This window comes from Pundamilia nyererei, unplaced genomic scaffold (genome assembly GCF_000239375.1).
Source record: "Pundamilia nyererei isolate P.nyererei 1_Seehausen unplaced genomic scaffold, PunNye1.0 scaffold00004, whole genome shotgun sequence".
NCBI classification, from domain to species: domain Eukaryota; kingdom Metazoa; phylum Chordata; class Actinopteri; order Cichliformes; family Cichlidae; genus Pundamilia; species Pundamilia nyererei.
Window position 1 is genome coordinate 8,656,171 of NW_005187405.1, and position 58,121 is coordinate 8,714,291.

Consider the following 58,121-nt stretch of genomic DNA (forward strand, 5'->3'; position numbering starts at 1 on the left):
ATCTATCTATCTATCTATCTATCTATCTATCTATCTATCTATCTATCTATCTATCTATCTATCTATCTATCTATCTATCTATCTATCTATCTATCTATTTATTTTTCACTTTTATATTTGGTAATGGGTTGGCATTTTCCCAAGGGCCAAAATGAGCACATGCACCAATAAGTCTATGAAGAGATAAAATTAATCTAGAGAGTCCCAGTCCAATCTGACCCTTTGGGGAAATGAATTGGCCGCCCCTGTTTTAGAATAGAATAGCCTTTATTGTAGTTGTACATGTACAACGTAATTCAGGGTGCTCCACACCAGTTGTGCATGTTTTTACAGTTTTTCTCAGTCGCTTTGGTGCGTTCCTCAGAACACCAATAACATTTGCACAGCAGTTAGTGCATTTCCCAAAACAATTAGTGCAAACTGCAAAACCTAGTGGATAGCCTGCAAAAGCACGTCACATGCACAGAATTGATTATCCATACCTCAAAAGCAAGTATCCATGTCAATGAAACTGTCAGTGCCATCAAAATGAAAAGTCTTGACACCATCTTTATGAACAAGATAGTCAAATGGCATTGTCATGTTTCCACTATGACAGTTTATAATTTCAGTGTTTCCCATTGCAAAAACAATTGGTGACACCTGAAAATACTGACGACAGCACTATGGCCTACCTGTACAGCCATCTGAAATGTGCAGTAAAGTCACTGTAGATGTTATGGGAGTCTTGGGAGTAACTGAGACACTGAATACGTACCTTTCACATTTCCATTGTGTAGAAGTGTTTGTAATCCTACAGAATTGTGCAAAAGAAAAATATGCTACAGTCACTTGTTCACTGTAGAATACATGTAAACATAAAATCACCAATTTGGTAGAGCCTCCTCATGAATGACAGCTGTAATTCACCTGAGATCAATTGTTCAATTTCGGAGACATTTCCAGGAAAAATGATACAGAAAGGTATAGGATTTGCTTGACAGATGGCCAATATTTGGCATGTGATAACTAGTTCAACAATTTTGTGTGTGATGACTTAAGCAATGGATGTATGACTATTAGTTTTATTGGGAATGACTATTCAGCATCCATAGGTATGATTACTTTTGACTGACATGACATAAGCAAATGGAAATGTCAGAAAGCAGCAGGGAAATGTATGGAAGCAACTGATTCATGTCCAAAATCATTTGCAGTTTGTTCAGAGAGAGGAGAAATTGCTACTATGATGTGCACAAATGACTGAGTGTTGTGGAGGTTGAACTAATAGTTATGAGAATTTCAATTCTGATCTGAGAAACGCACCAAAGCGACTGAGAAAAACTGTAATAAAAATCTTCAACCACAGAAAAAGAAACATTGTCTCTTTTTTTTCTTTTTTAAAATATTTTTTTTTTATTTTGGTGTTACAGAGTTAACGTTTAGAAATCTACTACAGGCAGTAGGACAAACACCTGTATCCAGTCAGTGGAACAACAGAGATGAGGTAAAAAGGCTACAAGTTACAAGTCACACAACACCATTTCAAAACATGTATTTCCGCAAATATATACTTTTAATTACTAATATGTACATAGCATAAAATAAATAATTATAAAAAAACATCGGCTTTTAGAAATTCATAAAAACACAGAACTAGTTTGTACAAAACTTTGGATTTAAAGACTTAACAAAAACAAATTAGAACGAACCAAATTATCCATACAGGCGATCACTCACAGAAAAAGTGTACTGTAACAGCTCTTTTAGTATGAATGCTGGTTGCTGCGTAGTTTGCTAAAAATGATCTAAAATGTGAAACTGGTTATGGCTGTTTATTGATATTTTCAGTCGTGACGTTATCGAATCCTGGGTGGGCATTTTTGAATTAAATGCGCACGCCTGAGACGTAGCATTACATTAGCTGTAAACATTAATGTGAAACTCTACACACTCCTCCACAGTGGAGGCGACCAGTGAAACGCACTTTTCATAAACTTTATGTAACTTTCTGTCTCAGCTTTCAGTAGTTTTATATTTTCCACGTAAGTAAAAAAAGAATTTTTATTTTGTATTTCTTCTCAAATTAAGAAAGCACAACGTGTTTCATCTTTGCCTTGATGTTTTAGCATGACTACAAGGTAACAGATGACTAAAATAACATATTAAACTCTATTCTGGTCTATTTGGTTAAACTGTATGCAAAAATTAGTAAAACTTCACTTTTTTTTTTTAACCCAAACTACTTATAATAGATTTCTTTCACAGAAAGAATCAATACATGCCAAAGAATACACATATTAAACAGACAGACGAGGACAAACTGTGTGTAAGGACCTAAACACGTACACATATTATTGTAGCAGCATTAAAACAAAGGAAGTATTGATGGTTTCAGTGATGCTGCTTGTTGTTTAGTTTGGGAACACGGCTGAGGATGATCGCATACACACGTTTTGGTCATCACATTACTGCAAATTACACTGCAATATTGAGAGCTTATAAAATACAGCTTTGTCTGCCTTCTTTTCTTGCTTTTTTAAATTACCATTTGTGCTGTGTTTACCAGGGAGTATGCTTCTATTTGATTAAATATTATATTATATGTGTATATGGGAATACACCTTTAATAAATAACAGCTTTCCCCACACCGAGTCACGTGGCACATCACTAATACTGTTAAGAATAAGGAGAACATGCTTCATATTCATCAATGGTACTGACTATCACAGCCTCATGCGGTGGATGGGGAGGCTCTTTTCTGGTCTTTGGTCATAACTCTTGATGGTTTTTTTGATCCAGGTGTTCTCTGGCCTTTCAGGAAATGTGCAGACTGCGTACTATATTCTCGTTTTGCCGACGCTTGTTGGATGTGGCTTCCTTTCTACTCGCGAATAAAATTAGTGGTTTAAAGCAGATATTAACTGGTTAGCTTAAGAGATTGAGAATGTAAACACATCACAGCAAACAACTACATTCACTCAGGTGCAAGTGCATTCTTACCCAAACATCAGTAACATATAACACTTTGTCAAAGAAACACTCACGCACACAATGATCGTGTTAGTGTTCAAAAATACGCAAATAAAGTAGTCATGTCGAGGAGGAGAAAACATGCTGTTGAGTGTCTGATCATGTGACCTGCTCACAACTCTTGTTACTTTTCACTGCAAAAACAAGCGATGATTACACATTGAAGGAAACGTTCACTTTCAACGAAATGCCTTTTTTTAATGTTTTTTTTTTTTGCCTTGCAGATTTGAAAGCATTGGTAGTGCTGGACTATTCTTGATTAAAAGTAACTACACTGGGAAAAAAATCACCAATATGGTGTTTGTCAAGTTCTCCTTTCCTACATCAGGACACCTTTTTCATGCTCGGTAAGGATATCAACATTATTGCCATCATCACAACAATCCATCCATCAGGGTGACGTTCGTGGACTTTGACACCTACTCAGCTGTTTCAGTTAATTTAGGCAGAGACTCACTCTTTGTAGCATCAAAACAAAAACACGAGGCAGTTGTGTCTTTGTGCGCGCACATGTCACAGAGCTTTACAGTCTCTCTGGTCTTGCAGGTGGGAATCTGCATTTCTTCTTCAACCCAGTGAAGTCATTATGTTTTGGTGAGAAAAGACGAAAACCTCTCTATTTGCAGGTGTGCACATCGTACACCCTCACGCACTCTTGACAGCTGACATAGCAGCACCAGTGGAAAATACAGTGACACTTCTCCTTTCTTTTCTCAGTTCTCGTGTTGTGACCTCTGCCGCAGCACAAGAGGTCACACCCATCTATGCCGTGGGACGTCAGGTTGCAGATGCGATCCCGAGTGCCAAAGGAGCCGGTCTCAGGATTGGGGTCACAGAAATTGGGTGAACTTTCATAATAAACCAGGTCGCGCTCTGTAGGGGGTTTGAAGTAGTTGTACTTGGGTCTCAGGGTCTCCACCCATCCACGGGACTCCTTATGTTTCTCAACCACCATCTCAGAAGCGCTGTCATACTTGTCCTTCATGTAGTCCCCAACAACTCGGAAGTCAGGCTGAGACCACCAGCATGTCTTGACCTCGCAGCTGCCAGAGAGTCCATGGCACTTACACTTCAGAAACATGTTGTCGTTGAGAGACTACAGATAAAAAAAAATAAAGTTTAGTTAATATAACTTTTAAAAGCAGAAGAACTGCTACCACAGACACAGCAAAAACACGAATAAGAGAACTAACCATTCTCCCTGCTTCATTGTTATGGCGGTTCATTGCTGAGCGTGCGTCAGGCCGATTCTCTCTTGCATCAGCAAACTCCCGGGACACCATGCTTCCAAACTCCAAATCCTCACTGCAGCCACCCCACTTCCAGCCCTCACCAGGGGGGCCTTTGTGACGTGTATCACATCCACAGATGTTGGCTGAACCCTCGGCGCAGGCACGGGTCACCGCAAACGCCACTCCCGCCGAGGCAATAGCGTGAACAAAAGCTGACTCTCGAGTGGCTGGAAAGACAAAGACAGACAAGCATCACTTGGATAATGTATCTCTTGAGTATTTCCAGAATTCAATTTATATTAAATTTAAATAAAAATGAATAAGAAAGATATAGCTTTAATACATAATATATAATATATACAATGTGTAAATTTAATAATATGTAAGATATGCTGGCAGCAAACATCTTCAACCAAACAAAACAAGAAAGCATCAAACAAACTAAGTAGACCTTTACTCCTGTCTGCTGCTTGTATTTGGGTTGTATCTACTATATCGCAACAGTGTGTGGGTTAATTTAACCAGACATCAATCGTCCTGTCTCTAAATAAGGCCAGCAAGGCCTCTACGTCTCTGTCTGACATAGCTAACTGATGAGTCAGAGGGATCAGGATCTTCCAGAGAGATGAGAGGAAGAGACGGGCCTGACAGGCCTATAATTAAGAGACTCAATTAAGCTTTTGAAAGGTTAGGAAACAGCCTCACACTGAGGGGACAGCTCATAGACACAACATGGAGATGGGTCTTTAGCGAACAGATATACCATTCCAAAAAGGGAAAGACTTTCCTTCTATCCTTTCCTTGTCAGCTGCTTTAACATGAATCATTAGACGGAGTGGTTGCTTTGAATATATGTACTTGTATGGTCTTGCAAAAACACAAGCAAAGACAAAGAAGGAGAAGAGACAGGATGAAGTGGAAACTTCAGGAGTAAACATGAACTGAACACACTAAAGATAAAAAAAAGAGTAAAAGAAATGGTTTAAGATCAATATTGAAATCTTGCGCTGTCTGCGTGAGATGTGTTTGAGTATGTGTTTGATAGAAACAGTGCACGTTTCTGTCTGAAGAACAAAAAATGATAAAGAAAGAAAGAAAAGAAAAAAGTAAAGGCATATAAAGCTGAGGGGAAAACGAGCTCCTCCCTTACAGCAGGTTCCAACCAGTTCCAGGACTAAAGGGCATTAGAAACAATGATGCAAGAGAAAAGGTCTACTGGCATCCCTCACCACCCATTTCATTATCACTACTGTATACACACAAGGTTACTAATGTTCAAATACATTTGAACTAATGCTCTCCTTCCTCAAATCCCACTTTGTGAATCCAACACGTTTCTTTTTATTTGGTGTTGTTTCATTTTCGTGAAAAGTCAAAGTAGCCAAAGACTGCGCCATGAAGGAACTGTCTACAGTGATTAATTACACATCACCATGCTTCATCTAAAGCTGACTGAGCATGAGCTTTGTGTTTTCAGTTTGAGTGAATATCTAAGGTGTTTGGCTTACATTAAATCTGAAGAGACTTAGAAAACAGATTTAATTTCAAATGCCGAAAAAGGATTTTGGAACTAACATTTGTGTCTGAAAATATCTTTGAACATACTTCTGTGCTACTAAAAAAAGCGCACAGCCATCAGCATAGATATTCTGTGAACTTGTCATAGAATTATGTGAGGGGAGTGCAATGTTGTGGTAAAATAGTCAGTGGAGAAGGATTGAAGCACACGAAAAATATCCTGGCATTTCTGTGTGAAATAATAGATTTCTTATATAGTATTTACAATTTTTCACAAGCTGCTTTACAAGATCTTCACAAAGCCTGGTGTTATCAAATGAATAAGCATTCAAGAAAATGGAAATATCTCTAAAATTTTGAAGAGCTTTGCTGAAAATTTGCCCCATTTGCCCCACCTGCAAGCTTCTGATTCATCAGATTACCTTTTTTGTTGATATTGACTATAAACATACAACACATTCTAAATTTAGTTTCGATGGTATGGTATCACTGTTCGTGTGTGGCCCATTTATACATGACAGTAAAAACTCACTGGAAGGTACTAATGAAAACTTAATCAGAACAATCACCCATTTTTTTAAACGCGTGTTTTCATTTGGATTTAAATCCACCTCTGACAGCATTCACTGTACCTGGAAACTCCACCTGTGACATTAGCTCCACTGCTTTTCCTTAGTTTTATGACCAATTTGTGGTATTTCTTCTCAGACAATGCTTTTCCACCAAACTTTGCCAGACTCTGGCAGGCCAAGCGGTCCCTACAACCTGCTGGGGGGTTGAATCCCCTATTGTGTTGCCACTGTCACGCTGTGTTAGTCCCACAATAGCCCCAGATATTTTATATGAAATTTGCCCTGGCTAGTGATTAGTGGGGACCAAGTTAAGTCATAGCAACAGAGAACTATGCATTGGCTGGACCCTGCTTGTCGGCAGACAGGGAAATCCCTATTCAAATGGTTTAATAAAACAATCTAAAGGGCGTGTGAATGGGGAAAAGCACTTTTTCTCCTGCTTAATCTCATGGTTGCGAAGATATTGTGCTCTGAGCAGTGCCCAGCGGGGAGTGGGGCTAAGGTCCCCCCATCAACTCCATTTACCACATCCCTTCTTTCTTTCTTGCACAGAGTTAATGATATACTGGTGAGCCAGCTTCCCTCCCCCAGCATGGAGAGACATACGTCTCATGAAATGCAGGGACCTTTTGGCTCATCCTAAATAGTTACTCTTTCTCATCCTCAGGTCATAGGTCACAACCCACATCCCCTGGCCTTTTCCTGGTTAGTTTAGATGGAACTTAATAATTTAGATCAATTTAGGTATCTGTATTTCCTGGCAAACAAAGCATCCTGGCCAGTGCAAACGTGCCCACAGTGAATGAAGACAAGCTAGAGCTACAATAGTGTCAAACTTTTCAGTATCGCTAACAAATTACATAATAGGAATTTCCAGTGAACTTCATTATCTTCAAAAAGAAAAATGACGGTGCATTGACTTCCTGTACGGGTGTTAAGACTTGTGAAACTGTGACTGTCCACTTTTTATAGCAAAGAAACCTAATCCCATCACATGAGTCATAAACTGGAGACTGATTATACCCATATAGCATTCAGGTTTTCTGTAAATACCAAGAATGCCGAAATAGCTCTGGGATCGGCTCTGCAGACTGAGGAACACCTGTGCAGCTTTCTATTACCTTTCATCACAGGCAGATTCCAGTGGTGCATGTTTTGACACTTTAGTTAATGTAAATTAATGAGCACTGACGCAGACATAGCCTGGAGGCAGGGGTGTGGAGAAAAAAAAGAGGTTTAGACCATGTGTAAGGAGAGAACATGATATAAGATATGCTTTTTTCTAAAGTAATAATACTCTTAGATGAGTGTTTGTGTGGTCAACTAATGTATGCTCACATTGAGTAAGAGCATTTTTATGTGCATATAGTTTAATGTAACCCATTAAACTTATCTTCAAAATGCACAACCTGTTCATTTCAATTGATTTTTTAGTTGTAGTTCAACTCCGTTTACTACATTGCCTTCTTTTTTGTAAAGGCTTTACTCCTTTAGTCCCTCTTAATCCACTTCTTTAAAACAAACTTCTAATGTTCTCAGTGGAGTTGAAGTGGACACGGGCAGTGATGCACTGAACTGACAGTAACTAAGCCTCTGTAGCAAATAAAGGTGCCTACTCTTCCTTTCAAATCTGGCAACAAAAAGGAAGGAGGAAACTGACTAACAAGAATCTGAATTTCAGACAAACTGACACCAGTGAGGACAATGGCCTGGTTGCATGGACAAACACTAGCATCAATCAAATCCAATGAAATGGAAGCTCTCTCCTACTAAGTCCTATCAAAGGCCTGTGAGCCCCTGAGCTACTCTCCTCAGCCTTTGACAAAGGCACTTAATCCAGCCACTTTGACCTCTCACATTATTAAGGGCCTGAGTGACCTTAATCCAATCAAAATGATTTACTAGAGCCCAGTAGCCGCCTTCTCTTTCCAGTCAGCACCCCTGCAATTTAGGCCTGGGAGGGGATGCAGAGGGAAAGACGTGGTGGCATTTTGCACCACAATAGCAGTGGGATTGAGAACCCCTATCGTTAGCCACCTACTTCAACTCCAGCCTCTTCTATCAACTGGCTCAAGAGTTTATTAAAAGCAATTGCCCTACGTGACCCCCGGCCCCCTTGTGTTTACATCAGTCTTCCGTAAACTAGATGACGAGTTTGGATCACGACCCTCAGCCACTGGGGCCTGCATGGATTCTTGATTTTTAACTCATTTCAGAAATCAGGAAGAAGAATTCATCTATCCAATCAAAGTGTGAATCTGATATTTTGGGAAACAGTCTCATTTGCTTTCCTGCTGGGAGATGGAATAAAGTAAAAAGATCACACTTATGTCTGCACACTAAATATTGCACTAGCCCCTCATTAATTACTAAGAAATATTTCACTCTTTAAAATTGTTATTATGATCAACTGCATTAACTATTAAATATACACATATATCATCTTTCTTTCTTTCTTGGTTTTATGGCTAGTTTTCTGGGCAATGGGGATTTCTCTTGACTGAGCTCATGATTAGACACATGCCTGAAAATTATCACTGCATAAGCTAAAATGTATTTTGGAAAACCTCTATGCTTCAGTTCAGTTCATCTCTTGGGTAAAGTACATCAGAAGAAAATACCAGCAATCACAGGGGATCCCCTCCTAAAGAAAACTCCAACAAGACAGAACTCACTCGACTTAGGCTAGTCGTGTACATCGTTGCATGCACGCAGACCCCCGAGACTTGTTCAGTCTAAAGTCTATTTAAACAAGGATTTGAATCAGCATAATGAATGATGCATGCTGGGAGTGCAGCTCTTCTAATGCAAATATAAGACAAAGGGAATATAGAATTGTTAATGGGAGAGTTAATCAGGAGAGAGACATGATAAGTCACTTTTATTGCTCTTTTTTTCAGTCGGTTTAAAGAGCTAAATACTTCCAAGAACTTTGCAGAGATTAAGACATTCTGAAATACATATTCAAAGACAGTGGAGTCATCATAAGCTAATAATACTACTTTACTCTGGTCATCTTTTCCTGTCAAAGAAAGGCATAGTTTGTTTTTCTTTCTGCAAAAAGTGTTGCCTACTTTTTACTGATAAGTGGCATTTCTTCAAGAAAATATCTTTATAGACTTAAGGACTCTACAAATTGTTATTTTTTGACAGAAAAGTAGCAGGAAAGAAAACTCTGTGTGCTTTGTAACATTACCTTTATCTAACACTGGACCAAAAATGGCCAGACTGTCATTGATCGTGGTGCAGTTCCAGCGTCGGCCTCTGAACTGGTGCTGACACTCCTGGATGCCAATCTTCACCCCCTCAGCCACACTCGGCATGATTTCCACATAGTTCCGGCAGAAACGCAGCTGCTTGGGCACCAGGCCTGGTATGCTGCCACAAAGGATAGGTTGAGTGCCCAGTGATGAGTACTGGTGGCCGACTGCTAGTGACCTACAAGCAGAAAGGAAGTCGTGTTGTCAGTGCATTTGGATAATTATATCTTATCTGTCTGCATCTTTATCTACTGATATAACACCACTCAAGTGGGGGACTAATTTCCCTCCTGGTGCAGTGTAATTTTACGTCTGAGTACGTTTGATTGTGTGTGTTTATTTTTCTGTATCAGATGCTACCATTAGACATCCATTCTTTATCCCTTCAACTACCCTCTCTGCAGGCACCTGGCCTTTGTGTGTATTGAAATTGCAGCCCTGCAGTCTCAGAAGCAGGCAGTGTTTCTGTTTAAGATGAAAGTCCGTTATGCATCCAGAGGTCTTCATAGACCTTAAGCTGACAACTTGGAAAACTGCACCTTGTTATTAACTGTCCGCACACTTAACAGGCCTTCAGCTTAGGGTAATAAGAGTGCAAACCCTACGCTGAAACTTCAGAGAGTGTATTAAGAGTAACGCTGAACCTCCCCTCCTTTTTTCTTTTGAGGAAGGTATTCTGGGATACAACAAGTGCAAACTTGGTTCACTGATTACATCTCTCTCTCTCTCTCTCTTGCTCTCTTTGTGCCTGTATTGCTTTCTCTTTGTCTTTATTTTCTGTGTCCTCTCAATTAAGACTTTTAGCAGGTAGTAATCACAGATGTTGGATATCCATTTTATGAATGACCCATTTTTAAGAAGGACTTAAAAAGACGCTGCAGGGTGCTTGCATGGCCATGTTTTGGAATTTCCGCATTGCACAAAAGGCATACTGATTTATGCCATTTTGTTTAAAGTTTTATATAGTTTTCTTAGGATTCTAATCAAGCAGTGCAAAAAGTGTTGGAGGCTGATTCGATTTGTCTTTAGCCTAAAAACAACAAAGCTCTGCCCCTCAATGACTTAAAAAACAGATTTCCAAAGCAAATCAAATATTTACTTCCGGCTTCTAATTCTTCTCTTCTACCAATATAAAAGCAGTTAACAGGTTTGAATTTGGATTCTGAACTCTCCATTTAAATACATTTGATTATATATATATATATATATATAAAAATTAATAAATTGGCCGGGATAAGCTGGATAGAAGCATGGATGGAAAACAGATGGATGAAAATGACATTTTTTCTTTTAATGCATGAATAACTGGCCTGCAGTAATTGCCTTCTATGGTAAATTATCAAATCAGCACTTTGACTCTTTCATAATGGCACAGAACAGCCAAATTACTGAATAGCACAGTTCCTGTTATCTTTGGCAAATACCTTTTGGAGTAGCTACAAAGTAGCTTGCTGGCAATCAAGACAAGCCCTTAATTTACATCAACTGTCTATTAAGGACTGAACGCTGGAAGGAGTGTTCAGTTTGTCATCCCCTGGGCGATGCTGGAGTCATAATGGTTAATGTAGATTCTCTATAAATGCAGCTTAAGAGCAGGTGTGCAGTGTTTTGCTTTGCAGTTAGCTCACTATCTGCTGACCTGTTCACTGCTGTTCAAGGACTAATCGCTGATCAAAACAAGATTACCAAATTCCTGACTTTGGCCCTCAGGCAGGGTTTTTTTTAACCTGAAGAAAAGAAAGAGCCTCACAGTCAAATGACCCCACATGTTGACGGTTTCTGATGGCTTTCATCGTACCAACCTTTAATACCTCAATTAGGTTTTACATTCAAAGGTTGATTTTCAGCTCTCTGTAATTATTAAGGATGTCTGCCAGGTGTCAAAGGTGCTCCTGAGCCATGAACTGACCCAATGAGTTACTCCTGTTATTTCTCCCAAGAAAACATCAAAGCAATGAGTCACATTGGTTTCAACAGAATTTCTTGCCTAATTTCTACAGACTACACCAGCCTAATTCATCATAAATGAGACAGTAAGTGAGCAATGGCATGCTAAAAACCTCTTCAGAACATATCGCATTTATCTGCCTTTTGTCTGCTACAAACAACAATACACAAGGCAGTTTCCTACTACAATTGACCCCTTTTTTACTGGTGAAAGTTCATCAGCCAAAGAGAACTGGTACAGATGTTCAGGTTAGTAGCAGAGCTCTCTTTTTTTTAATGGACATGAAGGGAGTTGTCAGTTGTAGCTCTTTCTCTGTCTCTTCTTGAACCTGCATTCAAATGTTTTTGGCAAGTGTGCATCTCAACAGCAGGTAATCATGAAGGTCAGTGGCAATATCATCTTGGGAAAACCAGCAACTTTAAAGGTCCTTGTACTCACACCAATGAGGGTCAGCAGAGGTATTTCTGCCCTGTCACTGTCTTGAACTGTACCCCACAAGCTCAATGTGAGTCAGTGTGCTTAGGCTGCTTGGCTCAAGAGTCTCCATGCCTGTCTCATTGGGGCTGAGTAATCCCTGCCACCTCTTTTCTGTGTTAGGAAATGGCCCGTGAGAGGCGGCGGGGCATGTTTCACCATGGATGATTTATGATTTTTTAAGAAGTTATTGCACAAAAGACTGTGTTGTTGGATACTAATTCCAACAACTATTTTAAAATACCTGCTGTATTATTTAGATTTTAGGTATTTATTGAGTCTTGGCAACTTTAATCTCTTTAATTCTTTCTAAAAAAAAAAAAGAAATCCACTGATTTTCTCCTGCTTTGCAGAGATGTTGCACATGTGATGTTTAGTACAACTAATGAGGAAACACAGGATTCACTCATGCTCTTAAGGCTATTGTTTTCAAAGGAGCACCTTAGTGATAACTGTTACAGATAAATGCTTAAGCAAAATATATACGATGTATATGACTTTTTGCCTCAGTACAAAGTTTCCCCCACTCATCTAAGTTTATCCAGTACAGGTTTAATGCATATTTCAGCAAGCCCAAGCAGGGTGCCTTAGAATTACCACTTTACTTGTGGGCCCTGAGGCCTTGGAGCCGACTTTGACATCAAGAGAATATGTTTGGGAAAAGGAATGTGCGGCAAGCTTTCACCTCCAGGTATTTATCTTCTAAGGTGGGGTGGACCAGTGAAGAAGGTGGTGGGGTGGCGGGTGCAGCCAGGCTATGTCATGGCAGGTCGAGAATAGACAGACATGAACCTGTCTTAGTGCAGAGCCGTATCCCCAAGAACGACTGCGGTGCAGGGGTTGAGAGTGATGCAGCTCCCATGGCTGCTTGAAGGCAAGCTTCTGTCAGCAAAACATCGTAAGCTGCTTTTCACAGAAGGTCTAGATCATAGATGGCTGGCATGCTGTTAGCAAACGGAAAGACAATACAGGCATGCTAAGTGCAATCCCAAAGGAACCACATTATTTGACTTGGGATGAGTTGCCATGAGACAGAAAAATCACTCAAGTAATCTTTCAAGTTAAAAAAAAGTTCAGCATTGTGTCAGGAATGAAAGAACTGAAAAGTGATTTCATGAGTTACTTTTACACTTAGACATTATTTGTATAGGCGGGAGTGATGCAGCAAAATTTGCTTCCATTATGTTTACCCCTGTTGTTAGACCCTTCAATCACTGGCACCCTCCAAAATCAAACAATCAACACAGAAGTTAGCTCTGGGCTTGCTGCAGGGTTTCAGCTATGACAGAATGGAAAACTGTTCTTCCATTGTGTCATTCATAACAAGCTCCACAAAAAAAAAAAAAAAAAAAACCCTAAGAAAGGGGAAATTCAAAGGTTTCCCCGGCCGGGGTTGCCAAAAGAACAAAAAAAAAAAATGCAAAACTTTATCTTGCACTGGCATCAAATAAATAAAGTAAACCAAACATTCAATTACACTGGAAAATAAAAAAAATAATAAAAATGTAGTTTGTGCAGCCCCCCCTCCCCATCGCTCCATCCAGAGGGCCCACTTTTATATCAGGATTTCCTTCCAGCTGAGCATGTAATTAGTTTCTCATCAGTCTTACCACCAGGGGACCCATTAAGAAAAGTAGATTAAGCGTCCTCCAAATATTGAATGATTTATTAAAAATCAGGCATATATATATATGTGTGCTTTGATAACAGCTAAGACTGATGGATGAAGCTGAAATATTACAAAACAGCACAACATACCAAAATACAATAATCCTGTTTTTTTTTTTTAACTAATTACACTATCGTAATTTTAACGCAGCTCTGCTCTGCTTCATTAATGTCAGCGTCACGCATTTGGTTCTTTTTGGCATTTACATGGCAGAAAGACTGAAAACATGAAGTCGGGAGGTAAGTGCAAAAATGACAACACATGGCAACATACAATGACAACATCACCACGCGCGCGCGCGCGCGCACACTCACACACACGCACACACAGACACACACTCTGGACGCACGAGCACACATAGACACACGCTTCCAAGCACATAAAGTTTGCACCTGCTGCATTCTGGAGATCAAAATTGCTCCCGATTTGCAAAGTTGCACGTTTCATTCATCTCTTGCGTTTACAATTCAGCCCATCCTTTCGCCTGTATACATTCGGTTTCCATGGGTTACTAAATATCATTTTAATGACCCGATTAGAAAGTCACACTGTGCATGTCTTATAATATTATAAAAAGTAAAGTTAAAAGATCACCGTCACCACACGCTAAAGCTCTGCAGCTGACAGACAAGCAGTCACAACTATAACAACTCAAAATTACAGGTCATCCACAATCCCCGCATGTTTTTTAATGTGTCACTTCTTGTCCGGGAAATAATGAAAATTAAACTTACCACCAGATAGGATAGCTTGCCATGACATGCGTAAGCCCACAGAGCAACAGGAAACATCCAAGGTATATCATCCTTAAAGTTTCGTAAAACATCTCAAGCAGAATGCCTACATGCGCACTCATCCGCGTACGGATTTTAACCGAAGTGCTAAGAAAAAAAAAAAGAAAAACAAAAGACGAAAACGAAGCTGCACTGGCAATTTTTTATTTCTCTTCTCCAAAAGAAAAAAAATGAAAGAAGAAAAATCAGAGGCAACTCTCTCTTTCGCGAGTGCTCGTGGCAGAACTCTCAGAGCCAAATATTAAAAGTTAAAAGCCGCTTGCTTTTTTTTTTTTTTTTTTTTTTTTAGGACCCAATCAGCAGGTATTGCCAAAGGGGGAATTCTGATGATATGTTCCCTCTGTTGCCTTGTCAGGGAGCTTGAACTCAAACACCAGAATGAGCTAATTTTAAGATGTGTTTTAGTGCTCACTGAGAATTGCTCGGCATTAACATGCAGCGTGTGTGTGATATATAATGTTGTTTAAAGGAGAGAGGGAGGGTCTGAAGGTTTTTAAATAGACATCGGAACCCCTGTGGATTGCGTAGCTATAACAACCTGTCCGGATTTCACTCCCTGGCTTGAAGCTTCTAAAATGCAGAAATAAATATGTGTGAATTGCTTCAGACCATAATTAAGCCTCTCCAGTCCTTTATGTGCGCCTCTTTGTCATGAATGTAAAATTAGAGGTTTGGAAGTGCTTCTAACAAGCTGAAGGGTTGGCTTAATTTAATAAATCTGGCCATAATAATAAAATAAAAAAAGCAAAAACAAATTTTTATTTAAATTCCCTACAAATAAACAGCTAATATCTTTTTATATAGTTTAAAATCTGAAAAATATATAAAACCTCAGGATTTCTGTCAGCAGCATATAGTTTCTGAAATTGTAAAATGTGAAAACGATGCTCTAATTGTATTATTTATTTATTTTCTATTTCTATTTTATCAGCCGATAAATTAGGCGCACCTTGGCGTTTAAAAGCCACTGATTAGCAACATTTTCTTTTATTCTCAAAAGGTATTACCTCATCCACTTCTAATGCTACACACTTAAGAATATTACTATCTGTATGATGAGCTGTCAGATTGCCATTCCAACGAAAATATCCGATAAAATTGGCCGCAACACTGACTCTAAAAAGCTGACTGTCGGTTTTTCCCTTCTCAGTGTCAAGTGGCTGTTGATAGCTGATATGAGGTGGACCGGTCTTTTATCTACAGGCAGTGATGCTTGTCGTTGGAGTTAAAAAAGGAAGAAAGGAAAAAGCTGCCTGTTGTGCAATATCAGAGGCTGGTGACGCGATACAGAGGGGGGAACAAATCCACTACTTCAAGTTTTAGTTAAGTTCAGTCACTTCAGTGTTTTAGTCAGCACCTGTCGTTGCTATGAAGATGATCGTAACTACGAGAGTAGTGAGTTCAGTTTCAGTAAACATCCACATGCATTATTATTGCGTTTTTGGAATTTGGGGGGAATTTGTTCAACAACAGGAAAAATTAAAAAACTGGATTAATGTACGGCAGCTTCAGCTGAAGCAGCATCAACACATGCCCAGCCATGGATTGTTTGATAGCTGTGACTACCCTGTACAGAAAATACGCTTGCACAAAGTGAAGGTTTTATTTGCTTTACTGCACAAATGCAGCTGTTCCATCTGCGTCTTGCACACTTTCTTACGGTCTCCACACCGTCATACTTGGTCTGCTGCAAAATAAGTATACCCGGTGCGTTCATTTCGCCGTTCCCTGGCCGGTTGAGTGACTCGTTAATTGGCTACACAGTGGCCACTCAGCTTTGCCTGCCATTATTTTCAAATTTCCTCACGTTGCTGGCAAACCGAAGGCGCAGAAGGCTGAAGGCCAGCGCAGAACGAAAAAAAAAAAACCTGGGCTCGAAGACTAGATGTTACCGCCATCTAGTTGACATCGTTGTACATTGCAAGTCAAGCAATGGTAATCACATCTTTTCAAATAAAACTAACTTTACAACATCAACTGCAATACCATTATCACGGAGCACTAAGATTCAGTACAAACTTTAAAGCTCTTACTCACCACTGCACGTTAGGTTGGATTGTCTGCATTGTCGCGTCATAGACTCAACCACTGGTTTATTTCTATTTAGAAGGCTATTCTTGGTTTGTTCCCATCTTAATTACAGACTTATATTCAATAAGTGTGGGAAGTTTTTGTCTTATATACCCAAGAGTTATTCCTTCTATCTGCTACAATGAATTTGGAAAAACAGCCTTAAGATTTGCAGCTCCTTCCTCCTGGAATCATCTAAAACTAAAGGAGCGAGTCTCACTTGATGAATGTAAGGCAGCTTTAAATGACTTGAATGCAGTTAAGTCTGTAAATGTTTTGCCTGAATATGATCATTAGACAATTACTTTTACTAAAGTATTCATTCTTTACTGACACTGAAGTTTATACAGTTTCTGCGTTTTGGGGTTTTTTTTGTTCTTTTTACTCCTTGCCTGGACTTAACTGGTGTATGGATTTGTATGTATATGTGCTATTATAGTTAAAACAGGAATGATGCCACAGAAGAAGTAGTTTTTTTAAATTTATTATTATTTTTTATTTTAAGTACCGCATGTACTTGCTTACAACACATGTACTACAGGAGAACTTTCTCATGTTAAGTAAAAATCTCAAACAAGAGCAGAGGATATATTTCACCACAGTAACTGAAGATTGCTACTTCCTTGGACATTAATCAAAATCGGATTATTACTATTATCATGTTGTTATTATGTATCATTAGTCATAATAGTAGCAGCATTAGTCTACAGTATGTATTCACTAGTCACTTTGTTATGTTCAACCACTCATTAATGCAACTTTGCAAGCAACTGTGTGCATGTAGACACGGACAAGTTGACCTGCTGAAGCTCAAACCTAGCATCAAAATGGTGAAGAAAGGTGATCTTACTGATTTCGTTGTTGTTGCCAGGCTGTCTGGTTTCAGTATTTCTGAAACTGGTGATCTACCGGGATTTTTCTTAAACACAGTTGGCATAAACACCAAGACAGCACAGATAAATCCAGCCCTGCATCAAGGGTTCAGGCTGGTGGTGGTGGTGCAATGGTCTGGAGGATATTTTCTTGGCAAACTTTAAGCCCCTTAGTACAAAGTGAACACAGTTTAAACACCACAGCCTCAAATGACCTCCACAGTCTCCAGATGTCAGTCCAATAAAGCACCTCTGGGAAGTGGTGGAAAATGAAATTCATGTCATGGATGTGCAGCCAACAATCTGCAGCAACTGTGTGATGTCATCACATCAATATAGAACATCTCTGAGGTGTGTTTGCAGCACCTTATTGAATCTATGCCTTGAAGAATTAAAGCAGTTCATAAAGCAAAACAATGGCAAACTGTCAGATAAATGTTGCGGATCCTACTGTCGTTGTTGCTGCTTTAAATAACTCATCTACTATTACCATAAAGATAAATTGTTTGCTAATAAATAAATAAAACCAAACACTAAATAAAAATGAGAAATGCACAGTACAGTCAGTGGGTTTTAGGCAACCGCAGAGGTGGAAATCTGGAATTTGGAGCAGCTATGGACTGAGTCAGTAGCTGTCAGCACTGGTACTGAGGCCAAGCCAGTGAATGTTAAATACATGAGAAAAATGTGATACCTGCTAAGCTTATGGCACCTGAATATACTTTGTAGAAGACTTACCAGGAAGTGGAAATAGCTCCTTAAAGATTTGAGTGCAAACATGTTGTTATTTCTACATAGTCACACGATCAACATGTCTTCTTATAATAACCGGCTCACTAACAAAACGTAAATGAGCTTGTGTTCAGTTTCTTTTCTCCATCTTTCACAGCTCTACTTCATTCCCTGCAGCCCATCTAGTCAGGTTTTCCCCCGGAGCGAGCAGAAGGACATCAGGGCACCTCTGTGTGCCCATGGTGACCTCACTCTGATGGTGATGACATTTAGAAAAGCACCCTTATAAGGGAGTCGTGTCTGACAAGTGAGTCTTGTCATTGCTCTGCATCAATTTTCCACAAATATTTTCCTGGTGTAGCATGAAGCTGTTAATGCTAATTCTTACACTAAAGTGTCTACATAAGATGTAACAAATACAACAAGGATTTAAAGGATTTTAAGGATTTAATGCAGCTACTGCACTCAACTAGGACTGTGCTACGTGAAAATGGAAAAGCACCACTAGATGTCACCGCTGTAGTGGAATTGTGATCCGCTCTTCTATCACTGCTGAGCTTTTAATAGAAAAAAAATAAATCTAAATTTGAAGCGTGTATGCACACATTTTGGTTGCTTTTGTAAAGATCTGAAATTTAAAAAAGGCAAGCACTTTTATATCTCTAAGGAAGGGAGGTTGATGTCAAGCAATATAAAAGAAGATAAAATCAAAGATAAAACTATTCAATAAAGTTAGATTAAAAAAAAAACCCAATTGGTTGGAAATGCAGTAACAGATAACAAATACAAGTTAAACGTCAGGAAATAAAGAGCTATGTAGCTGCGTCGTTGACATTATTGAATATTTCTATCAAATCAGACTTGATCTGTGGTGGTTCACTTTGATAATGTTTTCTGATTGTTCTGGCGAGCACAGAAGAAAACAAACAAAACAGATGTAAGCTGAGCATTTGCGACAGCCTGCACTGATCTCTCTCATCATCATCATCTGTTGTGCTGTGTCGCAACCACAAATGCTCTTTCCTGTAAATGATCATTAAAAACAATACCACATGTTTGCTGTGTGCTGCCTCAATAAGATGTGACACGCCCCACGAGCTCACACCTGGAAACAACTCATCACTTTCCCTTGTGCTTCTCTGACGATCTCCAGACATTGGAAACAAAGCTAAGGCTCTGCCCCTGCTTTGACTTTATCTTCAGGATGGGCATTACCACAGGCGTTGACGTTTCTATCTGCCCCGCTTGCCTCTTGGCAATACAGGGTGTAAAAAGCCTCCTGATAAGGGAAATCAGGAACTTCAAACTCATGTTGACGTCACATTTGCTGTGTTTAACTACACACCTAAAGCACGTCATTTATTGTAATATGGCATCTTAGCCGATCAGTAGAATGGAGGGCCAAGCAGATGCAATGAAAAGATTAAAGACATTTTTGAAAGGATAAACTAATAGAAGCAAACATGAGTGAGAATACTGTGTGTTATAGCCTTCAGTCACCAGATCTCAACCTAGAAGCCAGTTATAAATATAGTGAGGGAGGAATCTGCTTTGCAAATTGGAGAAAAATTGGACAAGTACCTTTAAATGAATTCAAATCACTCTAGTTATCAGATGTCACCCAGAAAGTTCATGCTGCAAAGTTTGAGGATTTTGACTGAGTGTAGAGTCACAAATCTAAAACTAACTGCTTAGTTTATCTAAAAGACATTATTAGAGCTTCAAAGAGAAGTCCTTTAGAGAAGTATTAGCATAAAAGGGAAACATATCTAATACTAAAATTGCCTAAAAGACAAAAACACATCGGTGAAAGGGGTACTAGAGGATATACAGGGTTCTGTTACACACATATGTAGACATAGAGTTAAAGTCAAGCTGAATGAGATCTAAATGTAATAAAACAACTCCCTAGGAGGTCACGATCTGAAACCTTGAGAAGCAAATAGATGATTGTCTCTCTGTGTGGGTCAAAGCAAGTCTAAATCAGTCTTTGGTGGAGGTCTTTGGTCATAAGATTTTTCCTCAGAGTGACTCAGATAATTGTCTTAGTGGTGAAGTCACACATTAGGGCAGTGAGATGAAGCTCTGGGGCCCAGAAAGCACGAAGAGACAAAACAGCTTTCGTTACAGGAACAGCCTTGCATGTCATATCAGGGAGCAGTGCTTTTTATCAGCTGCTGAGAAAACGACAAAGTCTTCATTTCTCCTCTGTCTTCTTGATCTTCTTCACTCATCTTTTCCCACACATTGACACTTTTTCCTGGGGTCATCCCAGGTTGCAATCAGCAGAGGGGGAGACTTGCACCGGCTGCAGCTGCTCGGCTGGACTCTGTCTTGTTTCATTAATGCTAAGCAAAGCAGATCATACCGTTCCATCAACAACACCTGCCGGTCAGGACCGCAACCCATTCACTATACATTTACCATCCCGTCTGTCTATGTACAGCAACCTGTAGTTTCCTGGCACAGAACTGCTGACATGTCTTGGCTTTTACTGTTGAGACTGCTTTGTGTCATTCTAGGTGCTCTCTTCAGTCGAATGAAGTCAACCTAGATGAATAGCAATGCTTGTTCAAGGGCAAATAGAAAACTGCAATTCTGCAAACACCTCTCAGGCTGGGTGTTTCACACGTGGCTGGAAAACCATGAGGTGGATTGTTTCAAGCTGCTTGGGCAATAGCAGCCTGCGGTCTGATATTAATGTCATTGTTTACAAGAAAGCATAATGTAGGCTTGCGTGAGCAAAACTGTTTTAATACAGCTGTTACATAACAAATTTGTTATACAATGAAACAATCCAAAATATGCCTTTTGGAAGGAAAGTATCCATTATGCAGTTGCATGGCAGCAGTGGCTTAGATGTGCATACTTAAACATTTTCAGGCCACAACACGCTCACATACAATTTGGTTCAGGTGTGTCATAACACTTCACTAGAAAATGTGCATGGATGATAGGTTAACTGCCACAAATGAAGGACCGGGATTAAGTTCCACAACAGAGAGAGCAGCTACTGTTTTGTTTTTGCACAAGAAATCCAAGAGTGAGAATTAGACAACAATCATGGTGTCTCCTAAATTAAGAGCGGCGTGTTTTTTAGTGGGGCTTTTTGCTCCTTTATTTTTTAACTTGCAAAAAAAATCTTCCTAGTGGAAGAAAAACATGTTAAATGTATTGATCAGTAATCCCCAAACTGTTGCTGTCTCGGATGCGATTGGAGGTTTCCAGAGCTCTCGTGATAGCCCACGAAGACGGACTCTTCCTGTATGTATCCTGAATGCTGAGAACTGCTGCAGATGGTGCGCCGGTTGCCTGAAACAGCAGAGTGGCGCAGACGCACAGTCAGCCTCCAAACCTAAGCCACAAATTATGTCTGGTACATGGAAAAGATCATGTGGCCCTGCAGCGGAGTAGAGGTGGTGAGAACAAGGAGTTTGGTGGTAACTGGGTTGGGATTGGACGGATACGATTTACATTCCTCTCCAGGGATGTGATATCAAGACAAGGTCAGACCAAGGCTAATACACAAGTCTCCGAGGAGAGGGAGGAGGAATCTAATCTTTGCTCTTTACTCAAAATGACATTTTATATAGAATGCAAAACCATATTTCTGCGTGAACTTTGCATACCTTTTACGAGATGCAATCTGCCTTGAATTAAGCTAATTGCCTACATCTTTCTAGATCACCTCCTATTGTCTAATTTGCCTTGTATACCCTGTTTCTTAAAATATGTGCCGTAACACTGAGATGTTTTGAATGCATTCGCCTTCTCAAGGAAATACCCCAGACTCGATTTACATCCTACACTACATTCCAACTTATTTCAATGGTCAGACTAACCTCAAAGCCCAAAGGGAACCTCATTGTAATTGCAAAGAAATGTAACACTGCAGTCTAACACTCTAATCTGAAATGAGTATTCTGGTCACACTTGGAGCTGAAACAAAGTTGGTGGAATTTTTTTGTGTGCTTTTGTTTCTTTTTCTGCATTGTATTACTTGTCTTAATCTATTAAAAAAATGCATTTAGTTCCCTTATATGCATGTTTTCCTCTGAGAGAAGGTCTGTGAAGCAGGAGGAGGCCTAGCTACGGGATCTGCAACAGCAAAGAGAGGAATACTCCAGACAACCTGAAGAGATTAGGGTCTATTACCAAACAAATTTCTACTACCACCTACAACACTTATGACAGCCTTCAGTTCAACTCTCATAGGAGCTTTAGGGGGAAAAAAGAAAGTAAGAAAGAAAAAGAAAAAGCACACGCTTTTGTCCTCATAGCGGTGTTCCCTCGACGCCAGAATGAAACAAGCTCTGTTTTCTCGGTTGCTCGGTCTGAGAAGAGGGGGCGAGCATGTTTTAAGAAGGGTGTGGGAATCAATTATCCCACTCAAGAGACATGCAGGACCAGTGGGTATTGCTTGGGATTAGTGTCCATTCTTGTCATGTACTGACAAACCCTCCCGCTGATCTCCTCAACACCAGGTGTTATTAAGAAGCAAGGCCCTTACAGGGGGCCTATAGGCTTTTGAATAACTGCCCTTTAGGAAGGACTGACAAGCTTATAATGATGAAAAAAAAGCGCATTCCTGTGCTTTCATGTGCTCACCTGTGCGAATTTTCAGATTATACTGAGCACTGTCCAAACTGAAAGGGAAATCATGCAAAAAATAAACTTGCAAGAACTACAGCTTGAGCTGTCTTGATTAACCTGCTTTGACAAAGTGACTAGAAATATGCATTCAGATGGGCAGTAAGATGAGAAGATCTTTTAATCTTTATATTCAGCATCGCCTAAATAAAAAGGGTGGAAACAGGGAGGTATATTTTAAATACAACACAATCTCCTTCTCTTTCTGAAGCTTTAGCTGACTGCAAAAACTAGAGTGTAAAAACATCAACACGTAGTTTTATTGTGGACTGTGGTGGTGTTCTGTCAAACTACCTTGATTTTTCTATGGATTGTTAAACCAATATGTGATATTTAGAGGTGCTGGTAGGTGGATTTATTTATTTATTTTTTTTACCTTTGGTCAGCCAAATGTAAGCTAAGCTTGTATTCTGTTCAGCTAAGGTAACCAGCTGCATATTCTCCTAGAAAGCTAATAAGCATTTAACCCAAAATACCAAAGTTCTGCTCATAAATACTTTTCCACACTAGTTCAGTCAGTGCTTTAAAACCTCTGAACGAAAGATTAATTGCGCAAAAATTTGAAAGATTAATAACTGCTGATGTGTCTTTTTGGGGAGTGATCAGCACAGATCCAATATCACCCAGAGCGTGCAATGATAATTTTAAAACTTGCTGGCTTTAATCTTTAATTTGAGGTGCTGTTGTGTTTACACACAGTAAGTAGAAAGTTGGCTCGGTGAAGTCACTTGGCCCATCTGCGCTGAATGCGCTGGATATTGTTTGAGATTGGGAATGAATAGACTTCATCTTGAATCCTGGCAGGAGTGCTCCCCAGGTGTAGCTGAGCAAAACCTGGACTCGTCCCAAGTTCAGATCCCTCTCTCTGTTTATGTGCCAAAAATCAAGGTGTGTGTGGACACAAAAGATGTTAGTTGGTAGCTGAGCAATTGAAAGGTGTTTACACAGGAGTTAAGAAGGGTTGTCCCTGCCTAAAGACATTCTCAGCTGGCAAACAGTAAGTGGATATTATTTACAAATCAAGAGGTCAGCTATGTCAACCAGTGCTGCTTCTCACTCCCACTGTAATTGCACTGATTGTGTAGAAATCTATGAACGCTGTTGTTTTATCAGCCGGGTGTTTCTGGGAAAAATAAATAACAACCTAATTGTGTATCATCAGAGGATAAAATGTGCATTCATTAAATAAAGCTTTGCAGTTGTATATGTTCATGGGCCATATATGTTCTACAAGCATACATGTTTCAAACACCAGTGAGGCAGAGGTGATCGCATGTTAAAGAAGGCATTCTGTGACAATAACCAAAACTTTTGGTAATCTCAAAATCTTGAGCAATCGGTGCGTAGGAAGAGTAAATATTTTTCAGGAGCAGGCCTGCCAAAAGGTTCACATTACTTCCTTGAACGATTGATAGCTTGCCAATTGATTTATGATGCTCAATATGATATTTTGCAAAGCGATTAAAGGTTTCATCTTCTGCTTTCAGATTTCTTGTGAAATCGCCTACAGTTATATTTGCGGACAAATTTACTTCATTGTGAACTGCGGGTGAACTCACCTCAGCGCAGCTGGTTTAGGAGAACTGATCACCGCGTCTTGCAAAAAGGCAAGACCTGACGGATATTTAACTTCAGTAGACACTCTTTAGGCAAGATCTACAAAACAGGAAGCTGTAAATGTGTGAACTACCCCAAAATCCTGATTACAGAACCAAGGTATGACACACTTTGGAGAATAGAAATGTCTACAGAGGGATGCACACAATCTTTTTCTTATACAAAAAAGAACAAAACAACAACAACAACAACATTATTGTAAGTAGTAATCTGAGTAAAATTATAGTCAAAGGAGCTTGCAAAGAAAAGCGTCTGGACTTCTTTAAGTTACTTGAAGACGTTTCACCTCTCATCCGAGAAGCTTCTTCAGTTCTAAGGTAAAATTATACTACGAGTAAAATTATACTTGTAAAGTATCAGAAATGAGTGTGAGTGAATTGCCCATAACAACAATATAAAACTTCTAACCTAAACAAATCAAACATGAGTTTATAACACAATTGCCATGCAAAATACACTTATAATAATAATAATAATAATAATAATAATAATAATAATAATAACAACAAAAGCTGCTCTGGTGCTTTCAGTAAAATCACATGATCTTCCTCTGTAGTCAGCGGTGCCCTTGTGGTAAGGGTTTTTCATCAGCTGTGCATACTTAAGTATACTTATAGTATTTGAGTATCTGAGTAGAGTACTTGTAACAATAACCCTCAGCTAGTTTCCAACACGTGCACATGAAAGACATTTTAAAACACCAAATCCAAAACAAAAACACACCTGGACTTCTATGTAGGGCAGTGTATAGACTACAATAACACTGCTGCGATATTTCAGTGCTGCTTGTGCTGCACTCAAACCAATTCTTGGTTGGCCATTCTGGAAATAAACAGTCACTGAGTGCAGGTATTTTATCACACCGTCCAGTCCGGCTCAGAGCGACTTCAATCTGCACAAACACCGACTGCGTGGTGCTTAAAACGCCCACAGAGGAGAAGCTGTCACACCAATCATAAATTAAGACGCACTGAGATGAATAATCTTTCTGAAACATGAGAGGGGAATTGTGAATCAGTTGGGTTGTATGTATCGCGGTGCTGCTCCCCCTCTCTCTCCCCCCCCTCTCTCTCTGCTGATGGGAGGAGCGCAGAGCAGCTCCTCTCTGTATAAGAAGTGTTGAACGTTCAACAAGGGATTTTACACAGCTACTCAGGAGAAACGAAATGATCTGCCCTGGAGCCGCAGCAAAATGCTGGATGGACACCTACTCCTGGGATGGTTATCGTTCACAGTTATAGTGTATCTTCTCAACTTGCCTGGACCCACCATAGCATATTTCGGGTAAGAGATGACAGACGCACTGTTAAGTCCATGATGCTACTTTTCATTGATTTGATTGGTTCAAAGCAGGTTTTTTTTTTAAATGTCGTAAGTCACTGAAAACTCTTTAGTGAGTTTAGAAAGTGGAATAAGGAAGTTTATTTTTTTAAAGCACTGATTTCGGGTCAGCGAGGTATCACCTGGAGGCCTCACAGCTGGTGTGTGCAGCCGGTTGTCTGCTCAAGAATTTACCTCAGTGAAGGTGCTGCTAATTAAAAAAAAGTAGCAGTGTGTTGGTTATCTTAGAATGACATTAAATCAAATATAATCTAATATAATATAGGTGGAAGTATGTATGATTTTGACCGGTGAGAGCCCCCTCCCCTCCATTCTTTCCCTGACAATTGAGCCAGCGCCCACTGTTCAGTGAGCGCAGCACGTTTGAGTGGCAGGTAGCGGTCAAGGGGTTATTTTGCTGAAACACTTGTAAAATCATATCCTTAGTCGACTCTGAAAACAGCCGTGGAGCCGAAAGGTGAGTGTATATGCCTCAGACTCAACAGCTGGTAACAATAAAGCGATCTGACTGACTGAACTGGTGGCCGAAACGTCTGCTCAGCTTGCACAGAAAAAATCCCCCCATCCAGCAAAAACATCACACAACTTTGGCAGTTTTTTTCTTCTTCTGCTACCTCCATCAGATAAAAACGGGAGAAACGAAAACAGCTGGAACACGTGTCAGGAAACTAATCTGAAAAATTTAGCGTTTCGTGAATCGCGTCCCGCACTTAACATTGTTTCATTTAGAAAGCGCACACGGGTGTATATTTCAAAGTAAGTCATTCCCAGGGAACGCCTTGGATTTTAGGTGTAGCCCACTATGACCTCCACTTCAGAGTGGCTACTCATGCTGCACTTTGCTTACTCGTACACTCTACACTCTTAGCTTCCTTTTCTGTCTTAGTTACAGAAGAACATTAACAGTGCTGGGAAGCCAAGGTCATTCAAATGAGGTCAGCATGTCAGGTGGGACCGCAGCCATATTTCACCTGGAGCTGGAGAGCTTTAATCCGAAAAGAAACCCACAGACTGGAATGTACCTGTGCAAATGGAAATGCACATTAAACACATTTAAGATCTTGGTGCTTTTCTGTATTATCTACAAATATCTCTGTTGATGGGTGCTATTAGTGCTCCCCTACAGGGTAGACACACACACAGACACACAGAGACAAACGGTTGTAGATTGCAGAGTGATGACACTTGAAGCTTTGCCAGCAGAGTCAAATTTATGGTAGGTATGGGTGTTGTGCAGGATCCAGGAGTGTTAGGCGATCTGGGAACTGATGTGAATCTGCAAGAGAGCACAAGAACTGTCCCCTAAGGGCCCATTAGCCTAGTATGTCAGACCTGCCGACCTGTTGAAGTGGGTTTTACATTCTCCTGGAGGCAAATGTTATCTGAATAGTATGTATTTGCTATTGAGTCAAGGCAAAAGAAGTTTTGGAAGAAGTAAAACGCTATGTATCTCACAGTAACTGTTTTTCAGATCTCTGGGTAATATTTTTTTCTTTGTTGGGGGGTGGGGGTGGAGTGTTGCACAAAGTGTTGGCACTAATTTTGGAAACTGGGTGATGCAAGCAAGTTGTATGACACCTGCAGTAGTTCCGTGTGATGGAAATATCTCAGCCCCTTCTGAGCAAAGCATCATCATGTCTAATACTCATGCACGTATCAAGTAGTTTCTCTCTCTGCCTCTTGGTCTTTGGTTTCAATTCATTTCTAAAATTGCATTAGAAGGACAAATGTATCACTGCTCTCTGTTTCTGTCTCCCCTCCTGTTGCAGTGTCGCCCTTTGGCAGGCACTTGTATTAAAGATGACGTGCCAAATTGGCACCAAAATCAGCCCTAATGGTTCTAATGGTAATGCATATTTACTTATTCAGTTAGCACTTGCTTTCAATTACCTATGTCAGTCTGTTCTCTATCTGTGGCATGTGTAGTGCAGAGAGACATGCGGTATTACAATACTCCAGATTTATTATTCTGTGGCCCAGGGAGAAAGGAATATGAATGAGTGTCAGTGAATGATTTAGCCTTGCTGCTGAGGAACATGAAACATACTGAAAGAGCCTGCGCAGGTGACACAGATACAAAATGTGACTGCCCCGTGGCCGGCTTCCCAGAAACTCGACACCGGTGACACTCCAGCACAGTCTTGCTCAGCTTTGACCAGGGGGCATACTAACACAAACCTGTTCAAATAAGTATTCCATGAGCACGAGGCATCCCTGGGTACTGATTTACTCAAAATAGAGGGTCAATGTTGCATACCCAATTTCCAAAGTGCGGTGGAGCATAAGTGTAACATAAACACAATCTCTCCTGCCTCTAGTCTGCTGTAGCTGAGGGTGGGGTGGGATTCCTGGCGTAGCCAAGCACCCGCTTAAATTGTCATCCTTTGCCACAAGAATGTGAACACTCATTTTCTTTCCCTCAGCCTGTTGTGGCAGGTGCTGGTGCTGCTAAATCCGTTATCATTAGAGCTTGAATTGGAGATGCTCACTGAGCTTGCCTTACTTACCTTAAGGTTACAGCACCTTGATTAGATATGGCGTTAACTGTCAGCAAAGGGGATGATGTGTTTGCTCAGGTGACCCCGTGAGGGCTTAGAGTGCTCTCTGAGACGACTCTGTTGGTTTAAATTTAAGTTTTGGTAAAAGGCTTGTCATTCTGCGGTCTTGTAAACTGTGCTGGATGTGAGTCCTTACACTGAGTCAAGGGTTTGCTTTTCTTTAGCACACATGCGACATATACAGGAAGGCTGTCCACAGTCATGCAACTGGGATTTACTAATCACAGACGCGCCGCAGCATCCAGAAGAAGCAGATATAGCGGTTGCTATTTAATTGCTGCAATATCCTTAAAATCTCTATCATCGGTTTGATCCTGAAGAGCAGAGCTCCTTTCAGATGCAATTATTGTTTTCAGCGCTCCATTAAGTGAGGCAGTAAGCCAAGAGCAACAGGATAGCAAATGGGATGTGTGTAAATTTATTGAGGAGTGATGTTTCTTTTCTTTTTTCTTCAGTGTGCAGCCCGTCTGAGGATTTTATCATTTTGCTGACTTAGTTCCTGGCATGTATCAAACGGCATTTTTTTTTTAAGTTTCAAAGGAGCCTTACTTCTTGAGCACAGTGCAAAAATGTTAAAATTTGTTTTTTAAGCAGCTCCATCTAACCATTTCCTTTGGTTCCCTCCTCCCCCCCAACCCTCCTGTCTTCTGGCTTGCCTGCCTTATGTGCGTGCTGGCATCCCTGCAGTGGTTTGTGGGGAGCTTCTGGGTGATTACCACTCATTAGAAGGAGCAGAGTTAGTGCGGGCTCAGGCTGGCGTTGCCTGGCAGACAGTGGTGGCAAGCGTCTCATTACCAGGCCTTAAGGACTGATTAGCCCTGACGTGCAGCAGGGCGGGGAGCACCGTTGATAGAGGGATTTCCCAACTACATAGGATATCCTGTGGCCAAAGCCACACCTCAAAGGGTATCACTTTAGCATGAGCCAAGAAGATAGGATTCTCATGACAGTGTAGTGTAGTGAGATCACGCGAACCTGGAAGCTTAGATAGCTGACCGCTCGTCCCTCTTAAAAGAGAGTTTTGTTTTCTTTATATTTCTGTTTGATACATCCAGATTTGAGCTAAGCCAGGCTTTGCTTTGAGCTCTGTACCCTGTTACATCCTTCTGGAGTCCTGCTATGTTAGTGGGTACCACATGGTGGTGCAGTACTGTCTGAGAGTGCAGGATGGTCTTCCATCAGCTCTTTCTTGTGTATAAATAGGAGACAAAACGTGAAAACATTAAATGTAAATGTAGTGCAACATTTACTTGGCTTATGCCCACTTGTGGTCATCCTGCATGATGGGTTCAAAATGTCTTTGAACTTAAGCTTATAGAGCAAAGCTGTACTTTTTTTTTTTTTTTTGCACAAATTTACATGTCTTTAAACTGGAAGATGCATAGTGTAGCTGCTGATTTTATGGGTTGAACCATCAGTAATTACAGAGCTTGGTACTCACCTTTGTTAAGAAGAGCTCGGTGGCCCCTGATGTGGGCTGTTATGGGGCTCATACTGTGTAATAACATGGTTGTGATGGATATTTTTGAAGATTGAATGGTTTGGAGAGGCTTTCAAAATGCGTTTGGCGTGCTCACATTTGAAGGAGGTACAGTTCTCGTGTCATCAGGATGCCAAACAGACCACAATTAAGAGACGCTTGATTATAAAAGGGCAGCAGGTCCAGGCGTACATTTCATTGATGGATTGCTTGAAGATACGGAGAGGAAAATCTTCTTGGTTAAAATGCAAACATATGATGATCTTTGCAGATGGAGCTGGAGACATGGGCAATTTGCAAAACAGGAAAACTAATATAGACTCAAGATACTTTTAGTGGTCAGGCATTGATGAGATGATGCTAGTTAGTGTGACCACTATGTCCTGTGTTTTCCATCCTTGACCACAGGCGAGTTTTCTCTGCGTAGTTTGTGGGGATAGAAGAGACATGGCACCTCACACGTGACAAGATTAGCAGACTGTCAAAACCCTCACTTAAAACTTTGGCCTTCCAGAGAATATCTGCTTTTATCACATCCAAGAAAAATAGATTTTGATACATTTAGTGTCTTTAAAAAAAAAAAAACAAAAAAAATAATTCCGCAACAAGCAACAAAAAAACCCTTTTTTCAGTATCATCCACCTGTTTGCAGGGTAACCTGAGTTTACCTTGCATAAACACGATCATATAGAAGACTAAGCTGATGTGCACTCAGATGCTTCACTGGGATGGGTGTGCTTATATACTCTAAGATTCTCCCAAAAGGCTTATTTATCCATAAAGGCAGAATATTAGTTTGAGAATGGACACAGTGAGACACACACTGATGTGAACAGGCCAAAGCATGGAAGACGTTCTGCGATTCACCCTGGGGCAGATTTCATTTCACGTTGAAAGTGGCCCATTTGCATGACGTTCAGCTGCTTTTTTAATCATCAAGCACTTGTCAAGAGTCAAACTTTTCTCACTCCCGTTGACATACGAGTCACGAGTGAGCACAAAAACAGCCGAAAAAATCTTTGTCAGACACGGTTAATCGACACTTCGCGTCTTTAACTTTGAAAAATGCTGTGACAAAAGGTATTTGGGCTTTAATATTTGAAATGAGATTTAAAGGAATAACATGTTATATGTGGAAAAAAAAAGTACTGTGTTTGTATCTGCTTTGCTGAATTTCTCTGACCTTAAAGTCTCACCAAATAGCCACAGTGTGGTTCAGCACGTGGAATCGGTGAGAGCCGAGTACAGTATGTGTGCCTGAGTGTGTTTGGTGTGTCGGTGCGCTGGTACAGGGCTACTCTGTGCCATGGTGTGGGCTAGAACTGGGGAGTCATGCGGACACTGCTGCACACCCAATCTGTGCCAGTCACACAGTGACTATAACTGAGCTGCTGACCTTAGAAGCCTCGAGTTCTCACATAGCAGTTAAACCTCTTACCATGCCCCGCACTCCCATTCCCAGGGCCAGATCCTATAGTGCTGCCACTCGGCTACCAGTTTCCACATTCACAGTCGTGGATTAAAAAGTTAGGCTGGACACTAGATATTTTCCCCCCCTTTTCCTACTTTTTTGACCTGTAAAACAAAAGTATTTTCTAGTGAAACTTATTACCCATGCGTGGTATCATATACATTTAAAATATCAGAGTCCTGTCTCCTTCAGATACTTTATGGGAGTAGTCTGACATACCCTCTGTGGGTTGTAAATGACCAGAAACGACAGCAGATGACATAACTTTGGGTCATATCCTGTTAAGTCATACAAGATAGTGGACTTCCCCCCCTAGCTTTGTGAACAGCAGTACTTCTAGACATTGCACGACATTCCCACTACGCAGAAAGGCTCATTACTCAACTAATAATGACTTACTTAAGTCCCAGGCCAGTACCACTTTGTTTTGTCGTGTTACTGCACTGTGTCAGTCACAGCTTGTTAGAAGCAATCACAACACCCAGCGCTTTCAACTAGGGACTTATCTTATCTTAGCCATATACACAATCGTTTACTCTTTCCCCCATTTTTTGTTTTTGTTTTAATGATTCGGGGAATTAACAGTTTCTTTCACCATGGAGAAAACGCCTGAGGTCAGTGTAGGATTTCTTCTCTTACACTTCTTCTTGGAGGTGAACAACAGCAACCAGAGAGTCATTCGACACTGATACATGGTTTCTCCAATTATTCATGTCTAAGCTGTGGAGCAGATTGTCAGCAATGGTTAGAGAGGGCCAGTGGGAAAACACTACACACGCTCACATTCCTACTACCTCTGGCATGGCCTGGGATACACCAGATGGGACTTGGGCAGGGTGGTCTGAAGTTCATCCAACATTTCTGAGAAAAGCACACAACTTTCTCCCCCCCCCCCAAAAGGAGGATTTTTAAATGCTGTTATGGCAGCAGGAAAAAGTGAAAGGAAAAGAAAAAGGGATCGCCGATGGTAAGCCTAATTTACTGCAAAAACTCAGAGTTTCAGAGTAATATGCTTTCTTACATTGCACATATTAATATCAGGTGAGCACGGCAGTTTGTCTTCATCACAGTTAAACTTTTCCAGGACACATGTTCACGTCTATCATTGTCTTGTGTAGGTTAAGGTCGTAGACGGCAATAGTTTTGTCTAGAGACCGTTTTGTTTTGAGCCAACAGCTGGGTTGGAATGATTGACATTCGTTTAGACTAACTGACCAGTGGGAATAGGGGAAGTTTGGAGAAAAGGGGAAAAAAGGAGGAGAAGAAGGAGGGGGGTTGGTTGTGATCTAGGAGACAGTAGACCACACAACCTGCAAGTTGAGGCTGATGGAGAAATTGTGGCTTTTGTGCTTTTTTTTTTTTTCCTGTCTGGGCGCATTTAGCCACAACTTGTAGGTGTTGACTTAAGGTTGTAAGACTCCACGTGCGTGTGCACATAGATCCATGCGTGTAGCTGCGTGAATTCTTGCCCCAAAAAACAGAAAACTGAAAGTTTTTTTGTTTGTTTTACTGTATTAACTTGTTGTTTTATTTAAGAAAACATATTTTCAATGATATTGCTCAGCAGGTGGTTTTCTTATCTCCAGGGGGTGATTACACACTAGGTCAGCAATCTGTAATATCATGTTTACTGAATATGGATATCTCCTACAGAGGCTGCAGATCCTAACATAGAAAGCATCCATACCGAGCCGCAGCTCGAGCCCTGTACGTTCTCTTAATTCTTTAAGACTCATCCCTTCTTATGTATCGTCAGCAAAAATTTCTGTTTGACCGCCAACTGTTCAAAATTCAAACGTACATTAACAAAAAGGAGAAAATAACCTCTTATTCAACAACCAGATGTTTGCCGTGTTTGCTTGATTTAGATTTACTTTTTCTAAGGTTTTCAACTTTAGACTCTCGAGATTAATGTCTATACAGAGACTGTTAATATATGTCTCTGTGGGCACATGAGCACCACGAGTAATTAACAAGCTGCGTTTGTAGTCTGAGAAAGAATTTGTTTAGGCCTAGCACATTTAAGTAATAGGATTTTTTTTCTGACTATAAACAGATAGTAGGTATTCTTAGCTGTCTACATACCTTACTAATAAAGAAAGAGCAGAATTACCAGCTGAGGGTCACTTCCAGGAGTGCAATGTAAAGTCAGAGAGCGAGTGATGATGGCAAAGTTTAGAGTTAGTCAATGATTTCCTTGAAGGATTGACTGTCGTGCTCCGTCGCGTGAAATGGGCCGTTTTCGCTGAACCCGCTGCATTGGAAAATGTATATAAAGTAAATGTCACGGGCAATGGGAGGTGCTGACAGGTGGAGAGAAAGGACTAAACAAACTGCACTGTTACCAAGTGAAAGACAGTGGAGGAGGTGCAGCGTGAGAGTAGGTCAGTGATGTCTGCACAGTGTGTAGAGGCAAGAGTGTGAATGGAAAAAGCAAAGCTGAGCAAACATCAGCAGGAATCCCACCTCACATGGGATAATAATGAGTTTTATATGTTGGTGTTATATTCCGTGTGTAATTGGTGTTGCTGTGCCAACACCTCAAACAAAAACACGACAGAAAATGGACCGTGATGTGAAAACACATGTTCGTGCTTTCTTATTCACTGTGGGGAAGATACTGCGAAGATGCATGCGCGTTGCTTTGAAGCGCGCACGTTTCGTGATAATCACGTGGATTCAGGATGGATGCTTTTAATGGACGTGATATAAACGACATGTAGGAGTGAAAACTGTTGGATGTGTTGATGTGAACACTAATCTGACAAGGTTAATTATAGGTAACTTTAAAAAATTGGATATCTACACGGTATATTAGCAGCTGTCTTTGCGTCGTTCACCTTTGACCTTTTCTGTGAATTACATTTATTCTAGAAAAAGTGGTCCCATATTTTTTAAGAAACGCTCTCATGGAGCGAGCGATTGTTGTCACCGTTGCAGGAAGACTCCAGTTATTCCTTTTTGTCCGAGTCTCAGAGTCGACTTTATGATTGACCCAGGTTAACTCTTATCCAATTCTTTTCCTCTTAGCGAGTTGAATGAGTTCATTCTTCAGCAAACAGCAGTCTGATTTATTTATTTATTTATTTTCTCAGATCATCTTATTGGAATGTGTGCGACCCTTTTGTGTGATAGCAGGGGTCACTGTCCATCATCCAGGGAAAATATTATCTTGAATCCAGCGAATTTGAATCGGATTAAAATGAACAGCTCCTCTCATCAAGTATTAAAAAGTGCATCCATTTGTAAACATTTTTTTTTAAATATAGAAGAAAATAAAGCACGGTACATCTGCGATACTATTTGACTGCATTCTCGTCTGCCACAGAGTGGAAACATTGCACAAGAGTGAGCTTTGGCCAGTAGTTTCTTCTCCAGAGATGTGAAGAAGTATTTCTCTGCTCGAATGTCCCTCTCCTCCTCGCTTTGCCCTCAGGCTTTCTTTGCAGCTAGCTAGAACCCCCCCCCCCCACCTTTCTTTGAAAAAGAGACAATGGTGCTGAGATCAGTGTCGTGTCATCTTTGGCTTCCCTCCAGCTTCACGCTTACCATCATTTTTGTCTCAGACAAGTAGACGTTGCCGAGGCATCTGAGGCCTGTCGTTCTAATACTTGCAGGCATGTAGGGGTTTGGGAAGGTCTGAGCTGATACGTGTTACTGTGCATGTCTTTCTGAGGAATGTCCACAGCATATTGGTATTCGTATATTTCAGCTACCATTAGCAGTCTTTCCAAAGCAGTACACTTAATCGATGTCTCTGTGTTCATTTCCAGACATTTGCATGAGCAAAATGTTGTGTGCATTAAAAAAAGTCTTACATGTTCTTTAACATGACAGGTTCTTTGCTCTGCAGCGTTATTCAATCCCTGACATTCGCTTGCAAAAGAAGTGCTGAGGAAAGGTTGGCAATCGTACGCGACACGCCGGGCCCGTTGGATTTGTTTGTTTAGAGACTTTATGTTTGTTTCCTTGACATTGCAATCAGAGTGTCTTAACAAAGCGTGAAACAATTTAGAGGAAAATGTCAGTTGTTCAGAGAAAGACACCCTTTGCCTCGCTGCGCACGCCTCAAACCATACATTTTTCTTATTCTCCAACTGTGTTGGGAGGGCGATCTCTGTCAAGACGCAGCTTGCCAGGTTTCCATTTGAACTTGCTGTCAGACAAGTTAAGAATAGGCAAACACACTTTGCAAAAAGAAAACCGTTTGACCCATTCTGAAAGCAAACCCCGAGGACTCCTTTTTTGATTTGACTACACGGATTCTCAACCAGACTATGAATTTATTGTAAAGAAAAATATCAAATAACATCTGTGAACTATTAAGTTCACTGATATTAAATTGAGCACTCGAGGGGAAACATTTCAGTCGGTTATTGGACTTAATAAAACAAATCTTGTGTTGAATAAATCCTGTGACCTTCTGTTCGTGACTCAAGTGATCATGAGTGGTGACAGAATATTCTCTGAAAAATAATAAAGAAGTCTAAAATGTGAGTAATGCGAATCAGCGCTCATCGCTTCTGGTACATTAACTAACCAGGTGTAGACAGTGAGCAGGTGCTCTGCACCTTTACAAAAATATTGCAGAATTTATTTCCATCTTCTTTTCAGACTGCTTGGCTGTAGTAAACTGTGAGGCAACGTTCCCATTTGCTGCGGTTACGCTTCACAGTTATAAAGTTGGACTTCTTTTAATTGGTTTGGCTGTATGCATACTTTTAGCAACCAGGAACGGATGGACAACAATTTATGACTGTTGGTATATTAGTGCTGTGATAGTGGAAATATGAAGGATTAAAGTGTTAATCTTAAATGCTAAATATGTTTTGTCATCACAGCTGAAAGCAGCAAACATTGGCCCAAAAAATAAATGCAGTTCCGATTGCTCTCTTTTCAAAATAAAATAATTCTTCACTGTCTCTCAAGTACGCTTTTTCAGATGTTGTGCCTTGGTGTTGACATATGCAAGCTGTAATCCTTAGTGCACTGGAAAATTCAGCCTACACTGAATGCCAGAAGTCCAGATCATTGATAAATAATCTCATTGATAAATACTGTGTCGCTCCTTGCACGAGTATCCTTCAAAAGTCTGAAGTCCGGCTGCAAAAAGCACACAGGCCAGAGAGCTTGTGCATTTTGTGAGTTCAGTAAATCCATTTATTCTTCAGTTTCACTTTAACAGTGTAAAGGAGGCCAGAAATTACACATAATGAACAACTAGGGTGCCAGTCCTGTCAGTTGGTGTGACCAAAATGGTCACAGGCTGACAGTCATGTCCCCCGTGTGTGTTTATGAAAGTAATGCCCTGCGCTCTCCATCACAACCTCAGAACACTGGTTATAGGTTTTGCCAGCTATGTGGCAGTCCCTGCTTTGTGTGTTTTATATATGCATCCCTTAAATAAACTGACGAAAGGAGTGAAAGTCTGCCACATGTTCTCCATACCATGTTTAGAATTGAAATTCTTACTTGCTGTATTTAAAGTACTTTGCAGCCGTAGGATGAATACAGGTGCCTCATTTATGCAGTTGTTCTTAGAGTCTTAAGCTCATTCCTGATGGTCTACCTTTGTTTGATTCATAAATGTTGCTGAGCGTAATAATAAACAACAAATTTTGTTTAAGCATTATTTAAAAATATAATTTCTAACTTGTACTCGCTTCATCAAGAGCGCTGGGATTAACTTTAACCATTGGCTGTCTGGAGCACCGTGTCATTTCCCAGTAGCCTGAGGGCCACTTTGGGCTACTGTGAACAGTCATCTTGACAGTTTGCTACATTATATGTAGCAAACAGGAGTGAGTTGAAAGACCTCTCAGACACCCTTGACTCCCGCAGACTGCATGCATCTCCACAGCATGCTTAGCATCAGAGTTCACACCCCAAAGACTTGCACAGATGTGCACTTGAATCTGCTCATTCTCGCTTTCTGCAAGGGAGTGCTTCTTAACAGGTAACACCTGTTAAGAAGGTCTTCTTCAATATAAAAGGTTAAAAAAAAGGTCTGGGTCTGGGTGGACTGTAGCTTAAACACACACCCTTCTTGTGGCGGTGTATCTTAAGTTCAGTTTCGGGGGATTTTGTTTGATACTTTTGTTTGTCAAAAAATAAAGCTGCAGAGTTCAAGGTTTTCTTTGTGGGCATTTTGAGAGCACTGTTAGCATACCTGAAAACCTCAGTGTTGAGATTGGCTGGTTGGTCCCATTGTGTTTATAATGTTGTTAACATTTATTCCAGATAAGTGGGCCAGTTTCAGTGACGGGGTTTTGCTACATACCATAATTAATGATAACTGTGACATTATGTCAAATCAGATAACGATATTATGTCAACATCACAAAATACAAAAGAGCACATGAATTAACTTGTTGTTCTTTTGTAGAGTTTATTTTATTTCATTTTTTTCTTTGTAGATACCGACACTTTCACCATCAACATACTTTCCAGTTTCCAAAGTGGATGTCCAATAGTCTTTTGACATAATAATCATGTAGTAAAAAGCCTGATGACCAGGTAGTACTCGATTACAATTTGCATGAACAGAGTGGCGTGGGATGGAGTCAAATTGCTGTTCCAGTCTGCCCCTAAGTGAAACCCCTTGATGACATCATAAATGAGAGTTTAGCCCAGAGTGAGGTGGGACAGAAACACAGAACTAAAAAGATCACCACGTTTTATGTCCCCTACAGAAAGTCTAGATTTTCAGATGTAGAGACTTTTATACGATATATAAGACTTTTTATAATGACAGCAGCAATACTGTGTGCCATGTTTAAATCTGTACAGCGAGGTACAACCTGCCACCCATCTGAAGGATCTGGTATAAATATTTAACCAACCATTTGCTGGCTACTGTTTTACTGTAACACGACAGACACGATCACAGAGTACAAATGTTTAAAATGTCCCCACACTAACTGAATGCCTTGTCATCTGCACATTATAACCTCGTACTGCAGTATTAAAGTGGTCAGTATGCAGCTGATGCTGTAAGTTTATTGCTGTAAAATGGAAAAAAAATTGATTTCAGGAACCTTTGGTAGAACGTCAATATACAGCCCATAACCTACGGTCCAGTTGCCCATGTAAATCTTTGTGAATAGGTTGCAATTTTCAGTACAAAGACTTGTGTTCCTACTGGTACTTAAAATGTCACTACAGTAAAAAAAACATAGTAAGTAACCTTTTTTCAGTTTTAAAGGAGAGGAGAAACTAATTACAACTACAGGTATTTTTAAAGCCCACACTACTAATAATACTGTGTACTTACATTGTAAGGGGCAGAGATATTGATTTCCCTGCTTCTGAAATAAAAAGTTACTGAGTACATTTTCTTTTTTGAAAGTACTCCAGAGGCACTCTTACATTAAGTGCCCCGTTTCTTTTAAATTTCCCCGTGGATAAAAACTACTCACAAAAATGCTAACAGTATAATTTGTTTCTCCTTTGCTTTAAAACAAAAGCTAATTATAACTCCATTGTTCTACAATGGGATTTTTAGGTATCCAAAATTCAAAAGAATTACATGGTAAACCTGACTTTTCCACCACTGCAGAGAATTTGCTCTTTACTCAGACACACCTCCACCGAGAGTTGATCTCAATCTCCAGCAAATGTTGAATTCCCCTGAACATTAACCACTGAACAGCTGAATTCATTTGAACATTAACCAAACTTTTGAGCATTATGTGAGCAGCTGTGCTTCCTGTGCTGTTTATGCAGTATAGCTTTGTCAGTATCCTGTTGTTCTGTCTGAATACTTTATCAAGACAATCCCAGTATCTTTCTGTTTCCAAATGGCTTGTGATGCTTTCTTCCAGGTTGACAGGTAATGAACCGTTGTCTGTCCTGCCACTGAACTCTTTACCAGAGGAGAGCATAGGCAGGGCCCACTTCAAGCTGTGTGACCGGCTCAAACTAGAAAAGAAGCAGCGCAGGATGTGCAGACGAGACCCGGGCGTGGCGGAGACTCTAAGAGAGGCCATCACCATGAGCGCCCTAGAATGCCAGTACCAATTCCGCTTTGAGAGGTGGAACTGCACCTTAGAGGGGCGCCACCGAGCCAACATATTAAAAAGAGGTGATTATTACTACTTTTCTTCCCATTTGAATATGCATTTTATTCTTGTGCACTTAAAACCTAATGAGTGAGTGAGCCAACTCTTTAGAAAACCCTTTATTTTCCTGTCTCCCAATTGCCACTCTCCATCGGGCTTCTCTAGGATTTAAAGAGACGGCCTTCTTGTACGCCATCTCCTCAGCGGGTCTAACTCATGCCATGGCCAAAGCTTGCAGCGCAGGACGCATGGAGCGCTGTACATGCGACGAGGCCCCCGACCTGGAGAACCGTAAGGCGTGGCAGTGGGGAGGCTGTGGAGACAACCTCAAATACGCAAACAAGTTTGTCAAGGACTTCCTGGGCAAACGCTCGAACAAGGATCTACGTGCACGTGTGGACATGCACAATACGAACGTGGGCATGAAGGTAAGTGCGTCAAATGGTCATGACGTACCGACCGATAGCACTATTTACTTACTTGGTCTAACCAATGACGCGATCTAGCTGCACCATGGGAAATGGGGGATTCATTCGTTCTGGAGCTTGACCCGTGCTTCGAGCCAAAAGTCAGCCGACGCAACAAAAGCAAATATCTCAACATCTGCTGCTTTGATCTCAGATCTCCAACTCCTTCTACGACATTGTTGCCTCTTAGAGGTATATGATGGTCTGTGACAGCAACAATATTAGCTAATAATTTATTGAAAACATTAAATTCGACTTCATTTTAATTTGTGACAGTTATTCATCTACATGTCAGCGATGTTGGAAAACTTTTAAGGAGTAACAGTCAAAGAAAAAGAAAGATTTATCAAACTCTAATTTCATAGCAGTATATTTACCCAAAGTGTCAGCTTCACTCGCCTTTTATTAACGCTGCAGACTTTGAGTTATTCCATACACATGAATCTAACTAGGAAACACACTTCAGTTTGAAGAGGGTCAGAGTTCATATGGCGAGACAGACATTATGTAAACAGAAAGGTTTGCTAATTGCTTGTATGAATCATTTAAACGATGGGAAAATAGCATTAATACAATATACTCTGAGTTCTTTTTGTCGGCAAACATCAATGTGAAGTACCGATTCATTTTGCGCCATATCCCGGATACACTGCATTTCCATATCTTGGCTTTTGCTTTTGTACTGGAGTTTAAACATTACAGCACTGCTGTTTGACTCAAACTGCTCCATCTTAACTGTCTCCAAATATGTAATTAGGATCACCAGATGGGACCTGAACTTCCCTACACCTGGATGATGTTAACTGGGGCATTTTGGGAGAGCAAAATCAATTGAAAATTGTGAAGTGTTTCAAAAATCCAACACACAAGTTTAAAAGAAACCCAGAGTAATGCTGCTGTAAATTTTAGTGAAATCTGAAAGTGTTCATTAGTCAATATTTGGTTTTCTCTCTCAGATTAGATAGGCTAAGAGTCTCATTTGTGCTCTGGTAGAATTCAGTGATTGTTTGTGGTGAGCAAATACGGGTTTTTCATCTTGGAAGTGTTTTTAATAGCAGAATAAATGCTCCTAATATGTCAAGCCAAAGCAAACTAATGGTCTGGAATATATTTCTTTTACTGTGCTTTGTGCCTGTTGTGGCCTTTTTCATTTTGGTTTCAAAATGAATTACAGCTAAAGCACACTTCCCAAATATTAACAGATATAAAACTCTCCCCCAAACGAATGCGAGCTCTTCCTTTTCAACTTGGCTCTCCTAAATCCAGCCTCCTTGGAGATTTTATTTGTGATAAAAGATTTACAACATTGTTTTGGCTCCTTCTTTGTTTTTTTCTTTTCATAATTTGCACATGTAGCGAGGTGTATCGCATTCGCTCAGGATGAATTCCCACGCCGAGGACAAAATTGGAATGTGCGAGCCTCTGCATCCCCCCGACATTTTAAAGGCTGACCTATCAGATTTTCTTGACCTGCTGGTGTGATGAATATGCACTTCCTGCTCCCCGATCTCGCTCACAGTCTGAGAAAAGATTTGTAAATTGTTTCCAAACCCTGTATAAGACAATATGTTATTGTCATTGATTCTCGCGGACACACTCTGCTTTACACATTGTGGTGGATGCAGAAATGAACTCTGGCTGACTGCTAGGGGGTCAAGTGATATTAAAGTAACGTGTTGTGGTCTCTTTAGCTGATAATTCCTCTGTTTCACTTGCAATTATGTGTGATTTTGTGTAAGACAAAAAACGGTTTCTTCGATATTCTTTCTCTTCCCAAACGTTTGCGTGACTTTGCTCTGGGTTATGCCAAAATGACCGCACTATAGCGCTGGGTTGATCAACTCTGGGCTTAAAAAACACATTTTAGTAAAGTACCCAGTACAGGAGGAGGTATGAAGGGTTCCCATAGTTGACTGAATGGATTGTTTTGTGGCTTCTTCTTACCCATAACCTCCCCTCACTTATCATAATAACCACAACTGTTTAATCAAAATTTCATCTGTGGTTATTATAACAAAATCAATCCTCCCACAAACTATAATTCTCTTTTCCTTTTATACAAGAAGCCTCAGACGCCATTGTTCTCCTTTAGTTCACAAGCAATAAGTGAAGTTTTTCCCCTTTAATTATGATATGAAAGAGAGCAATGAATGTAAAATATATCTCTATAACCTTCCCAAGCCGCCGTACTCCACCCAGTTCATCTAGTTGTGAGAATACTTTAATGAATTGGCTCTTTCAAGTTCTGTTTGCTAAACAAAAGCTTGTTAAATTGCATACCTTTCATTGTGTGCCTTCACTGGTTCTCAGTGGTTAACAGTATTGCTCTGTCTCTGATCCAGGTAATCAAGGCTGGAGTGGAGACCACTTGCAAATGCCACGGCGTATCTGGCTCCTGCACCGTCCAGACCTGTTGGAGGCAGCTCCAGCCCTTCCATGAGATCGGCAAGCAGCTGAAGCAGCGTTACGAGACCTCCGTCAAGGTCGGCAGCTCCACCAACGAGGCCACCGGGGAGGGAGAGATCTCCACGGGCCGCAACCAGCAGCAGCAGCAGCAACAACAACAGCCCCTGCCCGGCCTGAACGATCAAATCCCCCGCACTATGGACTTGCTCCACATCGAGGACTCACCCAGTTTCTGTAGACCCACCAAATATTCACCGGGCACCGCAGCCCGCAAATGCTACAAGGACAAAAACTGTGATGCTATCTGTTGCGGGCGAGGCCACAACACTCAAAGCAGGGAGGTGACCAGGCCTTGCCAATGCCAGGTGCGCTGGTGCTGCTACGTTGAATGCAAGCAGTGCACACAGAGAGAGGAGGTCTACACCTGCAAGGGGTAAACGGGGCACCGTTCAGCCCTTTCAGTCTGAGGAAGGTGGTTGTGTTGAAGAGGAGCATTTTTTTTTCTCATGCAGAGTTTTGCTTTCAGTGTCGGAGCAGCATTCTGCAAGCAAAAAAGGAGCGAGCCAAGAAGCAATAAGCACTTTGAGGGATTTCTGTGGGTTGGGTTTCAGAGGTCCTGCAGAATAAAAACTTTCTCAGACAACTGGGTCAACATCTCAAGCTCTTTATCACAGCGTTACCTTGAAGAGAGACGCTTTCACTTTGTCATCAATTCACAAGAAAACCGATTAACGCCCAGTTAATGAGGATACAACACAAGGACAGTTACATCAACAGACTGATTTCTGGGACTTTGCCCAAAGAGGAATGGTGTGTGTGTGTGTTTGTCAATTTTTACGTGTGTACAGTATTTGTAAGCATGTGAACATGAGGTAGATAGCGAGGGGGGGAGCGGAAAAATTAAGTGACGACTTTTTATGGCGATTCAAAACCATATACGGAAACTGAAAAAAAAAAGGAAAAAGACAGGGTGTAAGAATTACTCTACACGCACATATTTACACTCACACACATTGTGTGTTTGCATATATATGTACATAAATTCAGTTATATTGTAATGATATTATATAAGCCACTTATCTAACTATGTTAAAACAAACCACTAACCACACAAATGTTTTGTTGTTTGTGTGCTCTTGCTCAGTTTTCTTTTTGATTCATGTTGACAAGGCCCTTTGGAAAGCAGCACGCTTGTGTCTGACATCTTTCTGTGGATAATTTATAGATCCTTTGGGACTACTCCTTCATGAGGAGGAACAAAAATATCTTTAATTTTTTCTTTTTTTGTAATATTGTAATATGAAGCTGTTAGTGCATACATTAACAGAAGATAACTAAACCAGTCAGTTTAGGCTATTCTCGGCCAGTGTTCAGGGAATAACTTAAACCACTATATGTGTTTGACTAAACCAGAAAGAACATCTGAATCCAAGGTGGAGATGACAGCGGCCTTGTTATTACAGTCAAAAGCATAGCAACAGGTGATTTCTTGATCAGCAGAAGGCCCACGTGAGACTCGGATCAAAAAGTGTAGAGCTTTGTGAAGCTTAAATCTACTTTGTAGTTCTAAAGAAAACTGTGGAGAACTGGAGGAATTTAACTCCCTGCCATTTCATATTCTTCCTTCCTCTTCTGCTTCCACAAATTTGATTGAGCCATATGAAATACATTGACATGCAGTGTGTACAGTGGAAGTTCAAACAGTATGGGGCGACTGACTTTTTGTTCAAGTGAAGATGAAAGCACAAGCCTCTTAGCTAATATAAAGATCTATTATAAAACTAATATTTGTGTAATTGTTCCGCAAATTTATGTCTACGTTTTACTAATCAGCTGTCTTCTTTCTGAAGTCAGTGAAGTTGTTTTTATAAGTTAACTTTACCTTTTCATCTTATTGCTGAGCACCTTTTGACACAGTTAACACAACGCAGCATGCTGACCCCACCATACAAGAGTGACGGTTTGACACTGCAGGAAGTACTGCGTGGTATGAAATAATAAACTTCAGTCTGGTTTTTCCTTAGCCTATCATAAAGAAACAGAGGAAACTGCTACTTTTAACAAAATTTGCCCATCAGCACCTCTAAACTCACTGTTTGGCCTCCTATATCTTGTTTGTTTAATCCAGGAAGTTAAACCACGCCTCGTCTTTGTTACGCTTTTTTTGTACATATTAAACAGACAGGATGTAACTTGTTAATCAGTGAACCTTAAAGGTACTGAAAGGTGGCTTTTGATACCTTAGGGCACATTTCAGTCTCGCTGTGTCCAAGTTTGCGGCGTTTATGCAAAGCTAACTAGCTGACTGATAAGAAGAACATGCAAATTGTTTCCATTACAGTTTTATGAGAAATGCCTCTGTGCACACAAACAATGCAGACAAAATTTTGTCATATTCTCAGCACTTAGTGCTTAGAAACATTATATTTTATCAAATACAGGACCTTATAGGCCATATTTTAGATTGGTGTGAATTAACTACTGAGTGAGGGACCCAGCTTTGTATTATAGCACCATTCACGCACTGAAGCCCAAAAGCCCTTTAAAGTATTTAAAGATCTGTATTTATGGATACAGTGCAGTGCAGAATCTTTTTTTCTTCTTGTTTTTTATTAAAAAATGTAAATAGCAAAGGTTTCTTCTCCTGTGGTATAGAGACAAAAGTGAGGCACATGTTCAACTCTCACAAGCATCTGAAACACAAATTGAAATTAAATAATTGAGTGAAGCATTTGCTGAAACGGCATACAGCTGCTGAAACGAGATGATTACGGATTTCAATCATCAATGCTGCACAGTGCATTTTTAAAAAGGAGTTTCACAGTGATTTAAATCAAAGCTCCCTCTGATAAGAAGAGAACCGTGCATGGCTTATTTGTCTAAAGGAGATGAATTCCAAGCATTTTGATATGAGATGGCATGCCAAATAAAGACTGGTCAAAACATATACATAGAACTTTGCACGCTACATGGAAACCATAATAGCTATGCAGAGACGCAAAGCACAAATGCCTGCTTGCCACAGCTTCTGGTGTGTGTTTGCGCCACACACTCCGCCTCAGCCCAAACATGGTGAGGTTCTCTACTATTGAACGGATTCAAAACAGACACGACAGGAAATGCAAACAGATTGCATTTTTGTTTGTTTATAGATTGTACATAGGCGTAGAAATTTAGTCCAGAAAAGAGGAGCATGATGCAGCAGTCTGCTGGGTTTTTAGATGTCACAGTCATCCACGCTCTCAAATCCAAAACTCTGCACTGTTTAGTCATCAGTGGATCATGTACAAAATTCTATGTTGTAGAGAAAAGAAAGATAAATTATTTTTTAAATATATTATGAGCATGTGTTTAGTGTAAATAACTTTAAAGTCTAAATTGATTTTATATCCTGTATTTTTTACTCTGTTTTCTTTTTGGGTGTTTGTTCCTTTTGGGGTGGAGGCTTCGAGAAGCAGTGTATACTATCAACATATTTCATTTTATATCTCAAGATTGTTATCTAAGCACTAACAAATCCTAACAAAATTCAAATCAGCTCACTTTTAGTTGGTTTAATTCACTCGCGGTAATGCAGTTTCTGAAAGCATGCAAAGAAAATCACAGTTATCAAGAATATTTTATAGAACTTAATCTTGTATAATCAGCGGTTTTGTGAAAGGACTGATGATCAGTATGGACTTGTTCACCTTAGGGTCACTTTACATGTACATGTACTTTTTGTTAGGATTTGTGCTGTGCTTGTAAAACAAAGATAAAATACACCAGCTATGTATTGTCCTTTGTGATAATATTACACCAACAAAGCTTTGTCCATGTTCACTTATTCATGTCTTATGGGAACTCTAAATTATTTTCCTCTACCTCATGTGTATAGCTTGTAGGTTTAAACAGATCACAAATGACTGGTAAGAATGTATTTAAGTTATTTAACATCTTTGTATAACAAAGGCGGAAAAAATCTGAAATAATAAATGGATTTTTAAATTATTTAATATGTACGTGCATTATTTGGTAGCATTGAAGTTTAATTAGTATATCATGCCTTGAATTTAAAGTTCTTCCATTACTGATGACACATATTTGCTGGATTCAGCCTCTGAAAATGTGAAATTAATAGTGATGTGCGGATTGATCCTGAAATATCGATTCCTCCGATACCAATCATTTATGTTCTAGAATCGATTCTCACATTAAAATATCGATATTTTAGTAATTTAGGGTAAATTTGTAGTTTATCATTAACAGGAACACAGTGGAAAGAAACTATAACATTCGGATTGTCTACATTCGAAGGAACAACTTCCTCTTCCGGGTTTCATAGTCATGTGTGAAATATGGCTGTATAAATGTGTCGCAGCCCCTTGGCGTGCGCACTCACAAGAATGGCTGAGCGTAATTGGAGTCATGTGCGGACGTATTTTACCTCCACAAACAGCTGAGGCATGGTTTACGATACATGTGGCAAAAAAGTGAGGTGTTGTGGCAACACCACTGACCTTGTCAAACACCTCAGAGTAAATCATATCACAGAATATGACGAGCGTATGTTGAGGCGAACTGAAGAGGAGGAGTGGACAGGTGCTGCTAGGGCTAGACAGATGTCTCTCACTGAGTCCTTTAGTGCTGCAGGCAGGCAAGGTGTTCAAAACTTCAGTTTTTTATTTCTATATGATGAACTCTGCATTATTAAGTGATAAGAACAAGTAATCTGATGTCCTGTAATCATTATGACGCTATAATTTGAGATAGAATAAATTAAATACGTTTTTGTATAGGGTATCGGTATCGTATCAGTATCGTCGATACCACCCTGAATTTTACTTGGTATCGGATCGGAAAGGAAATCAGTGGTATCGCACATCACTAGAAATTAATATGTTCATTCCTAGCTCCTTTCTTAGGTACACCTGTTCAACTGCTCATGAATGCAAATATGTAACCAGCCAATCACATGGCAGCAGCTCAGCTAATCACTCTTATATTTAAATGTTCTTTTGCTTTTTTATCTAGGGATTGAGAGTAACGTAGTTTCTATTCTCTGTATGTCCTGTACATGTGGCAGAATTGACAATAAAGTTGACTTTGACTCAATGCATTTAGGCACGTAACAAGTCAAGACAATGTGCTGAAGTTGAAACAAGGTGACATGGTGCCAGACCGGCTGGTCTGACTATTTCATAAACTGCTGATTAACTGGGATTTACCCACACAACCATCTCTAGGGTTTACAGAGAATGGCCCAAAGTAGACCTGGGTTCAAATCCACCATCTAGCAGTAGAGTTTGCATGTTTGTCTGCGGGGGTTCTCTTCAGGTACCCCACTTCCTCCCGCAGTTCAAAGACATGCAGTTAGTGGGGTTAAGTTAATTGGTTATTCTAAATTGCCTACATGGTTGTCTGTCTCTCTGCGTTGGCTGTCCAGGGTGTACCCCACCTCTTGCCTTATAGTAGCCGGGTCAGGCTCCAGCCCTGCGCGACCTTGATAAGCGGAAGCGAATGGATGGATGGATAATTCAAAATAGAGAAAACTTCTGGTAGTTGATCATGATCAGCAGTCCTCCAGAGGTCAAAGGAGAATGGCAGTAGAAAGCCAGTACTAACCCAAATAACCACTTATTACAGAACAGCATCTGTGAATGCATGTCAAAACATGTCTAACTTTGAAGCCTGTCTACAGCAGCAGAAGACCACACTGGGTGCTACTCTTGTAAGCTAGGGACAGGAAACGTAAGCTACAATTTGCACACAATCGCCAACATTTAACAATAGAAGATTGAAAAAACATTGCTTGTTCTGATAAGCCTCAATTCCTTCTATGCCATTTAGATGGTAGTGTTAAGTTATGGCATAAATCAAATGAACACATGGATCTATCCTGCCTTCTGTCTCTTTTCAGGCTGCTGATGGTGGTGTAATGGTATGGTGTATATTTTACACACACATTTAATATGGACCAAAATCTCTGCGCAATGTTTCTAGTACCTCACTGATGTTATGACGCAAAGAATTAAGGCAGTTCTCAATGCCTAGGAAGGTGAGTGCAATTTTTAATTTTAAATGTTCAGTTACATTTGAGTGGGTGGCTTTTCTCGGGCATTAAATTGTAGCAATTTCAATAAAGATTTCTTTAAATGAATGGTATTGGCTTAAATTTCCAAAAATGGAGAAAAAAGAGAAAAAAGAAATAAAGATTCAATAAATTGTTTGCTTTTTTTTGGTATAATTATTATCTGTGAGTAGTCAAAATCAAGCCGGTATTGAGAGCTTTTCCTCTGTTCTACAACAGCAAATAACATGTGAGACACAGAAGGTCTCCATTTGGGAAATGTTGGGAAAATAAAATCCCTGAGACCAACCTTTTAAATAAGAAAAGTGATTTTGCTACGTAATAAGACGGTTGAGGTTAGGTGTTTTGGGGAATCTGATGCAAACCTTGCTGGATCGTCACTGTTTCATGCTGTATCCCCCCGCTCCCCCATTGCTATGACAATTTATATTGATTTAGTGTAAACTGATTATAAAAGCCTCTGACATATTACACTGTATATTACCGTAACACTGATGTTTTTACATCAACTCCAAACAATGTAACCATTAAAACTATTGAATGCAAGACATAAACATTTCTGTTTTGGATTTACCGTGTTCGGACATTTGCTATGAGCTGGGGAATCACCGTGTCGAACTCATATTATTTCAACAGGCTCTATCCCCCGAGCAGAGTGGAGATTTCAGAGTTTTCTCTTTCAACAATCTTTCAAATATGTGGAGGCCTCATCATGTAAGTCTTAAAGCTCAATTAATCCAAGAGGAAAGTGGTTCTGTGGTCTTAGGCTAATAGAAGCTTCACATACAGTAGTGAAAACAAAACACAATTACGAGAGTATCTGCTCTAACACCTAAAACATCAGCGCAAAAGCCTTTGACATGTCTGACATGTGTACCTAAATTAGCGTGGGAGCAGTACCTTCTTGGTGTTAGCAATTCGTCCCCTGGGTCCTAGCTGCTTTGCTTTGAGAAACTAGGAAGCTTTAATGTGCCCCGCTTGCTGGACTCCTCCAAACTTCCTGCCCTGTACCAGCCTCTAATATGAACTGCAACTCTGCGGTCTGCTGTAATAAAAAAACGTTTTGACAGCTGTTAGCATGAAGGAAGAGGGTGCAACTAAAGCACAAGGTGGAAAAAAAGTAGAAAAGAGCGTCATTCCCCACCTCCTCCTGACAACCACTGTCATCCTCCTAGTCTGCTCTGGTTGTGGCTGTCAAGCAGAAAGGCAGAGACTATTTTTGAACTGCTGAAAGTGGCAGATGAGTTGTTTTTCAAGCATCACCTCTCTGCACACGGTGCATTTATGCTGCCTTGAAAGGGCTTAACTAAAAGGTGTTGATTGTGGAGTGGTTTTAATGGATAAAGAAATAGGATAAATAAATACGAACGTCACAAATAAGTGATGTGTGATAATGCAAATTTTGGTATCGATCCAATACCAAATAAGTACAGGGCCAGTATTGCCAATAACCTATAAGGGCAACTTTTATAAGGGAGAGAACACTTCTCATCATCAGTTTGCAAATTCTACTTTCCACTTTCCATTTTACTTTCCACAATAATTAGTTAATGCAACAAAAAACACTTTTCAGCTCTTTATGTATTTTAAAACTGGGTTTTTAGAGACCTTAAATATAAATACGCCTGCCTCTAAAGTACTTTGGGTCAACCTCTGTTGTTTAAATGTGATACAGGCTATAAATAAAAAAACCACAAAAGGTTTCAGACATTTTTAATAGTGGATGTTTGAGGTATATTTTCTAACCCCCCCCCTTTAAAACAAATTCAGTGGGCTACATACTGAACTTCAGGATAGAAACAAAGTAACAATCCTATAGTGATGTATCAATCCAATACCAATAAGAGCGTTGACATCAATACTGTTGAGATTTGGACGTAAATAGTGACCCTTAGTCACAATATTAAGAGCCCGTTCTCCACAAAGTTGTATCCATATGCAACTAATTTGCAACACCAAGTACATTAATTTTTTTAAATTTTAAATTTTTTTTAATAGTTAATTTTAAGTTGACGTTAAAAATATTATTAAAGTGTTTGACCCTTAGACAAGGGTCAACTGCATTGGCTACAAAGTCATACTCTGAACAGTTTCATCGTACTTTAAAAGGTAAAGGCACTCGAAATCAGTGCATAAAGGAATATGAGATTTACTATAATTAGTTAATCTTCAAGCATTAGCTTTATAAACATCAAAACATTGCTTTAACATATGTGCTGAGCACTGTGAAAACACCTTAGCTCATAGCTCCGGTCTGAGCAACTCACAGATTTCTGGGTTGTTTTTTTTTTCAGTAAGTTGGGAAAAAGCGAGTTCCTCTCTGGAAAGTGTGATAGGGGTCTAAAGAGTATGTGCCTCTTGCCTTCTTCCTGCACCCTGCCCAATAGCATACCCTGTTTATAACTGTTTTTGATTGTTGTTAAGTACCTGTCAAAGCTCCTGCTTGTTCCTCATGCTGGAAAAACATGTGAGCTCAGAATCTCTCAAAACATGGGCTTTTTAAAAAAAAGCACCATAATATGGAAAAATACTCAGTATAATGTGTACTGAACATCTTGTGGTGTAGATCTGTTGTTTGTACAAGGATGATTTTAGTTGAATTGCTTGAAGAATTTCAGTTAAGACAAGTGAAAAGGTTTAGAGAGGCTGTGTCCTTAAGCAAGGCAGCTTACATAAAGATTAACACTCCATATAAAATGAACCAAGTCTGATAAAAGATTTCAACTCACCCTTTACAATCAGCAGCGCATTTAACAAACCTGTGCAACCACAGGAAAATTTTCTTCACTGGAAGTTGAGGTCAGTCATACAAAAGGTTTTAAAAACAACACAGATCTGAGCTCTACAGTAAAAACTGTAGCCAAATTAGTTTTAAAATCAATCTAAACTATGAGGTTGTCAAGTCATGAAACTGTGGATTTGCTACCTGAGTAAGGGATGAGTTCTTGCCTGAAGTGGAGGAATTCAAATCCTGCACAAGAGTGCAGCACTGCTCTGTTGTGGTGAAGATGTGACCTTGAAGGTGAAGCTTTTATTTTACCCATGGATTTATGTTCCTACCTTCACCTGTGGCCGTAAGCTGCGGACACTGAAAGAGTAGGACTGTGGATACAAGCTGCAGAAATTAGTTTTCTCTGAGGGGTGTCTGGCCTAAACCTTGGAGACAGGGTGAGGATTTGGGATTAGGTATTCGGGAGGAACCAAAAGTAGTGCTCCTGCCTTTCCGCATCCAGGTGAGATAGTTTGGGTATCTGTCTGTGAAGCTTCATCGTATGGTTTTTAGGGCAGGACCAACCGGAATAGACCCCGGACAGACTCGCTGGAGATATCGCTCTGCTGGCCTGGGACCACCTCAGTATCCCCTCCGGAAGCAGCTGTGACTCAGATTCAGATAAACATAAAAAAAAACCCCACTGAAAATGAACCGGCTGCACAAATGACTAAGCACCATCATGACCACTGACATGTAATATATCTTTAATATGTCTTGTGATACTATTTGCTGTAAAAACTATCAGTGTTGTTTTTTTCACTGGAATGAATCACTCTGTACTGGAGGTCCCCATGCTTTTTTTTTTCAAACCTGTGAGTAGGGGGAAAGCTCATAGACCATGACTGAGGCCTCTCCACAAACTGCGATGGATAATGATGATAACTGGCTCGGGAGGTTTTCAACACTTGCTCACAATCATAAAAATGTCAGCTTCACATGACTAAGCTCATTTGTCAAAAAACACTCCTTCTGTTATAACATGCTCCACTCCTACCTCTGCACAAATGAAGAATTTAATATGGCACATAAATTGTAAATAATAAAAAAAAAAGGAAAAAAGAAAAAGAAAAAGTGAGCAGACCTGAGTTGACATTCACCTTCTGGAAAAAATAGAATACTAAACAAACAAATAGTTCTATAAATAATAACGGAGCATATGTTTCTTACATTGGCAAACATACTTGAAGACCAGGGAAAGCCCCAGAGACCCCATAGCAGGGTTTCTAGGGGGATGGGATAAACATAGATCTGTTGAGATGCCTGTTTTTTTTTGTTTTTTTGTTTTTTTGGGGGGGGGGGGGGGGGGGGGTTGGACATCAGTTGCACCAGGAGAATTGTATTGCTAGCCAGGAGAGGTGCAGGGTTAGAAACATTTTATTCTTGAGGAAATTCCTCCTATTACTCCATTATTCATCATAATCTCGGAGGAGATGGATGCGCTAACTGCTCTAACAGAGACTGTTTTCAGGAAAACAGTTCATCAAAGTAGATATCCTAGACAGGACAGTGTTCTGATGTATTACCAGTAGGATGTATGCGATGGATATATACTCCTCAGTCCATCAATTCACCTAGACAGTAAGTACTTTGGAGATCAGTGAATGGATATTCAATACCATAACTACATAACATTAAATGTCAGAATAGAACAGTCATTTACAATTGTGAAGGAGAAATTTCCTTTAACCAGGTCACCACCTGTTTTGTGCATCAGGGATGTATGAAATATTAACAACTGGGACAAATTCTGTTTAGTTTTTCCCCCAAAAATGTTGATGTTATATAAGCACATAAGGGAAAGTTGTACAACTGCAATTTGAAGAAGATCTGGAAGTTTCTATCAGCAGCTGCGCTGACCTTCAAAACACTCATTTGTGCGTGTGTAATTTAGGGAAATTAGGTGCACTTGCGGTGACTATGTGTGTGTTGGTGGATGGAGGGTTAAAATGGCAGGCCGATGAAAGCGTGGGGGTTTACAGAGATGGGCCATGAAGCTGCTGTCCAGCTCATGCTTCAATTGTGCAGTAAAGATTCCCCAGCTGTCCTAAGGATTAGCCTGTGCGCTTATGTGATTAGGATACATGGCACCGTGGCTAGACCAGGCGCCTCTGACCCGGAGAATGCAGAATGAGATGAGATGGGAGGAAAAAGGATGGACGGATGATGCTGTGGAGGCCAAAAACATCCAACGTAAAACATGGGTTTGTTGCTACCTTTAGGTATTAAAGGCTTAGCTATTGCACCATTGCAACACAACACGAACATGTGCTAAATTACCAGAAGGGTTGAGTGATGATGATAAAAACAAAGGTTTCCTGATAACCCAGTGCATAATGCTGATCCTGGATAACTGCAAAGTCAGCGGTTGTATTCTGATGACTTACATTGCATGCGGCCCCCATCTTTCTTCATTTTACTTGCTTACCTCCAAAACACAATCAGGCCTCCATCTTTCGGGTCATATGTACCTGTCGTCTTAAATAATCAGTAATAATAGTATTCCTGAAATGACTTATGGAAAGGTTTCCTCTTCAAAAGACAGAAAACAACCAACCCAGGGGGCATAGTGGTGATGGCAAAACAAACATGACTTAAGGTTTGAGCACTCAGTGTTTGCTTTCATTTTCAGTCTCATTCTTCCAGAAGTCTCTTCCTGTTAAAAGAGAGTTCTTGATTCCCACTGTTGCCAGGTGCTACCTTATAGGGGATCGACTGATTGTTGGAGGTTTCTCTGTGATATTGTAGGGCTTAAAGGATTTAAAGCACCTTGAGGTGACTGTTGTTGCGAATCGGTGCTTTATAAATACGATTTAATTGAAGTGAACAGGCTGGTTGTACTGTTGAGATTGTATGTGTTATTTTTTTCAATTAGAACAGCACTTCACACTTAATAGAACAAATATGACAATTTAACAAGGAAGCAGGACTTTATTTACTCATCTTGATGTTTCCTTCACTTTGTGCTATAGAGTGTTGGCTTAATTGGCATCATTATCCACAGCTGCTGAATGGATAGAAACTTCATGTTTAGCTTTAGCTTTCTAGGATGTTTTCTTATCAGGGATGGATTACATAGTACGAGTGAGCTTCAATTTCCTATTTATTTTTCTAGCTTCATGCATCGTCCTCTAATTACAAGATCATTTACAAGACCACTTTAACAAAGCAGACTAATTATGCTCACTAGTATTGTATGGAGATGTTCTGTAATGAAAATTGCTATTGTATACTTTGAAATCATATTACTTCATTGCAAAGTTAAAGAAAGAAGCAGAGAATTAAGAACCATACAGTCACGTTGCTATAATGGATCGGACCCCCTTTTGGCTGCAGAACTGCCTTAATTCTTTAAGGCACAGATTCAACAAGGTGTTGGAAACATCCCTCAGAGATTTTGTTCCATAATTACATGATAGCGGCACACAGTTGCTACTGATTTGTCAGCTGCACATCCATAATAAGACTCTCCTGTTCCACCACATCCCATTGGATTGAAATCAGATGACTGTGGAGGTCATGTGTAGGGATGGGTATCGTTTAGGTTTTATCCGATACCGGTGCCAAACCGGTACTTTTGAAACGGTGCCGGTGCTTAAACGGTGCTCGAACCAGTGGTTAAAGAATGGAGAATACAAACTTTGTCCAAAAACCTCTCATGTTTAGCTCTTTTTTGTAAAAAGATAACAATGTTAGCCTTTTCTGCAGCTATAGGGCATATATGGTATCACTCTTGGCTGGATGAAGTGCTTAAACAATGGAAATAAAACTCAAACTTTGTCCAAAAACCTGTTTAGCTGTTTTCCACTTTTTCTTGGTCATTTTAGCCTTTTTGGCCAGGGTGAAGGGAGTATCTGCCAACAAACAAGAAGACAGCCACATGTAACTGGTGTTGTTGATGGTGTTTGCTAGTTCACCTTACAGGCATTAATTTAATAACCTGGTTAGCCTACTCATTACACTCGAACAACATTAAGCTACTCACGCAGAGAAGAACGGCTGCTGCTGCCATCATCATCCGTCATCATCTCTGCCACACTGGCAGGGCTAGGGGCCAGGACTCTTCAGGTTCTTGGGGGATGTTGCTAACTCCGGGTCGATAACAGGCACCACACCCGCAGTAGATGTGCCGGTGTGAGGTCTCGCAGCAAGCTATCAAATACATTGCATTTCTTGGCTTTTAACAAAACGCTATACGTCGCCAGGTTCGTCGTCAGATTCAAGGTTTTACCTCCTTTGCACAGTATCACCTTAAAGCACTTGTTGCAGGCTGCTGAGTTTGCATCTTTTGCTGTGAAGTACAGCCAGACTTCTGACCGCTTCGCCTTGGGCATTTTTAATTTGTAGCTCTGCTCTAAAAGAACGTACCTACCTGGGCCCGCCTACTATCCTTGTAAAGGTAAAATGATTGGCTAGAATCTAAAGTGTATGACATCTCAGGGAAAAAAAAGCACCGAAAAAGCACCGAAATGTGCGCTGCTTTTTGGTCTGGTTACTACCGTTTATGTCAGAACAGGTGCCATAATGGTTTTGCGTGTGCTATAAAGCCTAACCAACCGCATGTATTCTGTGTCATTAGAGTAGGTCTTGGAGTATTTGCCTATGGGAAACACTGATGCAGACACAGGAAGACTCAGTGCTTCTCCTTTTGCATCATCTTACTAAAATGTGTTCCTGTTGGCTTCAGAGACCTCAGTATGACAGACATGTGGAATGACAAACAGTGTGACAGCATGGTGTGTGTTAGTGGCTCTCCAGCCCAGAGTCCTACACAGCTGCACATTGCCCGCTTGACTGTACCAGACGCTGTGGCACGGGTTCAACAGTAACGCTGACCTCATGGGTCACAACCAGCGTAGCCTGCTAACAGCAGGCGGTGAAGCCGCTGCTATTGGATACAAATTAAGACAGAGTAGCACAAATAGGGTAAAAGTGCGAGGCATATGGAAAGGCCGATCATTCATTCAGTCATCGCCTCAACTGTTATGCCACAAACGACAAATTTGGTGTGGGAATATGAGCTAAGGAGATAGTAATCCCGTCTATAAATGCAAGATAGTTTGCTTTAGTTGGATTCCCACCCTTGCTGTTTTTGTGACAAGCATTTGCCAACTAAATTGAATCCCAAAGGATAGTGGGGTTTCGTTTAAGAGAGAGGCACTTGAGGATCTGTCACCACAATCTCAACAAGTGTGGTTGGCTGCTTCAATAGGAGCCTCTCATAAGGACAGAAGAAAGGAAAGACCACATTGGTGACGGGGGCGGGTCTTCATTTTGTGTGAATTTGGTCATTTGTTGGCTGAGGTCAGCTCCTTAAGATTAGTATTGGTGGTGCTGAAGGTGCGTGCATGTGTGTGTGTGTGCGTGTGTGTGTGTGTGTGTGTGTGTGATGAGGTTGGACGAAACTGTTAATCCACTGATTTAGCTGGAGTTAACATGCTGGCCGGGGTCCAACAGAGACTTAAGTCACAATTGGAGCTGGGCAGATATATTGAGAGGAGATGGTGGGAAAGTTGAAATACTGCTTTTCTTTGACAAAAAGAGGGAATTTGAAGAGGAAATTGAAGCAACAGTCTGCGGTAGGTTTCTTAAAAAGTCATTTACTATTTTTCTACACTAAACTTTGTAATTTGCTTTTAGTAATATTTTGATATTTCACAACAGAAATACAAAACAGCCAGCCACATTTGGAAGTACATGTACATTTTTTAGGCAGACTTATTGAAAAGACAAATTGCAAAAACTTCACAATCAACGCCAAAAATCTTACACAAATGTTTTGCTTTATATCGCACTGACAGGCCAGTATTTCGTTGGCAATGCAAACATGAGACACATTGTCATCATGCATGAAAATAGTGATGAATAATTTCATTTTAAAGATAATGGAACAAGGGCTGCATTGTCAAATATATTGACCTGTAGACAGATTCAGAGATTCTTGGAACATGTTAAAACAGGACAGTCAAAGCAGAACCATTCAGGACAAAGAAACATTCCTGGTGTCAGTGATACTTGTGTTTTTTTCACGTGTGTGTTTTCAATTATCTTAGCAGTCTTGTTGAGAGAGACAAGCAAGATTACCATGGAAAAAAAACACCCATCATACTAGACAGCTATTTCTGGAGCTGCTGTAGCTTCTCAGGAATGGTCCTCCACCTTGACTTATTGAATTATGGAGAAGCTGTCGACAGGTTGAGCAACTGTCTCCTTCTCTCTGTGTTTCCTTGCATACACTTTATTCAACACTGTGCTGCAGCTGTCAGTGTGTGCTCCATTACTTGGCTGCAGCTAGCAAGGGTAGAAGGTTGCACCTTGCAGTCTCAAATCACATTGACCCCAAGTCTTTATCGTTCACCCCTCTCCTCCTGACCAGCTGAATGACACAAGAAACATGCCCACATATCCTTTTGTAATTTGGCACCTATGATATAATTCCAACACCAACATTTAATGCAGAAAGTAGCAGACTCTTTATGTAGGTAGTGGTTAGAAATATTTGTATGAATCTTGTTGGACGGCAGACCCGGGAACCAGTGGTGGATACTCATTTTAAAGTTTTAAACAATGTAGGAAATGTGCAAGAAATCCATGTAAGCAGAAGCCTCGGGCTGCTTTAAATCTTTTGACTAAGGGAGATCTCATGCGCTTTCATTTGTGGGTCAGACCCCCAAATGGATATCCACCTGCTGACACGAATAATAGATCGATTTAAAAAAGGTTTTTTTTGGGTGGCCAAAGACAAAAGTTTAATTTACTCCAGCCAGTTGATTTTTTTTTCTAGACTGTTGTGTGACAAAAGCAAAGTTGTTTGTTTGCTCAAGCCATGTAACATGAACCTGAGGAGTTTGTCTAAATTACTGTTGAAAGATGAGGTGTTCGTCTTTAAAATTACATGAATGAAATATGTTGTATTAATCTTTAACACTGACTAGGTTACTGTTAGAAATATAACACTGTCAAAAGTGTTAATTTCACACTCAAAAGAGTGGATACACATAGACACTTTCTAGTGTCAATTTAACACTGGAGATTTTGCAGTGAAGGGATAAACCAGCATTGTTTCTTTTTTTTTTT

At 40.2% G+C, this 58,121-nt stretch overlaps 2 protein-coding genes across 2 annotated transcripts; one reads left to right on the top strand and one right to left on the bottom strand.

The window, feature by feature from the left end:
- Positions 1–3,629: 3,629 nt before the first annotated feature.
- Positions 3,630–14,491, bottom strand: wnt3a (wingless-type MMTV integration site family, member 3A). Its single transcript, XM_005721498.1, has 4 exons — positions 14,421–14,491; positions 9,532–9,773; positions 4,207–4,472; positions 3,630–4,109 (listed from the first exon to the last, which is right to left on the bottom strand). The coding sequence occupies exons 1-4, from the start codon at positions 14,489–14,491 to the stop codon at positions 3,630–3,632; spliced, it is 1,059 nt and encodes a 352-aa protein (XP_005721555.1).
- Positions 14,492–25,576: 11,085 nt separating this feature from the next.
- wnt9a (wingless-type MMTV integration site family, member 9A) lies at positions 25,577–46,177 on the top strand. Its single transcript, XM_005721499.1, has 4 exons — positions 25,577–25,705; positions 39,095–39,354; positions 39,497–39,759; positions 42,141–46,177. Exons 1-4 carry the CDS (start codon positions 25,614–25,616, stop codon positions 42,639–42,641), a joined length of 1,116 nt encoding a protein of 371 aa, XP_005721556.1. The 5' UTR covers positions 25,577–25,613; the 3' UTR covers positions 42,642–46,177.
- The last annotated feature ends 11,944 nt before the right edge of the window (positions 46,178–58,121 follow it).

Bases quoted from the DNA above. Each gene is read 5' to 3' on its own strand.
- wnt3a (XM_005721498.1), bottom strand. From the start codon at position 14,491: ATGATATACCTTGGATGTTTCCTGTTGCTCTGTGGGCTTACGCATGTC. The intron at 4,473-9,531 runs GTAATGTTACAA...TTGTCTTTCCAG, and splicing joins TGGTCCAGTGTTAGATAAAG to CCACTCGAGAGTCAGCTTTT. The intron at 4,110-4,206 runs GTTAGTTCTCTT...TTTTATCTGTAG, and splicing joins ACAATGAAGCAGGGAGAATG to TCTCTCAACGACAACATGTT.
- wnt9a (XM_005721499.1), top strand. From the start codon at position 25,614: ATGCTGGATGGACACCTACTCCTGGGATGGTTATCGTTCACAGTTATA. The intron at 25,706-39,094 runs GTAAGAGATGAC...GCTTTCTTCCAG, and splicing joins CCCACCATAGCATATTTCGG to GTTGACAGGTAATGAACCGT. The intron at 39,355-39,496 runs GTGATTATTACT...GGGCTTCTCTAG, and splicing joins AGCCAACATATTAAAAAGAG to GATTTAAAGAGACGGCCTTC.